We start from the raw sequence: 72089 nt of genomic DNA on the forward strand, positions 1-72089 counted from the left end.
AAGAGAGTATTTATAAACAGATTGCCATCAAAATACAAGTTCTGAAATACTTAAATGAATCCTTGGAAACTAAGCAAGGAAAAATATTTCTAAAAAAATAAAAATGCATAAATCACAATTAAGATTAAGGGAATCTGGTAATTAGGCAAATACTTTCAAACAGAATCACAAATCATTTGGAAATTGAATCTCTTTTGTCTTTGCAGCAGCCTGTTTTGTGGTTTTGAGCCAGACAGAAAGGCTGGTTCCGTTAATAGTTTTTTAAACCACCGTCTATGCCCTGATCTTGAAAATTGTCACAGTAAATGTTCATCTTACCATCAAACTATGTTAAGTTTTTCAGTTGTGTAGTGGTTAGGTGGCGGTGGGGGGATTATGATAAAAAAAAGTATATATTTAAAATAATAATGATTAATTAAATTTAAATAAAGGTAAAGGTCATTGATGCCTAGTTGTCCAGTCCAATTTAGCAGTGTCATTTTGTATTGGTTGACTTAGTTATAACGCTGTGACTAATTTGCCTAAATAATTTTTACACAGAGCCATTTAATCACTATAATTCACTATCATAATGATCACATGATAGGGAGCCTTAATAATTGGTTCTTGAACCCTGTATATGGCATGGCAGATCTAAAATAATGCCCAGCTGCTAGCTCTACCATATGACCTTTATTAATATACCCACTGCATGGAACATCATGATGAGAAACAAAAATTATAGATTGTACAGTCTTTTTTCCTATCTATGCTCCATTGGGGAGATTTTCTCCTAATTGACTAATTGCTTGTGAAAGTTGTAGTATTATTATAAGTAGTAGTAGTAGTAGTAGTAAAGTTGGAAAGTTCAACAATGGCAGTTTATATACTGTATTTCCTCAGTATAGTCCAGCAGGTTTCTAATTATTTTATTCCAGCAAGTCCCTGCAATAGAAAACAACATACAGTACTGACTCAAAAAAACCCTCATATTTTTGTAAATATTTTATTATATCTTTCCACGTGAAAACACTGAAGAAATGCCACTTTGCTACAATGTAAAGTAGTGAGTGTACAGCTTGTATAACAGTGTAAATTTTCTGCCCCCTCAAAATAACTCAACATACAGCCATTAATGTCTAAACCGGTGGCCACCATTATTTTCCAGCACTGCCTAGACCCTCTTGGGCATGGATTTCACCAGACTTACACAGGTTGCCACTGGAATCCTCTTCCACTCCTCCATGATGAAATCACAGAGCTGTTGGATGTTAGAGACCTTGCGCTCCTCCAGCTTCCATTTGAGGATGCCCCACAGATTCTCAATAGGGTTTAGGTCTGGAGACATGCATGGCCAGTCCATCACCTTTACCCTCAGCTTCTTTAGCAAGGCAGTGGTCATCTTGGAGTTGTGTTTGGGGTCGTTATCGTGTTGGAATACTGCCCTGTGGCCCAGTCTCTGAACGGAGGAGATCATGCTCTGCTTCAGTATGTCACAGTACAGTTGACATTCATGGTTCCCTCAATAAACTGTAGCTTCCCAGTGCTGACAGTGCTCATGCAGCCCCAGACCATGACACTCCCGCCACCATGCTTGACTGTAGGCAAGACACACTTGTCTTTGTACTCCTCACCTGGTTACTACCACACAAGCTTGACACCATCTGAACCAAATAAGTTTATCTTGGTCTTATCAGACCACAGGACATGGTTCCAGTAATTCATGCCCTTAGTCTGCTTGTCTTCAGCAAACTGTTTGCAGGCTTTCTTGTGCATCATCTGTAGAAGAGGCTTCCTTCTGGGACAGCAGCCATGCACACCAATTTGATGCAGTGTGCGATGTATGGTCTGAGCACTGACAGGCTGACCCCCCATCCCTTTAACCTCTGCAATAATGCTGGCAGCACTCATACGTCTATTTCTCAAAGACAACCTCTGGATATGGTGCTGAGCACGTGCACTCAACTTCTTTGGTGGACCATAGCAAGGCCTGTTCTGAGTGGAACTTGTCTTCCTAAACCTCTGTTTGGTCTTGGCCACCATGCTGCAGCTCAGTTTCAGGATCTTGGCAATCTTCTTATAGCCTAGACCATCTTTATGTAGAGTGACCATTTTTTTTTTAGATCCTCAGAGAGTTCTTTGCCGTGAGGTGTCATATTGAACTTCCAGTGACCAGTATGAGAGAGTGAGTAACACAAAATTTAACACACCTGCTCCCCATTCACAACTGAAACCTTGTAACATTAACAAATCACATGACACTGGGGAGGGAAAATGGCTAATTGGGCTAAATTTGGACATTTTCACTTAGGAGCGTACTCAGTTTTGTTGCCAGCGGTTTAGACATTAATGGCTGTGTGTTAAGTTATTTTGAGGAAACAGCAAATTTACACTGTTTTACAAGCTGTACACTCACTGCTTTACATTGTAGCAAAGTCATAAATATAATAAAATATTTAAAAACATGTGGGGGATGTATTCACTTTCATGAGATGCTGTATACAGTAATCACCTCTTCAGTGGTGCATTCTCTGTTCTGTTCATTGATACCTCAGAAGACCACTTTCGCATTCAACACTTCTGAGAGTGTTGGGTCAGAGGAAAGAACCAGCGCACAGCGAGGGTCAAAGGCTTCAAACTCCCTCAGAAAAGGGCACCAGAAAGGTAAGTATATGTCATCTTCTAATGCAGGAGCATAATGGATTTAACCTTTTAGAGACCTGATGGGGTCTGTTTAAAGTAGGGGCCATCAAACCCCCAGGCTGTGGAGTTTCTGCAGTGTCAGAGGTGTGGCGGGGAGCAGAGAGATGACATAATCTCTCGCTGCCCGCCCTGCATCACCGCTCTCCTGTGGCTTTTCGCTGTGAGAAAGCTGAGCATAGAGTTTTCCTTGTTCAGTGGCGCAGACCTGGACAGTTGATCAGAAATGGCCGAGGGCAGAGTGACAGCTGGAGGAGTCCCAGATCCTCCCTCTGCTAGGTGAGACCGGCTGCAGCATAAGGAGGGAGACACTCTGCCACATGAACAGAGTTGTGATGTCATCATTATGGTGAGTTGATCTATTTAATTTATTACTAGAATGTAATAATAGAAATGATGTGCTTCAATCACCCTGACACCATATCAAGCATGGTGCCGAGATGATTGAAGTGCTAACACCAGCCATTGCCAGCAAACATTTTTTTACCTCCCCTGGTCCTTGGCACGATTTTCTTCCATGCAGCCTGTCCCCGGTGCCATAAAGGTTGGGGACCGCTACTTAAAAGGATATGAAATCTGACAAAATAGATTGGCTGTCATGTTGACCTCCTTCCAAGATGATCCATGTCTTATGCTTTAATATATTCTCAGTCACTGACATGTAGTAAATGAAGAGTGGAGTCCCAACTTTTGATTTTCAGTGACTCAAAAATCAACATGATAGCCAAGGAAACAGCACTTCATAAAAGGAAGATAGCAATGGCAGCCTATGGCTTTCTCTCACCACAAGGTTCCTAAAATGTGTCATTAGGCTTATGACATTTCAGCATTCTAGCAGTAGTATGTTTCTGTGCATTTATTAGGAGACAATAGTTCAGACTTATAGTAAAAGGTGTTTTTGTGATTGGTGCCCATGGGTGGATATAAAACGAGACCTGGCTACAAATTAGGTATTCTAGTATCAGAAAGAAGAAATATGATTTAAAACTACAAATATAACTCCAAAATCTAAACAAAATTTTTTTGACTTTCCTTGGACTGAGTGAATAAAAATCAATCACAAAAATCTCTTTGTCATTGACATGGCTGTAGTTCCCTTTACCGAATGTTAATCAAGAAAAACAGTCTTAAATCTGGCCTAAGAAGTAAATATTAAGGATGCTTTTAAACAATAAAATGCATTTTCCTGCTAAGCTCAGAACTGTCAGACTTAATTCAAAATAATGGTGTCTGACATCCCACATAAGCTCTTAAAAACCAGGGGAAGCTTTTGTGGTTGCAAGTGTATGTGTTAAAGCATGAAAGTGTTGTATTTTAGTCTAGCAAAGTGAAAAATGCTGTTCTGCACTGTCATGTAGTCTGTAATATTGAGGCACCTGCCCCAGAAACAACCTTATTATGAATCTACGCCCCTGCAATCACATAGTTTCTGGTAACAATTTTTCTGCAGGAAGGCCCATATTAAGTCAATTTTGACAAAATACTCAGTTGAAAATATAATTTCATGTTTTGCAAATTTTCACTTTGTATCATTTTATCTTTATATAAAATTGCGATTACGTACTATATGCAATTTTAAGCACAATAGATTAGGTAGTGTTTACTTCTGTTAGTACAGTATAATCTGTAAAAGATAAATTACTGTTTAAAAATGAAACTCTGCTCTAATGGTTAAGGGTCCATTCGCAGATAAGCATTGTGGCATTGCATGCTTAAAAACATGTGTTAATGCACATTGTCATACCTCATGGCAATGTGCCTGCTTTATGAGCAGTGCGCTGCTGCACCATTCAATGTGACAGTACCCCAATGCATTGTACATTAGAGTACAATGCACACACTGCAGTGCGCCACAGTTGCAGATACTGTGATATGGTGTGCTGCATTTTGAAAAGAGGGTCATATGGGTTTTTTCATGTGTTGTACTGCACTGGAAGCCCACTCATAATGAATAAACTGCTTTAACACAATGCATGGTAATACATAACTTAATGCATATTAACGCACCACAATGGATTGTGTAGGAGGAAAGGAAAAGTTTGCAGCACAATGAATATATTCCCTTCTCTGTAACTTAGCAACACACATATATAAAACATAAGACCATTTCTTAATTTTACATGTAAGATTTTTTATTTTAAATTCAGGAGGCAAAGGATTGCCAGGTCTAGGAGACACAAAAAAGAATATGTAGTTACCCAATCATCTGCTCCTCCAAACTGCTATACTGTTCCCCCACCATCTTTCCCCCCATGATCCAGTGGTCTAGGTCCCTGATATCATCAAGACCATGCAAGGTCCATAGTCCTGTGTTGAATGTGATGACACAGAGGCACATGGGGTATCATGATCTGCCAGGGGAGCGCAATATCAGGTAAGTAAAAATGCTTAGTCTTTTCCTCTAGACCAAATGAGCAGCCCACACTGCATGGGAAAATGTTAAAGTTTTCCTGGGTTGTGCTTTAAGTCAAACACTTAAAGTGGAAATAAGTTCCTAAACAAACTGCTGGGACATAGAGGTTTTTCCCTTTCTCATATATGTAGTGTAGTGTACACAGTGGAGTTAATTTACTAAAACTGAAGAGTGCAAAATATGGTGTGGCTGTGCATCAGCTTCCATTTTTTTTTTTTGTCAAAGATTAATTGAACAAACTGAAGTTAGAAGTTGATTGACTACCATGCACAGCTGCACCAAATTTCAATAAACCAACCCCAGTGTGTCCAGGAATGGAGTTGGGTATTGGAATAAAGCAGTGATGGCCAACCTTGGCAACCCAGATGTTTTGGAACTACAATTCCCATGATGCTCAACTACACTGCAGAGTGCATGAGCATCATGGGAAATGTAGTTCCAAAATATCTGGGATGCCAAGGTTCACCATCACTGGAACAAAGTAACTCTAGTGCACTGGTGTAAATAGAGTAGACACCGATCCTGAAGAAGCAACAGAGACGTTGGTAGCAATGTACGGACTGTGAAGCTGTAGTGCTGGAGGAAGGCAAAGCTATGCTTGAGTACACATTATGACAAATGCTGCTGACTCTCAGTCATGCTACAGTTCTGCTTGAATTTATGTTCCTAAAGGAAGTGAAGAGGCTACTATTGATACATTTTCCTTCTAAGACCTCTTTCACACTGAAGCACTGCTAAAACAGCCTTTAAATTGGCGGACATTTTTGCAGTGCTTACCAGCATTTTAGAGGCAGTTTTCAGGCACTAGTGGATTGATATTTTTAAGACAAAAAAAGACCCCTTTTGTGTCCCTTTTAAAGGGCAGGGACATTTTTGGAGTGCTATTTATAGCTCTCAAAACACAAACCAAAGATACTGCTTCCAGGAGATTTTCTACCATCCTGCAAGCGCACGGCCCCAGTGTGAAAGAACGCATTGAAATTAATGGGAGGCAGTTTTCAGGAGCTTCTCCTGCACTATTTTTATCGCTAAAATGCCTAAAAACTGCCTCAGTGTGAAAGGGGTTTAAAAATACAGGTCTCTGACAGTCATACTGATCAAATGGTTTCAATATTACCTAATATAAGCATGCAGATTAGCAGAATAGGAGCTGTGACTTTACTCATGAATTGTGCAAATGGTGTCCAGAATGAGGCCTCAGCACTGCATGGCAAAAGTCTGAAAACCACGTTGCCCTGTGTTATAACAGTAAAATGACATCCCATGTTGTGCCTTGAAATTATGAAATTTCCCAGGAACGTGGAACTGATCAGACTCCTAATACAGGTAAAATTTAGACTACCGGTTTCATATTTTTCATTTCCCAAAAGGATGAAAAATGATTGTCTTTTAAAGGTCATCATTTTCTGCATGTGCTCTAAAAGCTAAGCACACACTAGCTGCTGAGTTATCTGTCAAGTGGAGGAAAAGTGGGGGAATCCAAATCTGCTGTGCCACAGTTTGGATGTTTCCTTTACAAGACCTAATATAACACAGAAAAGACACAACTAATAGCTTTAGGCCACAGTCTTTTCATAGAACAGAACAAAATCAATAAGGCCTTCATTCACATCATGTGAAATTTACCCTTTTGTTTGAAAGCTTGTTTGATTAGATCTATACATGAGTGTGATATTTATTGATTTTGCACAACTCTATTAAATGGCACCTCTTCATTTGTATTAAGCCCATTTCCACAGGGAAGTGTAGATGTCTGCAAAAGGCTTAACCTGTTTGCTGAGCTCCTTAAAAAGAATCTGCCTACCAACCAAGTTGTCATAAGACTCAAAGGTAACAGCAACTCAGTTATAATAATTAATTATTTTATCAACTATTTATTAAGTTGAAAATGTATATATATATTTGTACAATACCAGCTCTAAGTACTTTAGAGATGCATTTCAGTCAGATAATTACACATTTAATTTGACGCTGAACACCAGACACATATAAAAAGACACAAATAATGCAGTTCTGTATTCATTAATAGAAGATTAAAAGTATTTTTGTAATGCAAGCTGTGTAAGTATCCAAACTCAACCTAGTATCAACCTCTTGCATTTCCCATGTACATTAAGTCTCCAATTTGGAGAGGGAGAACAAGTACAATGAGCTAATCAGATATTCAGTAGTGCTAGCAAGAAACATGCTAATAGGTGGAGAGATTAGAATGACAAACATGAGTATAAAGTATGAAATATATACATATATTTTAAGAATAAACAAAAATGTTAAGCCCGGGTCCTAACAATGACGTCGCATGATCTGGATGATATTTGCCTTTGCCGTGCAAACATCATATGCTTACATAAATCAATAAAATTTTCACTCTAATTTTTGAGTCATTTCATTAACCCAACTTATGCCACATACACACGACCAGACTTTTCGACGGACTAGGTCCGACGGTCTACCCGACAGACTTTCGGCGGAGTTGTAACAGACTTTCCGAATGAATGGCCTTGGACACACACAAGCACACCAAAGTCCGATGGATTAGAACGTGATGATGTACGACTGGACTAGAATAAGGAAGTTCATAGACAGTAGCCAATAGCTGCCCTAGCATTGGTTTTCGTCCGTCTGACTAGCATACAGACAAACAGATTTTTCGCCCAGAATAGACTCCGTCGGAAAGATTTGAAACATGTTTTATTTCTAGGTCCATTGGACTTTTGGGGAAAAAAATACCGCTGGATCCCATACACGATCGTAATATCCAACGGATTCATTCTGTTGGACCTAGTCCGTTGAAAAGTCCGGTCGTGTGCATGCGGCATAAGTCTTAATGTTATTCTAACAATTTAATGAACCATCTTTTCCTGCTGCATGTAACACAATGTAGCATCAAAAGTGTAATAATCTCCTAAAGTAAATATGTTCACATTGAGCCTTACTTTTTCACTATATTACATAACATTTCAGCTAATGTGATGTAAGTCAACAAACTTTCAATTATATTTTGCAATAAAACAAATAGAGGGGTAAAAAATGTCAGGAGATTTTTTTTTTACTACTTGTCCCCCTAAAAAAACAAGGAAACAAAGGTATATGTATCCAAATTTGCTTCCAAAGCTTTATTTGCCACCCCCCCCCCCCCCCCAAAAAAAAAAAAGTATAATATATTAGTGTAGATTATTACAAGTGCTAATATTGTGAGAAAATGAGACATCGCCAAAATGAAGAAAACACTCTGTCACTCAAGGCAATTTTGGGAATTAATGGACAAGGAACTGAATTAGTTAACTGCAGTAGAGTAAAATAAAGTCTCCTCCCATACAGGAAAGGATTGTATTAGGTGGAAAGGTAGTTTAAATCTTAGAACTGGAGGAACAGAAATATAAATGCTTTGGCAGATATAAGACAGCTTTATTATTTGTACTTGACCTGTATTATATGCAGGTTTAAAGACTTGTGGGAGAAAACGTAACTGATTAATAAATAGGGATGAGCTGAATTGCCTTGGGTTCTGTTCGAGTGAGGTTCAGAGACTTCAATGAAGTTAAAGTGGAACTTTGTCAGAAAATGAAGTCCTACTAAATCACTTTAGGCTGGCCCATTTTGCAGGTATAGCTATGTAAAACATTAAAAATTAGTGCCTATAATGTTTAAAATCCAGTAATACACTGTTTAACCCTGCTCTGCACATGCCCAGTTGCTCTCCCATTTTAGGCATTTTTAGGCACTGCCAAGTTTGTAGAGGCTGATCTGCTGACAGCCTTAATGCAGAATAAAGCCCAGGTTAACACTGGAGTGTTTTGACATGCGATTTGGCATGTAAAATCGGTGGCAATTGCCATCAATGGCACTGTCCTAATCAGTGCGATGCCGCATGTACAGCGCTGCACCAATTTCAAAAAGTAGTTTCTGTACTACTTTTTGTGATTTCGGGCTGCGATTTACATTGACATCTGTGTAGAAACCTGCACAGATGTCTCTGAAATCAAGGCCGAAATTCGGGACTGACATGCGGGAGTTAAATCATGCAAGTTCAACTGAACTCGCATGGCTTCATTCCTGCAGCTCAGTGTGAACCTGGGCTAAACGCTTCTATCCTTTATAGCCAAGGAAGCTGCTTCTGTTTAAGCTGCAACTGTCATTGTTCTGCACATGTAATCCATTATGGCACCAGCCATTTGATTGTTTGACAGTTTGATTGAGGACACAAGCAAATGTGACAGTTAGTAATCCCAGCATTCCAGGAATGTAACTGTTTTGAAACAATTAAATCAATGGGTTTAATTCTACTTTATGATTTACTGCTGTTTGGGGGCTCTGGGCTTCAGCAAAATGGCAGCCTCCAGCAAGAAGCAAGTTTTTATGGGTAAAGTTCAATTTTAAGATGTCAAACCCTATTGAAATCAATGGGTACCAAATCTTTCAAATCAAAAATGAAAATGTTTTGTGCTAATAAGCAAGGGGTTTAAAAAAATAACACGGGGGGTGGGGTTGTCAATGCCCTGGGTAATATGTACCAATCCAAAAAAAACCTTTGGCAAGAAACAGTGATTTTGGTTAAATGCTTAAAGAGAAACATTAATGTCCAATATGAATATTAATGTCCAATATGAACACACCTGGGGTGCTCTATTCCTGCCTGTGGCAATATAAATGTAATTTTCCAGCAAATTATAATTTTTGCAAGAATAAAAAAATCCCCCCCATGCATACCAGATCCTTTGAGACTGGTATGGGTTTTAAGGGGGTACCCAATGCAAAAAGACCAAAAGGCAATTGTGCGAGGTTCCCCAGGAAATCCATTGCACACTCTTCAGGTCTGGTATATATTTTAAGGGGGATCATCACACAAAAAAATCCCTTATGAATGTAGCACTGACCCCCGAAGGAGCGGCCTGTTTTCTTGGGCTTACCGTTTACCTCCTCCCCCTTGTAACTCGTCGTTCTTGTCTAGGGGTTCCCGAGGTTGATGGCGCAACAACTGCAGAGACCGACACTTGAATTCCCTTAGGAATTTTTATTTTCTTAAAAAGTTGAACAGAAACACAGACACTCAGTAGGGAATAGAGGGTATAGGTATGGAAGCTCAGTCACTTTGAAACTGCTGACACTTAATAAATGTCTCTCTCTAGGTAATCCAGGGAATAGCCACTCGCAACTGAATATTTCCACTCTCGGATAAACCCTGGTTTATGGATTTAGCAGCCGACAAATGACTCAAAATTAGCAAAGCCTTTGCCACAGAGTTGGTTGCAAACTTTTAGATGAACACAGAAAGTCTCTCACAGGAACTTGTAACAGAAGGATGAAAATAGGAACCTTCTTATGGCACCAGTGTCTTGCAGCCGGTCTGGCTATACCATAAGAAATGTGGATTCAATTAGTGTCCATACAGCTCAGCATCCAGGCTCTTACCGAGCAGCCAGCCTCATGCGTGGCCCTGTTCCGAAGAGTCCTCCCCTGGTTGCATGAGAGTTGCTGGGCCTCTCCAAAACCCGAGACAGCACCGGACCACCTTAGAATCCTCCTTCCAGTTGCTGTGCCTTGGACTAGCCAGTTCAGAGACTCAGAAACAGATGGATCCGCATCCCAGGCCATGAGGGTCTCTGGGGGCTGGTTAGGAGGACCAGGACCATGGAGTCAGAACATACTTCTGGACCGGAACCCAGATCCATGTGACTTCAGCACCTTAAGTACCCTTAAGTACACTTTCCCCAGCGAGACAACGCACCCACTGATTGGCTCAAAGAGAGAGATTGGTACCCAATGCGTCCAACCAGACTGCGTTCCAATGCCTGTCAGAGGTGCTACCTACACCTATGACCAGGCAGAACATTAGTACAGCCCAGCCAAACTGATGCGAAAACCCCAAATTAGCACAATTAACCCCAAGGCTCAACTATAGTCTTGGGAAAAAACTAATTTTACAGACATAGCGCATACTCTTCAGGAGTACCAGTGCTACATGAAAAAAATAAAAATCCTAAAAAAAGTCCCTTATTGTGAATCTATTGTCAGTCATGCATGCTGCCTGCTGACTTGCTGAAAAAAAAAAAAAAAAAAAACCTAATGGAACTTGAATGATCCTGATTCTATTGCCCAAGCAGTCATCAGCTATCTAAGGGAAGGGGAGCAGATAGTGGTGAAATAATTGACCAAAAATGGCTATGGCCATTCAAATACTGCTTCTATAAATGATGTTCACTTCAAACATGAGGCAGAACGAGCAAAGGTTTGATTCAAACCAAACCATGGGCTCATTCCTATTAGTAAATAACATTTATTATCTGCACCGGCTACTTGGTAAATATCATATGGAAACACAGAGGCAACAACCATGGCGGGCGTTGAGCAGAGGCGCAACAGATTAAGGAAATAAAAGGAGCTCCAAATTTGGGCCTAAGTTACACATGCAACAAATTTTGGATGTGGATAAAATATCAAGATATGGTTCATTTGTAATAGACCTTTTAGCTTTCCAAAACAGCATAACACCCAGTGCAAAAAGCAAGCAAAAAAAATCCACAATCACCCCTAACACAGATATATCAGTCTTAGGGAGCAGGGTGATAAAGAGTACTTTGTGCAACTAGTCACAGCTTAACAGACAAGGTGGGTAATAGTAATAGTCATGGTAAAATAAGAAAACAGACAAAGACATAAATTATTAGAGACTACTAAAGGTCACAACATGCTGCATAGAAACTCTATGTTAATATATACTGTATAATAGACCCAAATATTGCATTTAGGTGAGTTCTGATGTAACTTTTGAGGAAACAGTAACCTTAATCTTACTCCTCCCATAGGTAGAAGGATCTTTATTTCTTTCTGTTAAGTATTTTTTCATTGCTTTAGGAATCCTGCTTAAAAGAACAGATTTAATGTCCACATTTGAGATCATAAAACTATATATATATTCTTTGTGCCTTTATGGAAAATCACCAGGTAATATTTTAATAAAAGCAGAAGATTTAAAAAAAAATTGATAATGTGTTTTAAAAATACATTATCATGATCAGCCTCATGAGATTTTAGTAACATAGTTTACTCTATTTTAGCAATTAACAACCTTCAATATTACTTACTTATCGTATAACCTGTTTCTTAATATGTGACTTCTAATCCTAACACTTAACCTAATCCAGCCCTAAAACTAATTTGTTGCACTGTTTAGTGTTTCCCAATGCTATATTGTATTTTTCAGCAATATTACCACAAATTGGAAGATCATATAGTTTTTGAGTTAGTATAATGGTTCTCTACTTTACATATTTGCATAAAAGGTTAAAAAGGTAAGACACAGGTTCATTCAGTTCAACCCATTACCCCTGTATATTATGCTTACTGAGGAAATAAATCTAAAAGTGTGTTTATTTTATCAACATTGTCAGCTAACTTTCTCCTGGGGAAGGGAGTTCCAAAGTAGAAAAAAAAAGTGCAGCACTGTCCAAAAAAATTACCATATATACTTGAGCATAGGCCGACCCGAATATAAGCAGAGGTACCTAATTTTACCATAAAAAACTGGGAAATCTTATTGATTCGAGTATAAGCCTAGGGTGGGAAATGCAGCAGCTACTGGGTTAACAATGCCCATCTGCAGCCTCACTGTGTCCATTTGAAGCCACACTGTGCCCCTTTGCAGCATCACTGTGCCCATCTGCAGCCTCACTGTGCCCTTCTCCAGCTGTACCTTTGATAACTAAAACAGCGGGTGTCTCCTGCTGTGTAATGCAGTCTGTTTGGCAGCCGTCCATTGTAAAAAAGCCCTGCCTCGTCATCCATGATAGATGGAACACTGATACATTTTCCCAGCATTGTATCAGTATTCCGTCTATCACAGACGAGGAGGAGGCTGGGCTTTGTTACAATGGACAGACTGTATGGCACAGCGAGAGACACCGGCTGTTTTAGTTATCAAAGGTACAGCTGCAGATGGGCACAATGAGGCTGCAGATGGGCACAATAAGGCTGCATCCTCACTCAAAACCCTCACTCAAGACCCTCACTTGAGTATAAGCCGAGGGGGGGTTTTCAGTCTAAAAAATGTGCTGAAAAACTCGTCTTATACTTGAGTATGTACGGTATATCCATGCAATCACAACAAATACTTCTAATAAAATATCTGTGATCCAGACTTCAGACTTTGCATATATATATGAATTCCCTTAGGAATCGACAGGCAGCGTTACTAAGCCGGCCGGCGAATTTGTTTGTTTTACAAAGCAAAGTTTTTTCTACTTGATGTAAGTGCAATCTTTTTTATTATATTAAATTTCGTGACTATATCACACTATGGCGATTCCTTTCATTATTATATGTGCTGGGCAATGAGCGGTGTGGCCGTAGGATTTTTCTAACCATTGGAATAAGTGGTGTGGCCGTAGGATTCTTCTAACCACTTGAACCAAGCGCTTAAAGAGGATACACCCTCCATGCAGTCCTGACTCAGAGGAAGCGTTTTTGATTTGGCGATATCTGGTCTCTGAGATGGGATCAGTGTAGCTGGTAAGTGGCAGTAGTGTTGGTGGTGGAAGTCCTCTTTTTTCCTGCAAACTCTGATGACACTTTTCCTATATCGGTGTGGTGTGTTTAAAACACGTTGGAGATTACAAGCAAAACATTTTTTGTTGATGGGATGATGGACTAATATTTGAACATTAGTATATGCATTTCCCTGTCTGCACTTTGTTAATATTTTTGATTTCATGCTTTATTTATTCACTTATTTGCTTCACATAGCATTTATCGGATCAGTATAGCGCAGCTTATTTGGGAATGAATATATATATATATATATATATATATATATATATATATATATATATACATATAAATGTGTATTCAATGTATTAAAAATATGTATCAACCAAACTTCCATATAAACTCGTACTAAGCACATTGATCAGTAAACATGTGCAATTGATCAAATAAGTGATTATGTACAAAAATAAATGGTGTAGTCCCACGGTGCAATACATGACCGAAAACAACAGTCCACTAAGTGATCTTCTTTAAACAACTTGTCCAGTGCCACCACCAAGCGACCCCTTTTCCACCTCGTGCTATAGGAGGTCTAACAGTGCTTGATATGAGAAAGGGTTAACTTCTTCCTCATCCACAATCAGAAGCAATGGCCTGTAATTTCCACAATGGGTTAAAAATATATCACTCCCTGGGACAAGCCAGACACGTAAGAAAGAACATCATGTAAAATAGTGCTCACTGTTGTAACTTAATCAATTGCTACAATGATATGTAACACGCTTATAAGATGGTAAACCAGCAAACAGCGTATACAAGGTGTCAGCATCCACTCATATAAAGAACTGCTATAATGTTCAGACAGCTGATGTTAGCAAATGAGCTGTTTCTCTCTGCAGAGATTGCCAGTAAAAGGTTCTAGTTAATGTGATGATGTCAGCAAGCTCCGTCCGTTTACATGTTGTGCCCATCTGATCTTCCTCAGAAGGCAAAGAATAGGCAAGGGATTGTCAAAAAAATATCACTGGGGGGCTGAGCACTGCCCTGGGAGACATATACAGTACCAAATAATTTTTTTTTTTAATTCAGTTTAGCAGGGAGCAGCAAATTTTAAAGCATAATGTGAAACATTATAAATGCTAAATTCCTATATTTTTCCTCTGCAATAAAACAAAACCATGTGAGGGGGATACATTATTTCCTGGCCTGCAAATAAAGATGGCTGAAGACTCCAACACCTGAAGGAAGCTAAGGAGCAGATTTTGCCATCAGCAAGGGACCTTGCAGACATTGCATTGTTGGAATGGAGAAAAGTATTTATAAGTTTAGTTCTGCTTTAATTTCAATATCAATATAATTACTAATCAGGTTAAACAGAATTTGCCCCAAGACAGAGCATTGAGACACACCACTCATAACCTTAGATAATTTAGATTTAGCATTAGTCTCTGGGCTCATTCATGTAACCTATTTCCTATTCATGTACTGTACATACAATTTCTTTAAAGTTAAGTGAACACTATCTCTTTTTGTTTTTGGTGACCTGCAAAGTAATTACTAGCACATTATGTGAAACCTACCTGCAAACGAATCCCTCGTTGTCCCCGCTCGAGGCCACATCCATCTTCACTCATCTTTATTCTGAGTCTGCAGACTCCTATTGTGTGACTGGGGGGAGCCACATGACATCACTTCCACACATGCGTACTGGAGCCGTAAGTCATGGCACAGGGCTCTGAAGAAAAGGTACGTGCGCCCGTTCTTTCAGAGAAAATACACTGATGATGTCACTGGCAGTGTATACAATGAATATCTCCTAAACGGTGCAAGTTTAGGAGAAATTTACAGTATCCTTTAAGTCTTATTAGAGGCTTGCCTATAGGTACATACAATCAAGGGAAGTTTACTTTCTCTTTAACATCAATAGCTCTTACTTTGTAAACTAAGCGTTTATGAAGTACAGTATTGAATTAGCCAAATCCAAATATACTATGTCCTCTGACCTTTCACTATCTAGTGTAAATATCTATTCACGTCATTATAAAATGTTAACAGGTTGGTCTGAGAAGACTGGTCTTTCATAAAGCTATGCTAATTAAAACTTATGACACATTTATTGCAGAAAAAAATATTGAGTATAATCTCTTATCCTTTCCTCAATTACTTACCTATTATTGAAGTTAGACTGACTGGCCTGTTGTTTCCCGGTATACATCTTGAACCTTCATTGAATATTGGTACCATAGTCTTGGGGATAAGTGACTTTATAAGTCAGTGTTTATGATTTATCTATATACCCTGTGTATCTGCACTTCGACTGGCACAGAATATGGTGGACCTCTAGTGTCACTGGAGGGTAATAGCCAACTTGCAGGTAGAACCAAAACAAATGACAGAATCATAACACAGTGGGTTGATTTATTAAAACCAAAGAGAGTAAAACCTGATGCACATCTGCATAGAAACCAAATCAGCTTTCATCTTTTTTTGTCAACGCGCAACTGAACAAGCTGAAGTTAGAAGCTGATTGGGTTCCATGCACAGCCGCATCAGATTTTGCACTCTCCAGTTTTAGTAAATCAATCCCAGTATGTGTTGTGAATGTACAGAACGTACTACTCGGAATGTAGTCATACAGGTTGGAAGTCAGGCGGGGGGTGGGCAATTGTAATCATGGAACAAAATTATGTCAGGACAGAGCAAAAGCAACAGCAGTACTACTTTGGGATCTGGGTCAATAGCAGTCCACAAGCATGAAATAGCCCTCGATAAGGCAGTAGCAATGTTTTAAGGTCCCTTTAAGAACTCCTGATTGAGGCAAGGTGTGTAACTGTACAGTTAGCACATTGCAGTGCTGAGAATCAACCAGCAGAGTCTACAGACAGATCCTTGCAGGGTCCACCCATTTAGAATGACCTCAGAGATACATTTTCACCTCTTAAACCTTTTTATAAGAGTCAAGATTACAGATAAAGTAAACATAGCTCTAGACTAGTGTTTCCCAACCTTTTTTCAGTCAAGGCTCCCTTTAAAAAATATGGACAATCTTGAGACACCCTTTAAAAATTATGGACAGTCTCGAGGCACACCATTCTAAAATGTAAAAGCTATTCTAATAGTTTTACATAATGCAGCAACTTCCATAAATCTATGTAGGACACCCAATGTAAGAGGTGATTTATTCTTCCAAAGCAAACATACTTTTGCAAACTGGGACTGACTAGTATTCCAATGTTTCATCACTTCTCCCTTAGTTTTTCTCCAACACTCAGCTTATGTGACCCCCAACACTGATGGAGAGGGGCAGGGGAGGGTTAAACATGGATGATATGCAGGCGACTGAAAAAAATGGCGTGCGGTCCCCCCCATCCATACCAGGCCCTTTGGGGGGAAACTCCGAAAATTTAAGGGAACTCAAAAATGTAAAAAAAAAAATGCAACCTTAGGATAAGTACTAACTGGTGTTCACCAGAGCTCCTGATGGTGGAGATGGATTTAGCTGCGTGCTAGTACCAGGTTGCAGTCCTCAGGTTTGCCCCACAAGGGTGTGAACAAGCCGGGGTCCAGAAGCGGATGAGCAGATATGGATAAAACAACAGAGTGGTCAGTAAGCAAGCCTAAAGGTCAGTAACAAATAGTTGCAGGCAGTCGAGTAGTCAAGGAAAAAGCCAAGGGTCGATCACGAGTTGTAGCAAAATACAGATGGCAGCAGGGAAGACAAGAGCAAAGCACTGGCTGAGAAGGCACAATAACCTGGCAAAGAGGAAGTGCTAAGACAAGGCTTATATAGAAAGTTCATGGGAGGAGCAAGGAGTTCAAGGTACAACAGAAATCAAGACACAAGGCAGGGTTGTCCAATGGATCAGATAGGATTTTGCAATAGATCAGGCAGGGAGCTGTCCAGCATCCCAGATAGCTCAGTGGGATGAGTCAACGCCAGACACCAAAGAGGTCCCATGTTTGAGCCCAGGTCCTGACATAAGGATGGGGTGGACAAGCGAGTGCCCCCCCTCCTGAACCATACCAGGCCACATGCACTCACCATGGGGGGAGTGCTTTGGGGCAGGGGGGCTCTGCACACCCCCCACTGCAAAGCACCTCTCCCCATGTTGATGGGAACAAGGGCCTCTTCCTGGCAACCCTGGCCGGTGGTTGTCGAGGTCTGCGGGAAGGGTGCTTATCAGAATATGGTAGCCACTTTTAACAAGGGGGACTCAGATTCTGCCCCCCCCTATGTGATCGGGTACATTGTGTCAAAAAGTAAAATTAATCAAAGTCATTTATTACATTTTTTACTTTAATATTTCCACTTCTTGCATCAATAAATAAAACAGTACAAATAAGCATAGTACCTCGGGGACCTTAAAGCAATTGGGCTAACACAAAAGTGATTCTTTGGTTCAATAAAATTAGAACTACAACCATCTGTTGTCAAAAATATGCTTTGTAGGGATACAAATGTTCTGTGATGGCATTCAATACTAAGAGGCTAAATTACTGATCATCTTTACCCCCGTTTTGCATTCACCTTAAATATCGAATCAGGTTCAGGGGAATTATCTTTTTATTTTTTATTTTTTAAATCCTCCCTTTTTAATTACACTTTCAAAATAGTAAAATACATTGTTCTTCCAGCTTCTAGTATTTAACTTCTGGATAAGTAAGGTTAACATGAACATATATATTTTTCATTTCTTTGTTCCTGTAGGCATATAATGAAACGTAACATATACATTGTTTTATCTGTCATAGGTATTTGTTTCAGTACAGTTTTTAACTTAATATTTAATATGTTGGGTATATTGCAGTGGTGTTGCCTAAGAAAATAAATATCAGATGCAGTTGACCTACTGTTTCATGGGTCTTCAAAAATCAGAGACAAAATGACATAAGCACCTTATGGAGAGATAAATGGCAAAAAAGACCACAGACTAAAATAACAAACACTCCACTGTTGACACAAAGAACAGTATTTAAAACCTACTGGTCACAGAGGCTGTAATCACATTACTAAGGGCTATATTATGCATGCAGTGCAGCTTGTGCTCATTATAAATGAACAAGTATATTGCTAATTGAATATTCATACATATGATATCACAAGGAAACCCTGTCCAGGCAGCCAGTACCTTTAATGCAGCAAGTTCTAAAGCAGGTTTCTTTAATATTCTGTATAACTCTCTGATATCCAAGACTACAACAGACTAATAGACAAATGATTGTCAATGAACAGCAGCAACGTAAAACTTTTGTTAAAAGGCACATTGGGTATTTAGAAAAAAACACATCTTTATGATGTTTTCCTAGAAAAAAAGTTAAACTAAAAAACATATTGTTTAATATTTCTTAAACAGCTGTCACAACAGCCCAGTTAAGCCTTTATGTGGTTTGTTTAATGCTTGCTATACAATGCTTAATCATTGTTTTTATTCCATGCAGCAAAAAAAAAAATTTCACAATCCTTTTGGGTCAGATACAAAAGCTTCTCCGACCAAGAAATGGGTTTTGTACACTGCATCAGTGAATGCAATTTTTCTTGTAAAGAAGCCGTAACAACACTATTACCCTCTGGTAAAATAAAAACTGCAAAGTGACAAAGTGTTCTGTGCGACATTTTGTTGTAATGCAATAACCGGTGAAATAATTGATTTTGTAAATTAATCAAGCATACTGAGCTGAGGTAGGAGATGTCTGTTAACCTGATATAACTGCTACCACGCTGGTTCCGAGTTTATTTCTTTAACCAATATATTTCATTCAGCTAGTCTGTGCATTATTGTAATTTGGTTCACACATATTAAATCTTAAAACCGTTTTCATGGCTCAGTTTTATGGGTCACCTGGGAAATTCAGTTACGTTTCCCCCCAAAACAGACATGTCTGTATTACACGAATAAAAGCTATGCTGAGGTGCTTTCCAATTGGCAGGGTAGTGTGTTTTACTGGTTTGATATGGATACTAAAGAGTTTATGATGTGACAGATGTTACACTACACTATTGTGAAATGAATAGATTATGAGAAGTAATTAGATGTACATTGGAATCAATGCTGTTATCATCGAGGCCTTCGGGCTATGCAATAGATGAGAGTCATGGCAGCAGGTGGTCCAATGGCTCAGAGACAGGAAGACACACCGCAGGAGACTGAGTGACAGGTTTCACAGATCCAGGGGGTGAGAGATCTGAGCTAGCGCCTGCATTTGTAATCTTTGCTCATGTATAAATAATAACAACTATACTATGACTTAGTATGCAATGTCATAGCCCTTGCAAGCCCTTCCTATCAAATTTAGAACATGCATTGTGTCTTCTTCCTGAGAAACAAGTGGGTATTGGCACACAGACATATGTATATGAGTATACGAATGCTTGTTCGCAGTGTTAACTTTCAATGTCAAGAATATTATGTGGGAGTTAGAGATGCAAGTAGCAAAACTTAAAAGATGTGTTTTTATCTAGAATAAAACTTTATATTTATGCGGAATTAAACTATTTAAAGTGGTTCTAAAACCTTAATTTTTTTTTTTACTTGAATGCATTAAGGTAAAAAACACTTCATTACAAGTATGGCCCACCTCACCTTTCTTTTATTCACTCGATCCAGCACTGTGCCCATCAGTAGTGGCTTTCCCTGTTCCCCACCACTGGCTTCCACTGTAGGGCCGAGCAGCACTGTCGGTATCTATGGATGCAGGCACGTGGCTTACTGTTAAGTGGCTTCCAATTGTGGCCCACGTGAAGAGGAGGAGCCAGTTGTGCCATCTGGGAGCACCCCAAAAGAGGATGTTTGCGACCAATCTGTGCAATTCCATTACACACAGCAGGTAGGTATAAACCAGATCATTATTTTAAAAAATAAGACTTTACTACCACTTTAATATTTTAACTGAAAATATTCATTCTGAAACATACTTAACCCCTTCCCGCCTGTGTCCCTTTATTAGAGTCTGCACACCTGGTGGGTATGCAGGATGAACTGATCATGTGACCACTGTGATTGGCTGTCACTGTGGTCACATGGTCAGGAGCTGGTCTTGCTGATTCCCAATCATTAGTATGGAATAAAAACTGACTTTGACAGCTCGGTCACTAGGCTGGGAGTGTGCAGTGAGTTCAGTCTCAGTACAGAAAGCTCTGCCGCCCATGAATGCATATGTACGTCATGTGAACTTTAAAGTCCCCTCATTTGATAATGCACATATGTGTTATGTGGGTGGCAAAAGGTTTAACAGGGAAGGATTTATACTTTCTGCTTCTAGGCCACCTGTGCATTGTGTCCATTCTTTCTCCTGTCTGCTGTTTTTTGTACCATATACTGAAGTGATCAATTTTCAATTAAGTGTATATATATATATATATATATATATATATATATATATATATATATATATATAGATATATACTGTATTTATAGTCACACCTCTTAGAGCTCTTTAACTACCTGTACGTTCTTGATATAGCCCCCAAATAATACACTGTGGTTCTCAGTCCCTACCTAGTGAGCAAATGTTATGAGTCTTCCCCATTGAATACTTGTGTCACCACCCAAGTCCATCTTCAGTGCCTTAGAGCCCATACAATTCATTCAGTTGAAGAGAATGTCTAGTCCATTTTCTACAGATTTTAGTAGCTAGAAATTATACAGAAATTAGAAAAAATAAATCCATACTCAGTCATAGATTACAAAGAAGAGAGGTAGCAGCCATTCAATTAACTGTGATACCAGCTAATACACAATATAAAAAAAAAAACATATAATCAGTGCTCTAGGTGAATGTGATCATGTAGAAAAATATAAAAATTTACAAATGTGCAAATAAAGTGCAAAAACAACCCTTTACAGAATATCATATATTCTGTTAAAAAAACTAATAACATCAAAATAAGTAATAATGTGCAAATATTTTGCATATATACAGCTGATAACCAGCATACATCAGCAAGAGAAAAATCAAAAGTCCATAAATCATTTTATGGACATTTTATGTGGCCTAAAGGACAATAATAAGAAATGCACACATATTTTCGATTACATGTTTGAGTTATGCCTTTTTACCTCCATGTGAAGCTGTGTGCCAGTACAATGTACTTCTGCAAAAGTGACATTTAAAATAACTACTGCTGGTAATCGACAGCTCCCTGTCAGATTCTGTTTGCAAAAATGGCATATGGCTCCCCTCATGATCCAAAAAGATAAGGGTTTGGTATGGATTTTGAAGGGGACTCTGCAGATTTTTTTTTAAAGAAGCAGCAGATATTGTTCTCTTATCAAAATCTGAAAGCCCCTTTTAAAATATTGAAGACCCTAGATATCACCCCCCCCCACCCAAATAAACAAGGGGTACTCCTTCTAACTCATTCACAATATAAAATGAAATACTAAATAAGACACAGACACCATACGAAAAATTCCTTTTTCAAATAAATAAAAACATTGCAACACCAATCATGTTGTCCAGGGTCCATAGACAACAATGGCTGTCACTGACCAGATGCAGTCATGACTATATTTGGTCAATGACATTCATAGGGATTCTCCACCTGTCACCCATAATTGGATTATTTATAATTAGAAACATGTTGGTGGAATGCTGTCATTTAGTGGCAGCAGTGGTACTACTGCTGGCCATTTTGCTTGCCCATTCACTAAACAGAGAACAGCATAGATTTGGATTGAACTCTTGACTGACCCAAATCTGAAACTTGTCTCTGATTTCTGATACTGAGAATGACACCAATGATAGGACTTTTTTTTTTACTCCCACACTACAAGCTATACACTGTAAATTGACACCCACTTTATTGGTTACCCCTCAAGGTGCAAATTTTTCTTCTTGGTTTATCCAAGGTGCTCCTCCTAACTATTTATACATGTTGAAAGAGCATCTCTGAGCTCATGCACATGGAACAAATTATTGTGCTAACTTCAGTGTTTTTGTATAAAGTTGCACCGCCAGTAAACATAATGTTAAATTTCATGATTACTACTTAAAATAATTTTGATGTATAGGGGGTTGAGTGTTAGAAAAATGATCTACCCGGGTGACAGCTACGCTTGAATAGCTTAATGCACCTGTATAATTTTAATACTAATAATACTGTTTTCTGGAAGCTCAAAAGGAATCATTAATGATTAAATTAGGATATGCTAGTCAAAATTCCCTTGTAAGAAATCCATAAAAGTATGCATGTCAAAAATATAGTGTTTTGTTTATTATTCTGAAATAAACTCAAAATGTTTGCTGGAATGACCTAGCATTAATATACCAAAAATTATTTATAATTATTGCATGAATACATGATTGACGATTGATGTGCACTCATCAAAAACTGTGTATTGCACTTGGGAAATCACTATCCACCAACAACAATAATGTATAAAAATAATTCCAATATGTATATACACATGGAATATCCAGTACAGTATGTTAATCATCCTAGCAGAGGCACAAGTCCCAATAGATGCATATTCCAGTGGAACTACTGTATATTTTTCAGTCGCTGACAGCAGCAAGTAAATTCAATAGTATTTAAGCTCCTTTAGGTGAATAACACTCCTACTTTCTCCCATATCATCAGTACCTGTTTCTGATTGGCTGCACAACCTATAGACCTTAGCCCTTTGAAACCACTTAAGTGCCTGTTATACCCCTCTCCAGCTTTCCACTCTTCCCTGGTAACACTGAGGGTGGAAGTTGATGTGAAGCACCTAAACATAGGATTCACAGTAGCCTTCATTCTAGTGCCTGCATGCACAGATATAATGTATGGTGGTTCTAGATGGACCATATATGGTAGTGTAACAAGTAGCATCATGAGAGATTAGGCAAAAATGGTAGATGGCAACAGGACCATATTTAGATTGCCCTAGGCCCACCTGAATGAAGACACTCCTCCTTAGTAGAAGCTCTACCCTTTGTGTCATATTATTTCCAATTAGACAAGCAGAGTAATGGGCTCTCCTTAGCATTGTACCCCAACCCCAGCATTGGATCTAACTATTATCATTTGATCCCCTTCCCAGCATTATTCAATCACAAATATTAAACTCCCTTTCTCAGCTTTGTAATTCTTCCCCAGTACTGGGCTCCTCCTAGTAATGTAACTCTTATGCAGCTTTGGATATACTCCCCAGCATTAAATTGCTTATTCAGTATTAGCCCCTTTCCCAAGATTATGCTTGGGGCTGAGGGACAAGATGTTTCCCCCTCAGCATTAGACCATTTCCCAGTATTAAAACTTAATCTCTGTCATTGGCATTCCCCCAGTATTATCATTTTCCTCAGCATTGATTGACACCACTACCAAACTATGGAGGTTCTGCAGGGCAGGAGATCATTTTACCAGACATTACATGCTTGGATGTGGTGCAAGGTGGCAAGAGGTGTTTTCCAGCACCCAGTTGTGGCAGAGTATTGTACTGTATGGCTCTTGCAGACCCTCTTCCTCCAGTTCACCTGCTAGGTTACTACACATTTGTCTGGCTGTAACAGAGTTAGGGTAAACAATATTGTTTATAAATAAATGGCTGTGAAGTGCTTCTCCCTGTACCTGGATGACCAAGAAACTGTCCAAGGTGTGACATGATAAAAGCAATAACCTGCCTGGAAGAATGCAAACTTCTGTGGCTAACAGCTCCTGATGTGCACATTGGCTATGACATCACAAAAGCAGGGGCACACACACATACATTCGCTGCCCCTTTAGTATTGCCATACCCACCTTTTTAGCTACACCCATCTCCTTATAAGATGAGAACCTGGAGTGGAACGCTCTCACTTTTTCTGAATGGAATTACTTTAACTTCATGGTGTATTTTTTGGGGATCACTGTTAAAGCGGAGGTCCACCCTAAAATGGACCTTCCGCTCATCGGATTCCTCCCCCCCCCGGCGCCACAATTGCCACCTTTCAGGGGGGAGGGGGGTGCAGTTACCTGGATAATCCAGGTAACTGCACCCACTTCCGGGCTAGCTCTCTGCGGAAAGGGGCGTACGTTACGCCCCTTTCCGCAAACGCCCGCCCCCTTCAGCAAGTGCCCCGCTGCCTGCTGGGAAACGCACAGCTCCCAGAGGCAGCGGGGACCGTCCTCATTGCGCAGTGCGGCTCGCGCATGCACAGTAGGGAACCGGGAAATGAAGCCGAAAGGCTCCATTTCCTGATTCCCATACCCAAGATGGCGGCGGCAGGACCCGACAGACGACCTAGCGATCGGCTTCGGGTGCCGACATCGCGGGCGCGCTGGACAGGTAAGTGTCACTATTTTAAAAGCCAGCAGCTGCAGTATTGGTAGCTGCTGGCTTTTAAAAAAAAAAAAAACGCGGAGTCCCGGTGGACTCCCGCTTTAACCCTACTTTTTTTAATGAAAATGAAATGGTCTGTACCCCGGTGAAGATAGCATTTCCAATTATTGTTAGAGAATACAATTTAATCTAGATAAGCAGAAGCAAAGTGGCCTTTACAGTAAATACTGTCCATCAACTTCTGAAATGTGGCCTCTTGGATTCCAAAAGGAGTCCTGGTAGAAAATGAAGGATACATTTTGGGAGGGTCACATGCCATTTTTTGTCTATTTTCAGTCTGCAGGGTATGTTTCAAGAGGGGGGCATGCTTGAAACAAAAAAACAAGGTATGATATGGATTTAGAGGTCCCTATAAGCAAGAAAACACAAAACAAAACAAAAAGATATGGGGTCCCTCTCAAAATTCATACCAGACTCTTATTCAGCCTCATATACTTAAAGAGGAATTCCACCAAAAAAAATTATATTAAAAGCCAGCAGCTATAAATACTACAGCTGCTGACTTTTAATAAATGGACACTCACCTGTCCCGGGTTCCAGCGATGCCGGCAGCCGAGGCCGATCGATCGCTCGGCTCTCGGCTGCTTCACTTCCCGGTTCCCTACTGCGCATGCGCGAGCCGCGCCGCGCAATAGGAAATCTCCGCGCTGTCACTGGGACCCGTGTGTGTCCCAGCAGACAGCGCGGCAGGGCAGGAAATGGCGTAGACTCCCACGGGAGTCTATGCCCGGAAGTGGGTGAAAATACATGTCTTTGACAGGTATCTCCACCCCCCTCCCCCCTGAAAGGTGTCAATTGTGACACCGGAGGGGGGGAGGGATCCGATCAGCGGAGGTTCCACTTTAGGGTGGAATCCCGCTTTAAATGAAAAACTTCCAGCTGCAAGAGCAGCAAGAGGTTCGGATTGGTAATTTAGGTTGCACGTTTAGCAAACACTGAATAGCTAGAGTTTGGGGGAAACTCTCCATAAACCTGCATCTGAAGCTCATCCTTAAAGTGGTTGTAAAGGCAGTTATGCATTCTATGCATTAAGATGAAAACCCTTCTGTGTGCAGCAGCCCCTCTCAGTCCCCCTAATACTTACCTGAGCCACATTCAGCAATGTTGCACAAGAGACTCGGCTGTCCAGGACTCACCCTCCTCATTGGCTGAGACAGCAGTGAAGCGCGATTTGCGCCCACTGCTGTCAATCAAAGTCAGTGAGCCAATGAGGAGAGAGGGGGCAGGGCCTGGGCCATGGCTCCGTGTCTGCATGGATACACAGAGCAGTATTTGGATCGGATGCCCCCATAGCAAGCTGCTTGCTGTTGGAGCATTTAATAGTAGAGAGAGGCCAGGAGAACAGAGGAAGAACCCTAGAAGAGGAGGATCTGGGCTACTCTGTACAAAACCACCACACGGAGCAGGTAAGTATAGCATGTTTGTTATTTTTAACAAAATAAAGAGAGACTTTAGTATCACTTTAATGACAGGTATGCATTTAAAGCATTTTTCTCAATATTAATGCAGAACTGTAAAATTCAACGAACAAACAACAGCAGAAACTGTTTTTACATTTTAAATTGTATGTACTGCCAATTTATTTCTATCTTTAGAGAGGGGAAAGGGTAAAACCCCTGTACGTTTATTTTTTTCTGTCTGTGTTGGGGAAATTTCCGCTCACTCTCTGTCCCACAGATGCAACAGAAAGAAAAAAGGAAATCTCCACAATGTGACAGAAATCTCTTAGACAGGTGCCCCTTTTGTCCCCTTACCTAGTGTTCTACTGACAACTCTACATGCTTAGATTAGCCATTACTTTCTGTTTCAGGGACAATGATCATCGGGGAAAATAGAGAGATTAAATCTATCCAGCAAGGACAAACAGCAATAAAACTCTGGCAGGGCTTCAACTCTTCCCTACTCTATTCAAAGCTAGAAAAAAAGTTGTCTATTCATTCACTTTAAATTAATGGGGTGTTACCAAATTACCCAGTTTAAAAAAATGTATATCTGGAAATGTTCCTGGTGTTATCTTTCTTTCTTAACCACTTGCTTACTGGGCACTTAAACCCCCCTCAGTCCCAGACCAATTTTCAGCTTTCAGCGCTGATGCACTTTGAGTGACAATTACGCGGTCATACAACACTGTACCCAAATGAATTTTTTATCATTTTTTTCCCACAAATAGAGCTTTCTTTTGGTGGTATTTAGTTATAGCTCGGAGTTTTATTTTTTGCTAAACAAACAAAAAAAGATGCAAAAAAAAAAAAAAAAAAAATCATGTTTTAATAGTTTGTTATAAAATTTTGCAAACGGGTCATTTTTCTCCTTCATTGAAGTGCGCTGATTAGGCGGCACTGATAGGCTGCATTGGTGGGCACTGATGGGCTGCATTGGTGGGCACTGATGGGCTGCATTGGTGGGCACTGATAGGCTGCACTGGTGGGCACTGATAGGCATAGTTAAGGTGGCACTAATAGGCACAGATAAGGCGGCACCGATGGGCACAGATAAGGCGGCACTGATGGGCAAAGATGGGCACAGATAAGATGGCACGGATGGGTGGCACGGATAAGTGGCACGGATGGGTGGCACGGATGGGCACTGATAGGTACCACAGATAGATGGGACTGATGGGCACTGATAGGTGGCACTGATAGGTGGCTCTGATAGGTGGCACTGCTGGGCACTGATGGGCGGCACTGCTGGGCACTGATGGGCGGCACTGCTGGGCACTGATGGGCGGCACTGGGGTGCAGCACCTGAGGCAGATTTTGGGTGGCACTGTGGGTGGCACTGCTGGGTGGCACTGTGGGTGGCACTGTGGGCACTGCTGGGTGGCACTGTGGGCACTGCTGGGTGGCACTGTGGGCACTATGGGCACTGCTGGGTGGCACTGACAGGGGGGCACTTACTTTATTTCAGGATGGCACTGCGGGTGGCAGGTGGGCACTGGCAGGGGGCAGGTGTCCTTTTAAATTGCTGGCCGTGATCGGGACTGATGTCCCGAACACGGCCGCCGGCGATCGGCTTTTTTTTTTTCTCCTCGCGCTGTCAGCGCGAGGAGGAATACTAGCCGATTACCGGCTCCGTTTTATCACATGATCAGCTGTCATTGGCTGACAGCTGATCACGTGATAAGGGGTCGGGATCGACCCCTTACACGGATCGGTGATCAGGCGAGTCTCACGGACTCGCCGATCACAGAGCGCGCCGCGCGCGCCCCTCAGGGGGCGCGCAGGCCGCTCGTAACCGGGACTACGTCAATAGACGTAGTCCCGAAAATGTGGGTCCGCGCTATTGCCGTCATTTTGCAATAGCGCGGATCCCAAGTGGTTAAAGAGGAAGTAAACCCTGATGGGTTTACTTCCTCTTTTTTTCCCTGCAAAGGTAAAGCATAATGGACTACTGTGCATCGCATAGTAGCTCATTATGTGTCACTTACCTGACACAGGAGCCAGCGAAGTCGCCGCTGTCCCCTGTAGTCCGCCGCATCCATCTTGCTGGTGGCGTCTCGCAGCTCAGACGAATGACAGCGGCGAAGCCGCGATGACGTCACTCCCGCGCATGCGCACGGGAGTCGCGTCTCGCAGCTCCGCCGCTGCCATTCGGCGAAGCCGCGATGACGTCACTCCCGCGCATGCGCACGGGAGTCGACAAATTAGGCAGATCCATTCTTGGACTTGCCGCATTTAGTGCGCCTGCGCGCCGCTGTCTACAGCGCATGCGCCGTAGACAGCGGTGCCCATTTTCGGGCAAATATCTCCTAAACCATATAGGTTTAGGAGATATTGCTTGGACCTACAGGTAAGCCTTAATCTAGGCTTACCTGTAGGTCAAAGTGGTTTGAAAGGGTTTACTTCCTCTTTAATTCGAAAAATGTTATTAGTTAATTAACTACTGCATGGTGACATGCTGATTTTCAGTACACATTCAACAAACACATGTAGAGACCATGTGTGCAGTAACTTTTTAGCCTGCCCTAAAAGTTTTGCATAATAAAAGGTATGCAAAGTTAACCCATGTCTTTCCAGCCAGTTACTGCTCAGACTATATCAGGCAAAAAAACAATATAGAGGGGCCTATTAAAGGCTCTGTTTACTACTTTTCTACTGTTCTGTGTGCTCTATGTGAAATTGAGTTCCTCAATGTGCTAATATGCAGTTGGAATAATCGTTTGGTCTGCAGTTTAGACAGATATGTATTCTTCTACATATTGTTGGTAAAAAAATTGCAATAAGCGCATATTGATTGTTATAGCATCTACAAAATAAGGCATAGATTTATGGCATTTTTATTATTATTATTATTTTTTTACTAGTAATGGCGGTGATCTGTGATTTTTATTGGGACTGTGATATTGTGGCAGACAAATTGGAAACTTTTGACACATTTTTGGGACCATGACAATTCTACAGATCAGTGCTATAAAAATGCAATCATTACTGTAAAATGTCACTGCCAGGGAAGGGGTTAACACTAGGGGGTGATCAAGGGGGTTAGCTGTGTTCCCTAGGTGTGTTCTAACTGTAGGGGGGATGGGAGGGGAGAGAGAGAGATCAGTGTGCATACTTAATCTGTCTCTATTCCCCTGAAAGAACCGGGATTTGGGTGTTTACACACACACAGATCCCGGTTCATAGTTACATAGTTACATAGTTAGTCAGGTTGAAAAAAGACACAAGTCCATCCAGTTCAACCACAAAAAAATAAAAATAATATCATACAATCCCATATACCCAATTCTATACCCACAGTTGATCCAGAGAAAGGTAAAAAAAAAACAGCAGAGCATGATCCAATTTGCTAAAGCAGGGGAAAAATTCCTTCCTGATCCCCCGAGAGGCAATTGGATTTTCCCCGGATCAACTTTACCTATAAATGTTAGTACCCAGTTATATTATGTACACTTAGGAAATAATCCAGGCCCTTCTTAAAGCAATCTACTGTGCTGGCCAGAACAACTTCTGCAGGGAGTCTATTCCACATTTTCACAGCTCTTACTGTGAAGAAACCTTTCCGTATTTGGAGATGAAATCTCTTTTCCTCTAGACGTAAAGAGTGCCCCCTTGTACTCTGTGTTGACTGTAAAGTGAATAACTCAACACCAAGTTCCCTACATGGACCCCTTATATATTTGTACATGTTGATCATATCCCCCCTTAATCTCCTCTTATCATTAGTGAATAAATTTAGTTCCTCTAATCTTTCCTCATAGCTGAGTTCCTCCATGCCTCTTATCAGTTTGGTTGCCCTTTTCTGCACTTTCTCCAGTTCCCCAATATCCTTTTTTAGAACTGGTGCCCAAAACATAACTGCATATTCCAGATGAGGTCTTACTAATGATTTGAACAGGGGCAAAATGATATCTCTCTCTCTGGAGTCCATACCTCTCTTAATACAAGTAAGGACTTTGCTTGCTTTGGAAACCGCGGCTTGGCATTGCATGCTATTATTGAGCTTATGAGCTACCAAAACCCCCAGATCCTTCTCCACTATGGATTCCCCCACTTGTACTCCCCCTAGAATGTATGATGCATGCATATTCTTAACCCCCGAGTGCATAACTTTACACTTCTCAACATTAAACTTCATCTGCCACATAGTCGCCCAATTAGACAGAGTATTGAGGTCGGCTTGTAAATTGGAGACATCCTGTTTGGACTTTATTCCACTGCATAGCTTGGTGTCATCTGCAAAGATGGAAATGTTACTTTTGATCCCAGACTCAATATCATTTACAAAGATATTAAAAAGTAAGGGTCCCAGCACTGAACCTTGATTACCTTAGACCATTCAGAGTAAGAATCATTAACCACTACTCTCTGAATTCTGTCTTTTATCCAGTTTTCTATCCATTTACAAACTGATATTTCCAAACCTGTAGACTTTACCTTACACATGAGCCATGTGTGCGGAACTGTATCAAACGCTTTTGCAAAATCCAAGTATGCCACATCCACCACCACCCCTTTGTCCAAGGTTTTACTTACCTCCTCATAAAAAGAAATCAGGTTTGTCTGACAACTCCTGTCTTTCATAAATCCATGCTGTCTGTTGCTTAAAATATTTTTTTCCTGCAAGAACTCGTCTATGTGGTCTTTTATTAATCTCTCCAGTATCTTCCCAACTATAGAAGTTAAACTAACATGTCTATAGTTACTTGGTAAAGACTTTGTACCTTTTTTAAATATAGGCACCACATTGGCCCTGCTCCAATCCAGTGGTACTATTCCTTTCATTAATGAGTCCCTAAAAATTAGATGCAATGGCTTTGAAATTACAGAGCTCAATTCTTTTAGGATCCATGGGTGGATGCCATCAGGCCCAGGTGCTTTATCTACCTTTATTCTGCCCAAATATTTTTGAACCATATCACTTTTGAGCCATCGTGGATTTGGGAGTCTGTCACTACCACCCCCATTATGGGCATAAGAACCCCCATGCTCCTTTGTATACACAGAGCTGAAGAAAGTATTTAATAAATTAGCCTTCTGTCAGAGCTGGCTTAGCCCTTCCTCCTCTGGGCTGGCCACTAAGCTGTTGGCTAATTGCCAGCTCCCTTCTCTCGCCACAGTTACCAGCTGTTCCCGATGATGCTCGTCTGGCCTGTCTATTTAAAGTCCTCCAGCTCATTCTCCTTTGCCTTCACGTTTGGTCACATCCCTAGGAACCATCTCCTGCTGTTGTTTCAAGACTAGCTTCCTAACATCCCTCCTGGCTTCCATCCTGCTTGCAGTTGCTCTCCTTGGATCTAGGGATGAGCTTCGAGTTCGAGTCGAACTCATGTTCGACTTGAACATTGCCTGTTCGCCTGTTCAGCGAACAGTGAACAATTTGGGCTGTTCACAGCAAATTCGAAAAGCCGGAACACCCTATACAAGTCTATGGGAGAAATCTAAAGTGCTAATTTTAAAGGGTAATATGCAGGTTACTGTCCTAAAAAGTGTTTGGGGACCTGGGTCCTGCCCCAGGGGGCATGGATCAATGCAAAAAAAAGTTTTAAAAACAGCCGTTTTTTCAGGAGCAGTGATTTTAATAATGATTAAAGTGAAACAATAAAAGTGTAATATTCCTTTACATTTCGTAGCTGGGGGGTATCTATAGTATGCCTGTGAAGGGGCGCATGTTTCTGGTGCTTAGAACTGTCCCTGCACAAAGTGTCATTTGTGCAGGAAAAAAAGTCTTTTAAAATCACTTGCGGCTAAATTGTCGGGTCTCCGTAATACAGAGAACACTCAATGAGTGTTCTCTGTATTAGCCGACAATTCATTCATTCATTGATTAAAAAAAAAAAACGTGGGGGTTCCCCTAAATTCAATTACCAGGCCCTTCAGGTCTGACATGGATATTAAGGGGAACCCCGTGTCAAATTAAAAAAAAAATTGACGTGGGGGTCCCCCTAAATATCCATACCAGACCCTTCAGGTCTGATATGGATATTAAGGGGAACCCCGCATCAAATTAAAAAAATAAATTGACGTGGGGGTCCCCCTAAAAATCCATATCAGACCCTTTATCCAAGCACGCAACCTGGCAGGCTGCAGGAAAAGAGGGGGGGGGGGCGAGAGAGCGGCCCCCCTCCCTCCTGAACCGTACCAGGCCACATACCCTCAACATTGGGAGGATGCTTTGGGGGTCTGTGACCCCTCAAAGCACCTTGTCCCCATGTTGATAAGGACAAGGGCCTCATCCTCACAACCCTGGCCGTTGGTTGTGAGGGTCTGCGGGCGGGGGGCTTATCAGAATCTGGAAGCCCCCTTTAACAAGGGGACCCCCAGATCCCGCCCCCTCTGTTTAAAATGGTAAGGGGGTACAAAAGTACCCCTACCATTTCAAAAAGAAGGTGTCAAAATGGTTAAATAAGACAAACACAATTTTGAAAAATTCCTTTATTAAAAATGAAAAAAATAAAAAAAGATTCCAGCGGTGCTAATCCACTCTTGCTATCCAGCGATGGAAACCTGCGTTACATCAGAGGGGGCGGGGTCACCCACACGTCACTGGGGAACCCCTGGCTTCCCTCTCCAGCGTCAGAGGGGCGGGGTCAGGTGACGGGTGGCCCCGCCCTCCTAATATAAGAAACGTCAGCGCTGGGCTCTCTGCAGTGTCTCTGGAGTGGAGACAGAAGAAGGATGTATGGACAGCGCTGGACTGAGAGATCCCCCGTCACTGGATATGATCATCCATCGCTGGACCCCGGAGATCCGTCGCTGGATAGCAAGAGTGGATTAGCACCGCTGGAATCTTTTTTTAATTTTTTTTATTTTTAATAAAGGAATTTTTCAAAAGTGTGTTTGTCTTATTTAACCATTTTGACACTTTCTTTGTGAAATGGTAGGGGTACTTTTGTACCCCCTTACCATTTCAAACAGGGGGGGGCGGGATCTGGGGGTCCCCTTGTTAAAGGGGGCTTCCAGATTCTGATAAGCCCCCCGCCCGCAGACCCTCACAACCAACGGCCAGGGTTGTGAGGATGAGGCCCTTGTCCTCATCAACATGGGGACAAGGTGCTTTGAGGGGTCACAGACCCCCAAAGCATCCTCCCAATGTTGAGGGAATGTGGCCTGGTACGGTTCAGGAGGGAGGGGGGGCGCTCTCTCGTCCCCCCCTCTTTTCCTGCGGCCTGCCAGGTTGCGTGCTCGGATAAAGGGTCTGATATGGATTTTTAGGGGGACCCCCACATCAATTTTTTTTTAAAATTTGATGCGGGGTTCCCCTTAATATCCATATCAGACCTGAAGGGTCTGGTATGGATATTTAGGGGGACCCCCACGTCATTTTTTTTTTTTTATTTGACACGGGGTTCCCCTTAATATCCATGTCAGACCTGAAGGGCCTGGTAATTGAATTTAGGGGAACCCCCACGCTTTTTTTTTTTTTAATCAATGAATGAATGAATTGTCGGCTAATACAGAGAACACTCATTGAGTGTTCTCTGTATTACGGGGAGCCGACAATTTAGCCGCAAGTGATTTTAAAAGACTTTTTTTCCTGCACAAATGACACTTTGTGCAGGGACAGTTCTAAGCCCCAGAAACATGCGCCCCTTTACAGGCATACTATAGATACCCCCCAGCTACGAAATTTAAAGGAATATTACACTTTTATTGTTTCACTTTAATCATTATTAAAATCACTGCTCCTGAAAAAACGGCCGTTTTTAAAACTTCTTTTTGCATTGATCCATGTCCCCTGGGGCAGGACCCGGGTCCCCAAACACTTTTTAGGACAGTAACCTGCATATTACCCTTTAAAATGAGCACTTTAGATTGTGAACGTTCGAGTCCCATAGACTTTAATAGGGTTCTAAAGTTCACACGAAGTTTAGGTCTGTTCGCAGGTTCTGGTGCAAACCGAACAGGGGGGTGTTCGGCTCATCCCTACTTGGATCCCTGACATCTGGACTGGCTGATTACCCGATCTGGTTTATGAACTTTGGACTGGCTGACTACCCGATCTGGCTACTGGACTCTGGCTTACTTGACTACGCTTTTTCCTATTTACCTTTTTATTTTTACTAATAAACAAGTGTGATTTGATTGTACTTCTGTCTCTGTCTGTTTCATGGTTCCTGACGCCTTCTCTTTGTCCCCAGTCACCCACTCTAGATTATTTTGTAAAGGGCCTACATGCTCAGACTTGACCTTTTTACTATTAATATATTTGAAGATTTTTTGGGGGTTTGTCCTACTATCTTTTGCAATCTGTCTTTCGTTTGGAATTTTTGCATCCTTGATTTCCTTTTTACATATTCTGTTATATTCTTTGTAACATTTAAATGACACTAGCGTTCCTTCATTTTTATATTTTTTAAAAGCTCTTTTTTTATAGTTTATAGCTTTTTTAACTTTGGCCATGAGCTACATAGGTTTTATTTTTAGCCTTTTAAACTTATTGCCCATGGGAATATACTTTGCAGTGAGTTCACAAACAGTCTTTTTGAAGAATTCCCATTTCTGTTCTGTGCCCATTGATGCCAGTATTCTCTCCCAGTCTAAGTCCTGGAGAGCAGCCCTGATTCTTGGAAAATTTGCGCTCTTGAAATTAAGTTCTCGCTTTGCCACGAGTGATCGTGGGTGCCCATGCTGAGTGCCTCCAGTGGCGCGCACCCCTAGTGGCCAAAAGGCGAAGTGACGTAAGGTAACGTTGTTTCGCCCAGCCGTGCCATTCTGCAGCAGTAAATCTGCTGGTCGGCAAGCAGTTAAACATCATTAAAATCAGTGCTCCTTTAAAAACTATTGTTTTTAAAAACAAAATTTCATTGATTCATGTCCCCAAGGGCAGTAACCGGGTTCCCATACATTACAATAACTTGCATATACACCTCCAGAATGGGGAATTTAGATTTTTTATGTTCAAGTCCTATAGACTTTGAAGCCGCGTACACACGGGCGGATTGTATGGCCTACTTAGTCCGTCATACAATCCGACGGACAGTCCTTCATACTTTCGAATGAACGGACTTGACCACACACGGATGCACAAACAGTCCGTCGAAAGCTTGCGCGATGACGTGTACAGCACGTACGACGGGACTAGAAATAGGAAGTCCAATACACAGCAATGCAACCTTTCGCCGTGTAAATCCTTTCTGAGCATGCGCCATTCTTAGTCCGTCGAACTAGCTTACTGACAAGCGGATTGTCCGCTGAAACCAAAGTATGACGGACAGAATTTCGAAAAATACGAAATACTTAGTACGCCAGACTGCAAGCTGAAAAAGTCAGCTGAAGCCGACACACAAGAGCGGACTGTCCGCTGAAATGTGTTTCGACGGACTAAGTAGGCCATACAGTCCGCCCGTGTGTACGCGGCCTAATAGAGTTTGCAGCTCGGGGCCAAACCTTTTTCCTGTTCGGGAGTTCTGGTGCAAACCAAACAGGTGGGTGTTTGGCCTATCTCTAATTTTAAATATTCCCATGGATTTCAATGGGGTCTGGATCAACATTCAGCATTTAAGTGCAGTTCAGGGAACCTCCCATGAATTGAACCCCCTAGTGCCCACTTTGCATTTATGAACTTGAGCGATGCTGTCTATACATGCTCCCACCAGTAGGCATAGGCCGAACACCCCCCCCCCCGTTTGGTTCGCAGAAGAACTCCCAAACAGAGGGAAAGTTCTAACCTGAATGGTGAACCTCATTGAAGTCTATGGGAGCCAAACAGGAAAAATCAAAAGTACCCATTTTGAAGGCCTATATGCAAGCATTAGCAATAAAATGGCTATGGGGGTCGGAGTATTGCCCTAGGGGACATGAATCAATGCAAACTTTTTTTTTTAAAACAATCTGATTTTCAGGAGCAGCGATTTTAATTATACTTGGTGCAACAATTCAAATGGAAAATTCCTTTAAATATAGTGTCTGGGAGGAAAAATAAGGAAATATAATGGTGTGTCCCCCCCCCAGTCTATACAAGGCCCTTTGGGTCTGGTATGGATTTGGAGGGGAACCACACCAAAAAAATGGCATGGCTTCCCCCCAAAATCCATACCAGACTCTTATCTGGACATGCAGCCTGTTATGTCAGGAAACAAAGCACCTTGTGTGCATGTTGATGAGGCCAAGGGCCTCATCCCCACATCATGTTGGGTGGTTGTGGGGGTCTGTGGGTGGGTGGCTTAGTGAAATCTGGAAGCCCCCTTTAACAAGGGGGTCCCCAGATCCCAGATTCCCCCCTGTGAATGAGTACCCATTTACTAAAAAAGTGTCAAAAAGTAATAAAAACTAGAGACAAGCTTTTGAAAAATCCTATATTAAGTAATAAAAAAATAGAGCCCCTCGATCTAAACCCATCATGAATCATGCCACCTGCCGACCCAAAAAAAAAAGAGTAAAAAAATGCTCCACCTTCTGGGATGACCACCCGCTGAATGCCTCCTCTGCGCTTTTTTGACATTTCTTATATAGGTAAGATGTCATGGACTGGTGCATGCTGGGCCTGTGATGTCACAAGGGGGTAGGGACACCAGATGACATTGCCAGGTGGCCCTGCCCCTTACCTATATAAGAACTGTCAAAGTGTAGAGGAGGCATTCAGTGGGAGTGCGGCCTCCCCAAAAGGCAGGGTTTTTTCTTTGGGTCGATGATACAGCAGGCGGCGTGATTGAGGATGGATTTACATTGAGAGACACTATGTTCTTATTTTTTAATAAAGGATTTGTCAAAAACTTGTCTCTTGTTTTTATTACTTTTTGACACTTGACACTTTTTTGGTGAATGGGAAGGAGTGCTATGTAGTAGACATGTGCATTTGTTTTCATAAGAATGCATTTTCGTCCAAATTTCGGATATTTTCGTTATTGTTTTAACAAAAGATAACGAACGTGCAGAATCCGAAAACTGAAAGATCTGACATAAACGAAGGCTTTATTTTCATTTTTGTTGCGACAATAGTTCGATATGGATAGGAGATTCGACATGACGCTGACAATAGCAATCTGTGTCCATCGAACCTGTGGTCAAATGTGCCTAACTTTAGCTCTATTAGTTCAAAATTATTCTACATAGAGAAAAAAGATTGGACATAGAGAAAAGATTCGACATTATAGAGACAATAGCAAAAAAGGTTGAATGTGCCTGACCTAACTCTATTAGTCCAAGATTATTCGACATAGAGAGAAAAGATTCAACATGAAGATTCGACGAAGCAGTCTTAGCGAGCGGACATTTATGGTCAAATGCTCCACCCATAGGCTATAGAAGAATTCTAATGTTGGTTGACTAGTAATAATAAAATATAATTATTACCAGTGTCATACAACATTAGAATTCTACTATAGCTTGTAGGCGGAACATTCGACCGGAAATGTACGATTGCGGTGTCGTACAGTTTAGCCGCTCCGACTATTCTTCTTAGGACATTTGACAGACAGCACAAGCCTTCAATGACATATTCAACCTCATTTATTTTGGATTTTTGGACGAATGCATTTTTTAACGAAACAAAGCAAATAAAAACGAATTTCGGGAGTAACTAAATACATTTATTTTTTGGACGAAAACAAAATTCCGGAACAAAATATTTCAGTGTGCACATGTCTACTATGTAGCCAACACCTTCACATATAATTTTGTGTCTACCGTGAGTAATGATATTAGACAATAGTTTTCACAACATAATGAATCTTTACCCGGTTTGGGGATTACAGTTATATATGCAGAAAGTTATTCTAGTCGAAAGGCCTCCGATCCCGCTATGGAATTAGCATAAGAAGTCAAGTGTGGAACAAGAATCTCCTTAAATTTCTTATAATAAGAAATTGTGTACCCATCTGGGCCTGGTACTTTACCTGTCGGTGTTGACTTAAGATGCATAGAACTCCTCAACCCTAAATTCAGATTCTAACTTTTGAAGGCGTTCTTTAGAGAGTTTAGGTAACTTTGCTTGTTGAAAGTAGTTTAACATTTTTCTATGTCTTTCCTCTGTTAATTTTTGATTTAATTTACCTCTCACATTGTACAAGTCTGTGTAAAAATCACAAAAGGTCTGTGCAATGTCGGTAGCGTTGTGAGCAATTTTCCCGTGGGAAGATTTAATTTTAGAAATAAAAGTGGCATCTTTTTTTTCCTGCAGTGATTGTGCCAGCATTTTACTTGGTTTTGTCTCCCTATCCATACCATCTCTGTGAAAATAACTGAGAACGCCTTTTAAAATACGTTTTGAGCAGGGACGAGCTTTATGTTTGAGTCAAACTCATGTCAGTTCACCAAACAGCGAACAATTTTAGGTGTCCACGGCAAATTCAAAAGCCGCAGAACACCCTTTAAAAGACTATGGGAGAAATCAAAAGTGCTAATTTTAAAGGCTTATATGCATGGTATTGTCATAAAAAGTGTTTGGGGACCTGGGTTCTGCCCCAGGGGACATGTATCAATGCAAAAACAAGTTTTAAAAAACGGAAGTTTTTTCAGGAGCAGTGATTTTAATGATTCTTAAAGTGAAACAATAAAAGTGTAATATTCCTTTAAATTTCGTACCTGGGGGGTGTCTATAGTATGCCTGTAAAGGGGCGCATGTTTCCCGTGTTTAGAACAGTCTGACAGCAAAATGACATTTCTAAAGGAAAAAAACAAATGTAAAACTACTTGCGGCTACAATGAATTGTCGGTACACAAAAGTTCATTGATAAAAATGGCTTGGGGATTTCCCCACAGGGGAACCCAAACCATAATAAAAAAAAATGCATGGGGGTCCCCCTAAATTCCATACCAGGCCCTTATCCAATCACGCAACCTGGCAGGTGGCAGGAAAAGAGGGGGGATGAGAGAGAGCCCTCCCTCCTGAACCGTACCAGGCCACATGCCCTCAACATTGGAAGTGAGCTTTGAGGTAGCTCCTCAAAGCACCTTGTCCTGATGTTAATGGGGAGAAGGGCCTCATCCCCACAACCCTTGCCCGGTGGTTGTGGGGGTCTGCGGGCAGGGGGCTTATCGGAATCTGGAAACCCCCTTTAACAAGGGGGCCCCCAGATCCTGCCCCCCATTAGAATTGGTAATGGGGTACACCCGGTGACCCCTGCCCTCCTCTGATGCACAGGGACTTCCCCATGGCTTTCCCCGTGATGTTAGAGGGGGGGGGGTCACCCGTTTACGTAAATGGGTACCACTGATACTACAGCCTTTTTTCCTCCTATTGACCACAGGTACATGGCATTATTTTCTATTACTGTTAAGCAATCTAAGGGGCCACACACTCCCTTTGCTGCACATTCAAATGTCTTATGATACATACCCCTGACTGCCATACTCTAATCTCTGTGTTCTGTAGGCTGTGCTCTATACTATTGAACAATCCAGGGAATTTACTAAGATCCCTATACCAATATAATGATATAACTGAATTTTTCTGCATTTATGTCAATTTTTTTATGTTTATTATTAGAAATATATTCAAATAAAACTCTTATGAAACAAATAAAATATATATTTAAGGTACTTTTTAAAAAAGGCCCCCATGTGCTTACAGAATCTTGCAAGAATCATCTTGGTATCAGAAGTGTGCAGACTTTGATACAACTGATCTGATATTCATAGTATTAGTTAGTAGTTAGTAAGGTTGAATAAAGACACCAGTCCATCCAGTTCAACCTGAGTGAGTGTCCCTATCCCTGTACATTGTGTCTAATTAAGATGCTCATCTATTATATCATTATTTATTTAAGGTACCCATATAGCGCTGTCAATTTACGCAGCGCTCCACATACTTTGCACACTCACATCGATCCCTACCCTCGAGTAACCCACAATCCAAGGTCCCCAACTCACATTCACATACGAGGGCCAATTTTGGACAGAAGCTAAATAACCTCCCAGCATGTCTTTGGAGTGTGGGAGGAAATCGGAGAACCCGGAGGAAACCCACGCAGGCACAGGGAGAACATGCAAACTCCAGGCAGCTAATGTCGTGGTTTGGATTTGAACCAGCAACCCACTACACCACTGTGCTGCCTTACTTCACCCCTGAAACATCTCCAAACAATGCCCCTTTCTAACTGTTGACACCACAACAGCAACTTATTCACTCTCTTGTTATCTCTCGCCTTGACTATTGTAACTCCCTTCTCATTGGCTTACTTCTCCCCCAGCTATCCCCTGTTCAGTCTATCATAAATGCCGCTGCCAGACCCATCCACCTTACCAACTGTTCAGTGTCTGCCACTTCTCTCTGCCAATCCCTCCACTGGCTTCCCATTGCCCAACTAATAAAATTCACAACAAACAACAAACAAAGCCATTTACAATTGTGCCCCGAACTACATCACCAATCTTATCTCCAAATATCACCCAAACCATCCTCTCCACTCCTCCCAAGACCTTCTGCTATCTAGCTCCCTTGTCTCCTCCTTGTCTACAGGATTTTTCCAGAGCCTCTCCCTTCCTCTGAAACTCACTACCCAAAAATCCTACTCTGTCTACTTTTAGGTGATCCTTATAAACAAATTTCTTCAGGGAGGCCTATTCTGCCTTCAGCTAGCAACCAAATCTTCTACTTCCATCATCAGTTCATCCCTCACAATCACTACCTTTTGTTTCAGCAGCCCTTCACTCTTAGATTGTAAGCAATGTGTAACACACATTTTAAAACCCTAGGAAAAATGTTCAAACTCAATTAACCATAAAACATGGAAAAAAAAGACCGGATGTGCTTAGATTCACTCAATTAAGCACCTTGATTTGTGTCCTGTTAATCATTACAATCAGTATTTTAAAAGGATAACAATAACACACGCCACAAAACATGCAGACGTAGATAAAGATAATCCACCTACTAAAGGGTAGAGACTGTGGCGGGACATTACATGAAAGATAAAATTTTATGTCTAAAAGCATTACCACTGGCCTTAAAATGAGGATGGCCTTCTAATTACCAATTACTTTGTTTCACGTAATCAGAATCCTCATTAACAAAAACTCTCTATATTGTCTATTAGGAATGAATTTGAAATGCTAATTTAGTGATGAAACATTAAATGAGCTCTACCCTGGATGCTCAGAGTGCCTGCCAGGGCAGTATTGCGTGCTGGCCAACACCTGCCTTCAATTTCCCCTCCAGCTGAATGTTCCAGTCTGTTTCAGGCTTAGCATTCTAATTGACCCACTCATGATCTCTGCCACAATTAACATATGCTTTTCAGTAATGGTTGGTTAAAGATCTCAAACTGACACAGTTGACAAAATCTAATAGAGAGGGCATGCCATGGGAAAACAAGGGATAATATTTCCCTGGTTGTGACATTTCTTGTAATGTAATGATATGAACATTGCAATGAGAACTCCCTGACTTGCTAAATTAGTAGGAATAATGAAGCAAGCATACCAGCTCATGCAGTTCTTTTGTATATAAATAAGAAAAAATATATTTCATCATTTAATAAACTGAAAGTAGAACAGAATTTCCATTGTAAAATTATTTAGGCTACTGTTTAAATAAATTTATTGTATAACTAAAGGCAAAACTTAAAAAAAAAAATTGAATAGCGTGGAGAATAAGTAAAACACCTATCAGATTTTTTATTGCTGTCTGTGCCCCTTCTAGGGAGATATACCCTCTTTTATTAGTCCTGCTTACCATTATAACCGAAAATGAAGGTAAAGAAAAATTCTGGCAAACCTGGTAACTAGGAATTCCCTCATTTAGAGGGATTTTCCCTCCTTTTCTCTTTTGACTATAGGGATGGACCGACTGACCCCTTGTTCGGTTCACACCAGAACTTTTGAACATCTGTAAAGTTTGTAACCCAAATAACAAACCCCATTGAAGTGGGACCCGAACGTGTAAAATCAAAAGTGCCCATTTTGAAGGCTTATATTATAGTAATTGGGCATACAATGGTTATGGGGGTCCGCATACTGCCCCGTGGGACATGTATCAATGAAAAAAAAGTTTGTAAAAAACATAATTTTTAAATGCATTTATAAAGCCCAAAGAAATGACATTTGCCCTGCAAGCTTTCTTTATTTTGTAAGCAACATCTTGAGGAACCAGTCTGTATGATGAGGCCACAATGTAATGCATGGGGAATAAGATTAGATTTTTTAGCATAAATTCTGGTGTCTCTACCACAGACTTTGGATTTCTACTTCAACGGGTGTGGAAATTTTTTTTATTTGAGTGTCGTGGCACCTTCACACCTAACCCTATAGAGGTACTCTTGATAAAAGCAAGAATTGACCTTGCTGTCAAAAATTGTAATGATTTGCACCTGTCAAACAGGTGCGGAAAAATTGTTTTTTGGGTGTTGGTGGCGCCTTTACACCATAACCCTATAGGGGTACTCTTGATGAAAGCAAGAATTGGCCTTGCTGTCAAAAATTGCAATGATATGCACTTGTCAAACAGGTGCGTAAAAATTGTTCTTTGGGTGTCGGTGGCATCCTCACACCATAACCCTATAGGGGTACTCTCGATGAAAGCAAAAATTGGCCATGCTGTCAAAAATTGTAATGATATGCACCTGTCAAACAGGTGAGGAAAATTGTTCTTTGGGTGTTGGTAGCACCTTCACACCATAACCCTATAGAGCAGGGATATGCAATTAGCGGACCTCCAGCTGTTGCAAAACTACAAGTCCCATCATGCCTCTGGGTGTCATGCTTGTGGCTGTCAGAGTCTTGCTATGCCTCATGGGACTTGTAGTTCCCAGCTAGAGGTCCACTAATTGCTTATCCCTGCTATACAGGTACTCTTGATGAAAAGCAAGAATTGGCCTTGCTGTCCTAAATTGCAATGATATACACCTGTCAAACAGGTGTGGAAAGATTGTTCTTTGGGTGTCGGTGGGGCCTTCACACCGTAAACCCTATAGAGGTACTCTTGATTAAAGCAAGAATTGGCCTTGCTATCAAAAATTGTAATGATATGCACCTGTCAAACAGGTGTGGAAACATTAGTCTTTGGGTGTTAAAGAGGAAGTAAACCCTGATGGGTTTACTTCCTCTTTGATTCCCTGCAAAGGTAAAGCATAATGGACTACTATGCATCGCATAATAGTCCATTATGTGCCACTTACCTGACACAGGAGCCAGCAAAGTCACCGCTGTCCCCTGTAGTTCTGAGCGTCCATCTTCTTGGTGGGTCTCCGTGGGTCCCGCTGCTACGGCGCTGTGATTCTCCGGAACAGCGATGACGTCACTCCCACGCATGCGCATGGGAGCCAACACTCGCGGCATATCGCCGCGATCTGCGGCTTACCCAGTGCGCCTGCGTGCCGCTGTCTACGGCGCATGCGCCGTAGACAGCGGTGGCTGTCTTCAGGTAAATATCTCCTAAACCGTATAAGTTTAGGAGATATTTCTTGGACCTACAGGTAAGCCTTAATCTAGGCTTACCTGTAGGTCAAAGTGGTTTGTAAGGGTTTACAACCACTTTAAGTGTGCCCATTGAAACCTACACCAAAATTATTCTTCCATATGAAATCAAGACCCACAACACTATCCTAGAAGTCCTGTAGAGATTTCACATCCCAAAAACACTTAATCTGCTACTTCGACACCAGAGGCTTCATAGCTGCTGGAAATACAGGACTGATTCATTTTGATAAAAGTCAGATGGTCCAAGGAGTCTGTGGACAGACACGTTCTATGATACAATCTGTGAGGAAAGCTCCACTCTACAGGTATCTCCCCCAGTTAAGACCCCATATCAACAGGTCTGCTACTACAGATGAAGTTGCTAAACTCCTTTCTAACGCCCACCTAACCACCTGCCCCCTGGACCCTATTCCCATTCAAATACTACGGTCACCCTCTGACTCTATCCTACACTCTCTAACTCACATCTTCAATCTCTCCCTCACCTCTGGCATTTTCCCCAAATGCTCTAAAACATGCACTGGTCATCCCCATGCTTAAAAAGCCGTCCTTGGACCCTACCAATCTTAACAACCTACGCCCTATTTCCTTGCTCCCCTTTGTCTCTAAACTCCCTTAATCCCCTTCAATCTGGATTTCGCCCTCAACACTCTATAGAAACTGCTCATTTAAAACTCACAAACGACCTACCAACTGCAAAAACCAATGGACGCTATTCTGTACTCCTACTTCTGGACTTTTCAGCTGCCTTTGACACGGTTGATCACCCCCTCCTCCTCAAAAAAACTTTACTCCCTTGGTTTCTGTGACTGTGCTCTTCAGTGGCTGTCATCCTACCTATCCCAACGCACCTTCAGTGTCACTTACAACTCTACTTCCTCCACTCCCCTTCCATTCTCCGTCGGGGTCCCCCAAGGTTCTGTTCTTGGATCTCTTTTATTTTCAATCTACACCTCTTCCCTGGGTCAGCTGACACACAAATCTATCTCTCCACCACTCAACTCACTCCATCGGTCTCCTCGCGCATAACTAACTTACTAATAGTTATATCGGTATGGATGTCACACCACTTCCTCAAACTCAGCTTGTCCAAAACTTAACTTATAATATTTCCTCCTCCACATGCCTCTTCCCCTGACTTATTTGTCAAGAGTAATAGCACAACCATCCATCTGTCCCCACATGTCAGCGTGCTAGGTGTTATCCTGGACTCTGAACTCTCCTTTCGGCCCCACATCCAATCACTTACCAAAGCTTGCCACCTCAACCTCCACAACATCTCTAAACTACATCCCTTTCTAACCAATGAAGCCACAAAGCTCCTGATTCACTCCCTGGTTATCTCTCTTGACTACTGCAAAGCCCTCCTCATTGGGTTACCTTTAAATAGACTATCCCTCCTTCAGTCCATCATGAATGCTGCTACCAGACTCATCCACCTTACAAACCGCACAGTGTCTGCTACCCCTCTCTGCCAATCCCTCCATTGGCTGCCACTTGCCCAATTAATTCAATTCAAAATACTAACAATAGGTTACAAAGTCATCCACAACTCTGGCCCCAGCTACATCACTAGCCTAGTCTCAAAATACCAACCTAATTGCCCTCTTTATTCCTCCCAAGACCTCCTGCTCTCTAGCTCCCTCATCACCTCCTCCCATATATGCCTCCAGGACTTCTCCCGAGTCTCACCCATCCTCTAGAATTCGCTACCCCAATCTGTCAGACTGTCTCCAAATGTATCCACTTTTAGGCGATCCCTGAAAACGTTCCTCTTCAGAGAAGCCTATCCTGCCTCCATCTAACAACTTCACTATTTTCTCAACTAGCTCATCCCCCACAGCTATTACCCTTTTGTATAACATGACCCTCCCTCCTAGATTATAATCTCTAACAAGCAGGGCTCTCTGAATCCCCTTGTATCGAATTGTATTGTAATTGTACTGTCTGCCCTAATGTTTTAAAGCACTGTGTAAACTGTCAGCGCTATATAAATCCTGTATAATAATAATAATAACAAAACCTCCAACAGCACTGAATGCCCATTCGAAAAGCATGCTGCATGCAGGGGAGCCCAGCAGCTCAATAATACTTACCAAGTTCTGGCCAGTTGTCTATTCTCATGACCCAGTAAGCCAATGGATCACAAACTGGAAAGCTCTTCATCTCTGTTTTCGCCCCTAGATAATCATCCACCATATGATGCAAACAATGTAGATGGGATGTAGAAGCTGACAGCCCTGGGCGACGAGGACTAAAAAAAATTCAGAAATGCATCACTTTCACTTTGCACCGCTTTCTCCACCACTCCTCTTTTGACCAACAGAAGCCTCAAAACTATGTTTTCCATGACACTGCAACCTACCAGAGTTGGGAAAAGCATTCTATAAACTTTTCTTTAACTGGTTCCCAACCGAAAGCTGCAGTTGTACTATGGCAGGTTGACTCTCCTGGGTGAGCCGCCGTAAACTCTACTTTGGCCCTTTAAGATGCTGTAGGAGGTGCACGTGCACTGCCAGAGCCGATGCGAGTGCCCAGCGGGCGAGATGACCGCTGGGCACATGTGATCACTCGTGACAGAGTGAGAACTGAGATCTGTGTATAAACACACAAATCCTGGTTCTCTCAGGGGAGAGGAGAGAGATTGTGTGTTCATATTAAGTATGAACATTGATCTCTCTCCTCCCTTAGTCAGTCTCATCCCCCTACAGTTAGAACACACCTAGGGAACAGTTAGCCCCTTGATCGCCACCTAGTGTTAGGCCTTTCCCTGCCAGTGACTTTTCTACAGTAATCAGTACATTTTTATAGCACTGATTACTGTATAATTGTCAACGGTCTAAAAGATGTGTCAACAGTGTCCAATTTGTTCGCTGCAATATCGCAGTCCTGATAAAAATCGCAGATCACCGATATTACTAGTAAAAAAATAAAATAATAAAAATGTCATAAATGTATTCCCTATATAAGCTGCAGTTGTACTATGGCAGGTTGACTCTCCTGGGTGAGCCGCCGTAAACTCTACGTTGGCCCTTTAAGATGCTGTAGGAGGTGCACATGCACTGCCAGAGCCGATGCGAGTGCCCGGCGGGTGAGATGACCATGTGATCGCTTGTGACAGAGTGAGAACTGAGATCTGTGTGTAAACACACAAATCCTGGTTCTCTCAGGGGAGAGGAGAGAGATTGTGTGTTCATATTAAGTATGAACATTGATCTCTCTCCTCCCCTAGTCAGTCTCACCCCCCTACAGTTAGAACACACCTAGGGAACAGTTAGCCCCTTGATCGCCACCTAGTGTTAGGCCTTTCCCTGCCAGTGACTTTTCTACAGTAATCAGTACATTTTTATAGCACTGATTACTGTATAATTGTCAACGGTCTAAAAGATGTGTCAACAGTGTCCAATTTGTTCGCTGCAATATCGCAGTCCTGATAAAAATCGCAGATCACCGCTATTACTAGTAAAAAAATAAAATAATAAAAATGCCATAAATGTATTCCCTATTTTGTAAACACTATAACTTTTGCGCAAACCAATCCATATACGCTTATTGCGATTTTTTTTACCAAAAATATGTAGAAGAATACATATTGGCCTAAACTGAAGAATTTTTTTTTTTAATTTGGGATATTTATTTTAGCAAAAAGTAAAAGATATTGTTTTTTTCAAAATTGTCGCTATTATTTTGTTTATAGCACAAAAAATAAAAAACGCAGAGGTGATCAAATACCACCAAAATAAAGCTCTATTTGTGGAAAAAAAAGGACGTCAATTTTGTTTGGGTATAGTGTCGCACGACCAGCCTGGTCATTGAGCAGCCAACTCTTCTGGGGCTGAAGTGGTTAAGGTGTCCTCAAGAGATTTCATCTTCTGCACTCTCTGTGGGGATGGGGTAAGTTCTGAGACTTTCTCCTTATAACAGTGGTCAAGGAGGGTTGCCAACCAATAGTGATCCTTTCCCTTTATGCCATGAGGGAGCCCATTCACCGCAAATTTGCTGAGGCATGAGATTATAGTATCTGGAACTGCCTCCTCTCAGCCACGTACTGCTCCCAAGGGTTCTGCGGAGGGAAAACCATCTCTTACTGTTTGATGTATATCTTCCTCTGCTTCAAAGTCTCCAAAATTGCCAGACTCTTCCTCCTCCTCCTCCTTTCTCCTTTTGTGTGTTCTGTGGCATAGGAACAATGGTGTCTGCATAAAGTGGGCCTTGAGAGGAAAAGAAGTCCTCCTCTTCGTCCCGCTACTCTGCCTCGAGTGCCCTATCCATAATGCCACGCAGAGTCTGCTTCAGTAGGAACACAACAGGGATTGCGTCACTGATGCATGCATTGTCACGGCTCACCATTATTGTGGCCTCCTCAAATGGTGACAGTACAGTGCATGCATCCTTTATGAGCAGTCATTGGCGTGGGGAAAAAAAGCCGAGTCGGCCGGAGCTGGTCGTTGTGCCATACTCACACAGGTACTCATTTATGGCCCAATGCTGCAGCCGCTGCAGCATTGCCAAAGTTCAGTTCCACCTGGTGGGCATGTCACAAATCAGACATTTTACGGGCAAGTGGAATTCCCGCTGAATTTCAGCCAACCGAGCACTGGCTGTGTATGACCACCTAAATGGCTACACACTCTTCCGGCCTGCTTTAGTAGCTCTTCCAACACTGGGTACCTATTTAGGAAACACTGTACCACCAAATTGAGGACATGTACCATGTATGGCACATGTGTCAACTTTCCCAGTCTATGGGCGGACAGGAGGTTTGTATTTTTTATTTAATGTCCTGGTAGTGTCATCTTTATGAACCATCCACTGACATAATGAGGTTCTGTTTTGAGATAATATTAATTATGTATGTTATTGTGGATTGCTTTTTATATGCCAGGCTTTTCATATGCTTACAAAATAACTTTTTAGTATTATTATTATTAGTATCTAGGCAATATCATCTTCATATGCTATTGTGGGTTACTTTTTATATTATTATTATTATTATTATTATTATTATTATTATTATTATACATGATTTATATAGCATAAAAGTTTGTGCAGCACTTAATAAAATGAAGGCTGACATTACAGTTACATTACAATTTGGTACAAGAGGAATCAGAGGGCCCTGCTTGCTAGAGCATACAATCAAGGATGGAGGGTCAATTGATACAAAAGGTAATAGCTGTGGGGGATGAGCTGTTGGGGAAAGTAAAACAGTGTATTAGTTAGAAGCAGGATAAGCTTCTTTAAAGAGAAGGGTTTTCAGGGATCATCTAAAGATGGATAGATTAGGGGACAGTCAGACAGATTGGAGTAGGTGCATATGTCTACTTTTTGTGATATGGTTAAGAGTCATGCCAGGTTTTCCCCTTTGCATTTTTAATTCACCTGTGTTGGTTAATCATGTGACTTTTGTATATACTATTTTATGGGTTACTTATTTTGTATTTTTATCAGCCATGACTAAGGACTAATGTCCAAAATGCGTATTTAATAAAGGAATACTATTTTGGATGTCATCCTGCGTGCCGACCATCCCTTTCCTTATTCTGGTACGTTGAAGGTGGCAGCAGCCTCAAGGTCTGAGCACCATGCGTAGCTTTTATGTGGGAGGGTTGCAGCACCTATACACTTGTTTTCCTTGGACAGGAGGTTTGTGCCATTATCACACACCACCATTCCTGGCTCCAACTAGCATGGTGTGAACCACCTGTGGGCCGGTCCCTCCAAGAATCTCTGCTCCGGTGTTGTTCCTGTCCCCTAGACACACCAACTGAAGCACTGCATGGCACCTTTTAGCCTGACTCATTGAATAGCCCTTTGAATGCTTAGCGGGTATTTGAGGTTCATAGAGCAGATCAGCAGAGGAGGGCATGGGGGAGGAGGAGGAGGGGGTAGAGCTGATGAATTTGGCATCATCAACAGCTTTATGGAGACATGGGGGCACAGCAAGCTGCAGCACTGAGCCCTGTCCTGCATCCTTCTGAGTTGCAAGCAGGGTTACCCAGTGTGCTGTGAACAAAATATATCGTCCCAGCCCATGCTTGCTGGACCACATGTCAGCAGTAAGATGGATTTTGGGGCTGATTGCCTTGCCCAACAATGCCACAGCATTGCCTTCCATGTGAGGGTAGAGCAATGGAAGGGCCTTACGTAAAAAGAAATAGCGACTGGGAACCTGCCATTGTGCTACAGCCCATTCTGCAAATTCACAGAAGGAGGCAGAATCCACCAGGGGGAAAGTCAGAAGTTGTAGAGCTAGCAGCTTTGAGAAGCTTGCATTTAGATGCTGGGCATGTGGGTGGCAGGGACTGTATTTTTTTCTGATGCAGCAGATGGAGAGACATTTTCCGGCTATAGTCTACAGCTGGTGGTGTACTGCTTGCTGAAGTGCTGCAAGGACCTGGGACACCCTACGCTATAGCATAATCCCTGTCAGTGGAGGCTGCTGAAAGGTCATGAGGTATAGCAGGGACAGACTAAGATGAGTAAGGAGGAGGGACGGATTTGTGCCGCTTTTGTGTGGCTTTTAGGTGGTGGGAAGTTAAATGCCTTGTCAAGCATGTGTTACCCAAATGGTTTGTGTTTTTGCCACGCTTGATGCGCTTGAGACAATGTTTGCAAATAGCACCTTTGACTGTGGACACATACACTGCTGTCCCCCTTAGGCCGCGTACACACGGGCGGACTGTTCGCCCAACTTAGTCCGCTGAACAGTGTTTCAGCGGACAATCCGCTCGTGTGTGGGCTTCAGCGGACTGTTTCAGCGGACAGTCTGACGAACAAAGTCTTACGGAATTTCCGTAAGACAGTCCGTCCAAACTTGGTTTCAGCGGACAGTCCGCTCGTGTGTAGGCTAGTTCGACAGACTAAGTTTGGCGCATGCTCAGAAAGGATTTACACGGCGAAGGTTGCATTGCAGTGTATTGGACGTCGAATTTCTCGTCCCGTCGTACGTGCCGTTCACGTCATCGCGCACGCTTTCAGCGGACTGTCTGCTCATCGTGTGTGGTCAAGTCCATTCATGCAAATTTTGAACGGACTGTCTGTTGGATTGTCTGACGAACTAAGTTGGGCGAACAGTCCGCCCGTGTGTACGCGGCCTTACAGTGCATGGAAACATCTGCCTCTCCTTGCCGTGTTGTGTGGGGGTGCCTATTAATAAAATTTAATAAAGATGTGTAAATGTGTACATGGATGCACTTTAATCAACAGAAAGGGGTGTTTGGTGAACTTTAACCACTTACAGACTGGAAGATTTTCCCCCTTAATGACCAGGCCATTTTTTGTGATACGGCACTGAGTAATTTTAATTGACAATTGCACAGTCCTGCGTCGCTGTACCCCCAAAAAAAATGACGTCCCTTTTTCCCCACAAATAGAGCTTTTTGGTGGTATTTGATCACCTCTGTGTTTTTTATTTGTTGTGCTATAAACCAAAACAAGCGCCAATTTTGAAAAAAAAAAAAAAAACAAAGTTTTTTACTATTTGCTATAATAAATATCCCTCTCCTCCAAAAAGGTAAAAAAACTAATTTATTCATCAGTTTAGGCCAATATGTATTCTTTTACACATTTTTGTAAACAAAAATTGCAATAAGCGTATATTCGTTTGCGCAAAAGTTTTAGCTTCTACAAAATAGGGGATATATTTATGGCATTTTTATAATTTATTTTATTTTTACTAGTAATGTCGGTGATCTGTGATTTTTAGCAGGACTTCAACATTGCTACGGACTGATCGGACACTTTTGACACTTTTTGAGACCATTGACATTTATACAGCGATAGAGCTAAAAATAGCCAATGATTACTGTAAAACATGTCACTGGCAGGGAGGGGGTTAACACTAGGGGCAAGCAAGGATTAAGTGTGTTCCCTGGCAGGTGTTTTTATTTGTATGAGGGCTGGGCTGACTGGAGGAGGAGGTAGATTGCTGTTCCTAAACACTAGGAACAGCAGATCTATCTCTACCCCCCCCCCCCCGTCAGAACGGGGATCTATCTGTTTACATTGACAGATCCCTGTTCTGGCTCTTGTTCCCATGATTGCCGCCGGCCATGCGCATCAAGTCCCCTACCATACAGTGGGCCTGCAATGGCTTCTTAAAGGAGCCAAGTACACATACAGTGATTTGCGGGAACGTGCTGACCTGCTGCTGTATAGCGGTGGTTAATTTGATAAGTGGTTAATTTGAGTATTTACAAAACAGATACATTCCACAGATACACTATAAAATAATGCAATATACTGCATCAAATGTGCAGTGATGCAATAAAAATATACAGTGTTAAACTTGCAGTAACGCACAGAACTGTATGGCATTAAACTTACAGTAATGCAATGAAATATACGGTATTTAACTTGCAGTAACACAGAACTATACGGGGTTAAACTTGCAGTAATGCAATGAAATATACAGCATTAAACTTGTAGTAGCACAATGATATCTACAGCATTAAACTTGCAGTAACACACAGAACTATATGGCATTAAACTTGCAGTAACGCAATGAAATATAAATCATTAGACTTGCAGTAACCCAATGAAATATACGGCGTTAAACTTGCAGTAATGCACAGAACTATACAGCGATAAACTTGCAGTAATGCACAGAACTATACAGCAATATACTTGCAGTAATGCAATGAAATATACGGCTTTAAACTTGCAGTAACACACAGAACTGTATGACGTTAAACTTTCAGTAACACAATGAAATATACAGCATTAAACTTGCAGTAATGCACAGAACTATATAGCGTTAAACTTTCATTTTAGGCCAATAGGTATTCTTCTACATATTTTGTAAAAAAAAATGCAATAAGCGTATATTGATTCGTTGCCGCAAAAGTTTTAGCTTCTAAAAAATAGGGGATATATTTATGCCATTTTTATTATTTATTTTATTTTACTAATAATGACGGTGATCTGCGATTTTTATTGGGACTACAGCATTGCCGTGGACAGATCAGACACTTTTGACACTTTTTGAGACCATTGATATTTATACAGTGATCAGAGCTAAAAATAGCCAATGATTACTGTAAAAAATTTCACTGGCAAGGAGACGGTTAACACTAGGGGTGAGCAAAGGTGTCAAACGTGCAGTAACACAATGAAATATACAGCATTAAACTTGCAGTAACACACAGAACTGTGTGGCGTTAAACTTACAGTAACGCAATGAAATATATACGGCGTTAAACTTGCAGTAACGCACAGAACTATACAGTGTTAAACTTACAGTAACGCAATGAAATGTACGGCATTATACTTGCAGTAATGCAATTAAATCTATGGTGTTAAACTTGCAGTAATGCAATGAAATATATGGTGTTAAACTTGCAGTAACACAATGAAATATACGGCGTTAAACTTGCAGTAATGCAATGAAATATACAGCATTAAACTTGCAGTAATGCAATGAAATCTACAGCGTTAAACTTGCAGTAATGCAATGAAATATACGGCATTAAACTTGCAGTAATGAAATATACAGTGTTAAACTTGCAGTAATGCAATGAAATATACAGCGTTAAACTTACAGTAACGCACAGAGCTATACATTCATAAACTTGCAGTAATGCACAAAACTATACAGCGTTAAACTTGCAGTAACGCAATGAAATATATGGTGTTAAACTTGCAGTAACAAAATGAAATATATGACGTTAAAGTTTCAGTAACACAATGAAATATACAGCGTTAAACTTGCAGTAATGCAATGAAATATACAGCATTAAACTTGCAGTAATGCACAGAACTATACAGCGTTAAACTTTCAGTAATGGAATGAAATGCAATAATGCAATTAAATATATGGCTTTCAACTTGCAGTAAAGCACACAACTATATGGCGTTAAACTTGCAGAAACGCATTGAAATATACAGTGTAAAACTTTCAGCAACGCAATTAAATATATGGCGTTAAACTTGCAATAACGCAGTGAAATATACAGCATTAAACTTGCAGTATCGCACAGAACTATATGGCATTAAATTTGCAGTAACTGTCACAGTCCATCAGAGTACCCGAGTACCTGTCACAGCTCATCAAAGTACCCGAGTACCTGTCACAGCCCATTAGAGTACCCGAGTACCTGTCACAGCCCATCCGAGTACCTGTCACAGTCCAGCAGAGTACCCGAGTACCTGTCACAGCCCATCAGAGTACCCGAATACCTGTCACAGCCCATCAGAGTACCCGAGTACTTGTCACAGCCCATCAGAGTACCCGAGTACCTGTCACAGTCTATCCGAGTACCCGAGTACCTGTCAAAGTCCATCCGAGTACCCGAGTACCTGTCAAAGTCCATCAAAGTACCCGAGTACCTGTCACAGTCCATCCGAGTACCTGTCACAGTCCATCAGAGTACCCGAGTACCTGTCACAGCCCATCAGAGTACCCAAATACCTGTCACAGCCCATCAGAGTACCCGAGTACCTGTCACAGCCCATCAGAGTACCCGAGTACCTGTCACAGTCCATCCAAGTACCTGAGCACCTGTCAAAGTCTATCAGAGTACCCGAGTACCTGTCACAGTCCATCCGAGTACCTGTCACAGTCCATCTGAGTACCTGAGTACCTGTCACAGTCCATCAGAGTACCTGGGTTCCTGTCACAGCCCATCAAAGTACCCGAGTACCTGTCACAGCCCATCAGAGTACCGAGTACCTGTCACAGCCCATCAGAGTACCCGAGTACCTGTCACAGTCCATCAGAGTACCCGAGTACCTGTCACAGTCCATCAGAGTACCCGAGTACCTGTCACAGCTCATCAAAGTACCCGAGTACCTGTCACAGCCCATTAGAGTACCCGAGTACCTGTCACAGCCCATCCGAGTACCTGTCACAGTCCAGCAGAGTACCCGAGTACCTGTCACAGCCCATCAGAGTACCCGAATACCTGTCACAGCCCATCAGAGTACCCGAGTACTTGTCACAGCCCATCAGAGTACCCGAGTACCTGTCACAGTCTATCCGAGTACCCGAGTACCTGTCAAAGTCCATCCGAGTACCCGAGTACCTGTCAAAGTCCATCAAAGTACCCGAGTACCTGTCACAGTCCATCAGAGTACCCGAATACCTGTCACAGCCCATCAGAGTACCCGAGTACTTGTCACAGCCCATCAGAGTACCCGAGTACCTGTCACAGTCTATCCGAGTACCCGAGTACCTGTCAAAGTCCATCCGAGTACCCGAGTACCTGTCAAAGTCCATCAAAGTACCCGAGTACCTGTCACAGTCCATCCGAGTACCTGTCACAGTCCATCCGAGTACCTGTCACAGTCCATCAGAGTACCCGAGTACCTGTCACAGCCCATCAGAGTACCCAAATACCTGTCACAGCCCATCAGAGTACCCGAGTACCTGTCACAGCCCATCAGAGTACCCGAGTACCTGTCACAGTCCATCCAAGTACCTGAGCACCTGTCAAAGTCCATCAGAGTACCCGAGTACCTGTCACAGTCCATCCGAGTACCTGTCACAGTCCATCTGAGTACCTGAGTACCTGTCACAGTCCATCAGAGTACCTGGGTTCCTGTCACAGCCCATCAAAGTACCCGAGTACCTGTCACAGCCCATCAGAGTACCGAGTACCTGTCACAGCCCATCAGAGTACCCGAGTACCTGTCACAGTCCATCAGAGTACCCGAGTACCTGTCACAGCCCATCAAAGTACCCGAGTACCTGTCACAGCCCATTAGAGTACCCGAGTACCTGTCACAGCCCATCAGAGTACCCGAGTACCTGTCACAGTCCATCCGAGTACCTGTCACAGTCCATCAGAGTACCCAAGAAACGCATTGAAATATACAGTGTAAAACTTTCAGCAACGCAATTAAATATATGGCGTTAAACTTGCAATAACGCAGTGAAATATACAGCATTAAACTTGCAGTATCGCACAGAACTATATGGCATTAAATTTGCAGTAACTGTCACAGTCCATCAGAGTACCCGAGTACCTGTCACAGCTCATCAAAGTACCCGAGTACCTGTCACAGCCCATTAGAGTACCCGAGTACCTGTCACAGCCCATCCGAGTACCTGTCACAGTCCAGCAGAGTACCCGAGTACCTGTCACAGCCCATCAGAGTACCCGAATACCTGTCACAGCCCATCAGAGTACCCGAGTACTTGTCACAGCCCATCAGAGTACCCGAGTACCTGTCACAGTCTATCCGAGTACCCGAGTACCTGTCAAAGTCCATCCGAGTACCCGAGTACCTGTCAAAGTCCATCAAAGTACCCGAGTACCTGTCACAGTCCATCCGAGTACCTGTCACAGTCCATCAGAGTACCCGAGTACCTGTCACAGCCCATCAGAGTACCCAAATACCTGTCACAGCCCATCAGAGTACCCGAGTACCTGTCACAGCCCATCAGAGTACCCGAGTACCTGTCACAGTCCATCCAAGTACCTGAGCACCTGTCAAAGTCCATCAGAGTACCCGAGTACCTGTCACAGTCCATCCGAGTACCTGTCACAGTCCATCTGAGTACCTGAGTACCTGTCACAGTCCATCAGAGTACCTGGGTTCCTGTCACAGCCCATCAAAGTACCCGAGTACCTGTCACAGCCCATCAGAGTACCGAGTACCTGTCACAGCCCATCAGAGTACCCGAGTACCTGTCACAGTCCATCAGAGTACCCGAGTACCTGTCACAGTCCATCAGAGTACCCGAGTACCTGTCACAGCCCATCAAAGTACCCGAGTACCTGTCACAGCCCATTAGAGTACCCGAGTACCTGTCACAGCCCATCAGAGTACCCGAGTACCTGTCACAGTCCATCCGAGTACCTGTCACAGTCCATCAGAGTACCCGAGTACCTGTCACAGCCCATAAGAGTACCCGAATACCTGTCACAGCCCATCAGAGTACCCGCATACCTGTCACAGCCCATCAGAGTACCTGAGTACCTGTAACAGTCCATCCGAGTACCCGAGTACCTGTCAAAGTCCATCAGAGTACCCGAGTACCTGTCACAGTCCATCCGAGTACCTGTCACAGTCCATCTGGGTACCTGAATACCTGTCACAGTCCATCAGAGTACCCGGGTACCTGTCACAGTCCATCAGAGTACCCGGGTACCTGTCACAGCCCATCAAAGTACCCGAGTACCTGTCACAGCCCATCAGAGTACCCGAGTACCTGTCACAGCCCATCAGAGTACCCGAGTACCTGTCACAGTCCATCCAAGTACCCGAGTACCTGTCACAGCCCATCAGAGTACCCGAGTACCTGTCACAGTCCATCCAAGTACCCGAGTACCTGTCACAGTCCATCAGAGTACCCGAGTACCTGACACAGTCCATCCGAGTACCTGTCACAGTCCATCCGAGTACCTGAGTACCTGTCACAGTCCATCAGAGTACCCGAGTACCTGTCACAGCCCATCAAAGTACCTGAGTACCTGTCACAGCCCATCAGAGTACCCGAGTACCTGTCAAAGCCCATCAGAGTACCCGAGTACCTGTCACAGTCCATCAGAGTACCCGAGTACCTGTCACAGCCCATCAAAGTACCCGAGTACCTGTCACAGCCCATTAGAGTACCTGAGTACCTGTCACAGCCCATCAGAGTACCCGAGTACCTGTCACAGTCCATCCGAGTACCCGAGTACCTGTCACAGTCCATCTGAGTACCCGAGTACCTGTCACAGCCCATCAGAGTACCCGAGTACCTGTCACAGCCCATCAGAGTACCCGAGTACCTGTCACAGTCCATCCAAGTACCCGAGTACCTGTCACAGCCCATCAGAGTACCCGAGTACCTGTCACAGTCCATCCAAGTACCCGAGTACCTGTCACAGTCCATCAGAGTACCCGAGTACCTGACACAGTCCATCCGAGTACCTGTCACAGTCCATCCGAGTACCTGAGTACCTGTCACAGTCCATCAGAGTACCCGAGTACCTGTCACAGCCCATCAAAGTACCTGAGTACCTGTCACAGCCCATCAGAGTACCCGAGTACCTGTCAAAGCCCATCAGAGTACCCGAGTACCTGTCACAGTCCATCAGAGTACCCGAGTACCTGTCACAGCCCATCAAAGTACCCGAGTACCTGTCACAGCCCATTAGAGTACCTGAGTACCTGTCACAGCCCATCAGAGTACCCGAGTACCTGTCACAGTCCATCCGAGTACCCGAGTACCTGTCACAGTCCATCTGAGTACCCGAGTACCTGTCACAGCCCATCAGAGTACCCAAGTACCTGTCACAGCCCATCAGAGTACCCGAGTACCTGTCACAGTCCATCAGAGGACCCAAGTACCTGTCACAGTCCATCTGAGTACCTGAGTACCTGTCACAGTCTATCAGAGTACCTGGGTTCCTGTCACAGCCCATCAAAGTACCCGAGTACCTGTCACAGCCCATCAGAGTACCGAGTACCTGTCACAGCCCATCAGAGTACCCGAGTACCTGTCACAGTCCATCCAAGTACCCGAGTACCTGTCACAGTCCATCAGAGTACCCGAGTACCTGTCACAGCCCATCAAAGTACCCGAGTACCTGTCACAGCCCATTAGAGTACCCGAGTACCTGTCACAGCCCATCAGAGTACCCGAGTACCTGTTACAGTCCATCCGAGTACCTGTCACAGTCCATCAGAGTACCCGAGTACCTGTCACAGCCCATCAGAGTACCCGAGTACCTGTCACAGTCCATCCAAGTACCCGAGTACCTGTCACAGCCCATCCGAGTACCTGAGTACCTGTCACAGTCCATCAGAGTACCCGAGTACCTGTCACAGCCCATCAAAGTACCTGAGTACCTGTCACAGCCCATCAGAGTACCCGAGTACCTGTCAAAGCCCATCAGAGTACCCGAGTACCTGTCACAGTCCATCAGAGTACCCGAGTACCTGTCACAGCCCATCAAAGTACCCGAGTACCTGTCACAGCCCATTAGAGTACCTGAGTACCTGTCACAGCCCATCAGAGTACCCGAGTACCTGTCACAGTCCATCCGAGTACCCGAGTACCTGTCACAGTCCATCTGAGTACCCGAGTACCTGTCACAGCCCATCAGAGTACCCAAGTACCTGTCACAGCCCATCAGAGTACCCGAGTACCTGTCACAGCCTATTAGAGTACCCGAGTACCTGTCACAGTCCATCAGAGGACCCAAGTACCTGTCACAGTCCATCTGAGTACCTGAGTACCTGTCACAGTCTATCAGAGTACCTGGGTTCCTGTCACAGCCCATCAAAGTACCCGAGTACCTGTCACAGCCCATCAGAGTACCGAGTACCTGTCACAGCCCATCAGAGTACCCGAGTACCTGTCACAGTCCATCCAAGTACCCGAGTACCTGTCACAGTCCATCAGAGTACCCGAGTACCTGTCACAGCCCATCAAAGTACCCGAGTACCTGTCACAGCCCATTAGAGTACCCGAGTACCTGTCACAGCCCATCAGAGTACCCGAGTACCTGTTACAGTCCATCCGAGTACCTGTCACAGTCCATCAGAGTACCCGAGTACCTGTCACAGCCCATCAGAGTACCCGCATACCTGTCACAGCCCATCAGAGTACCTGAGTACCTGTAACAGTCCATCCGAGTACCCGAGTACCTGTCAAAGTCCATCAGAGTACCCGAGTACCTGTCACAGTCCATCCGAGTACCTGTCACAGTCCATCTGGGTACCTGAATACCTGTCACAGTCCATCAGAGTACCCGGGTACCTGTCACAGTCCATCAGAGTACCCGGGTACCTGTCACAGCCCATCAAAGTACCCGAGTACCTGTCACAGCCCATCAGAGTACCCGAGTACCTGTCACAGCCCATCAGAGTACCCGAGTACCTGTCACAGTCCATCCAAGTACCCGAGTACCTGTCACAGCCCATCAGAGTACCCGAGTACCTGTCACAGTCCATCCAAGTACCCGAGTACCTGTCACAGTCCATCAGAGTACCCGAGTACCTGACACAGTCCATCCGAGTACCTGTCACAGTCCATCCGAGTACCTGAGTACCTGTCACAGTCCATCAGAGTACCCGAGTACCTGTCACAGCCCATCAAAGTACCCAAGTACCTGTCACAGCCCATCAGAGTACCCGAGTACCTGTCACAGCCTATTAGAGTACCCGAGTACCTGTCACAGTCCATCAGAGGACCCAAGTACCTGTCTCAGTCCATCTGAGTACCTGAGTATCTGTCCCAGTCCATCTGAGTACCCGAGTACCTGTCCCAGTTCATCTGAGTACCTGAATACCTTTCACTGTTCATCTGAGTACCTGAGTACCTGTCCCAGCCCATCAGAGTACCCGAGTACCTGTCACAGTCCATCCGAGTACCCGAGTACCTGTCACAGTCCATCAGAGTACCCGAGTACCTGTCACAGTCCATCCAAGTACCCGAGTACCTGTCACAGTCCATCAGAGTACCCGAGTACCTGACACAGTCCATCCGAGTACCTGTCACAGTCCATCCGAGTACCTGAGTACCTGTCACAGTCCATCAGAGTACCCGAGTACCTGTCACAGCCCATCAAAGTACCTGAGTACCTGTCACAGCCCATCAGAGTACCCGAGTACCTGTCAAAGCCCATCAGAGTACCCGAGTACCTGTCACAGTCCATCCGAGTACCCGAGTACCTGTCACAGTCCATCAGAGTACCCGAGTACCTGTCACAGTCCATCAGAGTACCCGAGTACCTGTCACAGCCCATCAAAGTACCCGAGTACCTGTCACAGCCCATTAGAGTACCTGAGTACCTGTCACAGCCCATCAGAGTACCCGAGTACCTGTCACAGTCCATCCGAGTACCCGAGTACCTGTCACAGTCCATCTGAGTACCCGAGTACCTGTCACAGCCCATCAGAGTACCCAAGTACCTGTCACAGCCCATCAGAGTACCCGAGTACCTGTCACAGCCTATTAGAGTACCCGAGTACCTGTCACAGTCCATCAGAGGACCCAAGTACCTGTCACAGTCCATCTGAGTACCTGAGTACCTGTTACAGTCTATCAGAGTACCTGGGTTCCTGTCACAGCCCATCAAAGTACCCGAGTACCTGTCACAGCCCATCAGAGTACCGAGTACCTGTCACAGCCCATCAGAGTACCCGAGTACCTGTCACAGTCCATCCAAGTACCCGAGTACCTGTCACAGTCCATCAGAGTACCCGAGTACCTGTCACAGCCCATCAAAGTACCCGAGTACCTGTCACAGCCCATTAGAGTACCCGAGTACCTGTCACAGCCCATCAGAGTACCCGAGTACCTGTTACAGTCCATCCGAGTACCTGTCACAGTCCATCAGAGTACCCGAGTACCTGTCACAGCCCATAAGAGTACCCGAATACCTGTCACAGCCCATCAGAGTACCCGCATACCTGTCACAGCCCATCAGAGTACCTGAGTACCTGTAACAGTCCATCCGAGTACCCGAGTACCTGTCAAAGTCCATCAGAGTACCCGAGTACCTGTCACAGTCCATCCGAGTACCTGTCACAGTCCATCTGGGTACCTGAATACCTGTCACAGTCCATCAGAGTACCCGGGTACCTGTCACAGTCCATCAGAGTACCCGGGTACCTGTCACAGCCCATCAAAGTACCCGAGTACCTGTCACAGCCCATCAGAGTACCCGAGTACCTGTCACAGCCCATCAGAGTACCCGAGTACCTGTCACAGTCCATCCAAGTACCCGAGTACCTGTCACAGCCCATCAGAGTACCCGAGTACCTGTCACAGTCCATCCAAGTACCCGAGTACCTGTCACAGTCCATCAGAGTACCCGAGTACCTGACACAGTCCATCCGAGTACCTGTCACAGTCCATCCGAGTACCTGAGTACCTGTCACAGTCCATCAGAGTACCCGAGTACCTGTCACAGCCCATCAAAGTACCTGAGTACCTGTCACAGCCCATCAGAGTACCCGAGTACCTGTCAAAGCCCATCAGAGTACCCGAGTACCTGTCACAGTCCATCCGAGTACCCGAGTACCTGTCACAGTCCATCAGAGTACCCGAGTACCTGTCACAGTCCATCAGAGTACCCGAGTACCTGTCACAGCCCATCAAAGTACCCGAGTACCTGTCACAGCCCATTAGAGTACCTGAGTACCTGTCACAGCCCATCAGAGTACCCGAGTACCTGTCACAGTCCATCCGAGTACCCGAGTACCTGTCACAGTCCATCTGAGTACCCGAGTACCTGTCACAGCCCATCAGAGTACCCAAGTACCTGTCACAGCCCATCAGAGTACCCGAGTACCTGTCACAGCCTATTAGAGTACCCGAGTACCTGTCACAGTCCATCAGAGGACCCAAGTACCTGTCTCAGTCCATCTGAGTATCTGAGTATCTGTCCCAGTCCATCTGAGTACCCGAGTACCTGTCCCAGTTCATCTGAGTACCTGAATACCTTTCACTGTTCATCTGAGTACCTGAGTACCTGTCCCAGCCCATCAGAGTACCCGAGTACCTGTCACAGTCCATCCGAGTACCCGAGTACCTGTCACAGTCCATCTGAGTACCCGAGTACCTGTCACAGCCCATCAGAGTACCCAAGTACCTGTCACAGCCCATCAGAGTACCCGAGTACCTGTCACAGCCTATTAGAGTACCCAAGCACCTGTCACAGTACATCAGAGGACCCAAGTGCCTGTCTCAGTCCATCTGAGTACCTGAGTATCTGTCCCAGTCCATCTGAGTACCCGAGTACCTGTCCCAGTTCATCTGAGTACCTGAATACCTGTCACTGTTCATCTGAGTACCCGAGTACCTGTCACAGTCCATATGAGTACCTGAGTACCTATCACCGCCCTTCAGAGTACCCAAATACCTGTCACCAGGCCATCAGAGTACCCAAGTACCTGTCACCAGGCCATCAGAGTACTCAAATACTTGTCACCAGGCCATCAGAGTACTCAAGTACCTTTTACCAGTCCATCAAAGTACCAGAGTACCTATTTGCACCCCATCAGAGTACCCGAGTACCTATTTGCAGCCCATGCCTCATAGAATATACGTTGGGGTGTTTGCTTTCCAAAATGGGGTCATTTTGTGGGTAATGTCACTGTCCTGGTGCTCCAGGACCTTCAAAAGTGTGATGGGTAGGAATGAAATGAGATGTGTCGTTTATGCTCCTAGAACGCCTGAAGGTACTACTTCAATGTTTGGCCTCTGTATGTGGCCAGGCTGTGTAAAAGTCCTACACATGTGGTATCGCCATACTCGGGAGGAGTAGCAGAATGTGTTTTGGGGTGTAATTTTTGCTATATACATACGTTTGGGTGTTTGCTTTCCAAAATGGGGTCATTTTATGGGCAATTCCATTGTCCTGGTACTCGAGGGCCTTCAAAAGTGTAATAGTCGGCTGTGAAATTACATGTGTCATTTTTGCTCGTAGAAAGTCTGAAAGTGTCACTTCAATGTTGGTGCTCTGTTTGTGGCCATGCTGTGTAAAATTCTCACACATGTGGTATCGCCATACTCAAGAAGAGTAGCAGAATGTATTTTGGGGTTTAATTTGTTGTATGAATATGCTGTGTGTGAGAAATAACCTGATAATATAATAAAAAAATCTTCATTTTGCAAAGAATTGTGGGAAAAAATTACAACTTAAAAAAACTCACCATGCTACTTACTTAAAATGGTGTTGCCACCAAAAAATAAAAAAGTGTTTAAAATTCTTAAAAATAAATAAATAAAATAATTGAAAAAAAAATGTTTTTACTCACCTCTAAATACCTGTTGCTAGGGGGTCCCTCATAGTCTGCCTTCTTCCTTGCCGGGGCTGGTGACATCACTTCCCCTCGTGCCACACAGTCATCTGGGGCCTGTCACGTGTCCCAGATGACTGTGCTGCGTATCATGGCGCCCTGCGCCACTTACGCATGCGCAGTGGGTACCCGGCTGTGAAGCCACAACCGGGTGCCCACAGTATGAATGACGGCGCCGCAAGTGGAGCGGCAAACGGGGGGGGGGCTTCGTTCCCCCGCATCGCTGGACCCTGGGACAGGTAAGTGTCCAATTATTAAAAATCAGCAGCTGCAGTATTTGTAGCTGACTTTTAATTTTTTTTAGGGGCACTCCACTTTAATACCTTGGAATGTCTAGTTTCTAAAAAGGGGTCATTTGGGGGGTATTTGTACTTTCCTGACTTGTTAGTGTATCAAGAAATGAGATACACCTGATGTACTGAAGGCCTGATCAGATGTGATCAATTTTCAGTGATTGGCACCATAGATTGTAGACTGTATAACTTTCACAAAGACCAAATAATATACACTAATGCGGGTTATTTTTACCAAAGATATGTAGCAGTATAAATTTTGTCCAAAATTTATGAAGAAAAATTACTAATTAGCAAAATGTTATGACAGAAACAAAGAAAAAGGCATTTTTTCACAAAATGTATATATTTTTTTAATATATAGCACAAAAAATAAAAAACCCACTAGTGATTAAATACCACTAAAAGAAAGCTCTATTTGTGTGGAAAAAAGGACGCAAGTTTCATATGGGTACAGTGTTACATGAGTAATTGTCATTCAAACTGTGAGACCGCTGAAAGCTGAAAATTGGTCTGGTCAGGAAGGGGGTGTAAGTGCACTGTATTGAGGTGGTTAAATATAGGCACCACATTGGTCCTATGCCAATCCTATGCCAATTCAGTGGTACCAATCCAATCATTAATTAGGCCCTAAAACATAGAAACAATGGCTTTGAAATGACAGAGCTCAATTCTTTTAGGATTTTAATGCAGATAAAATATACAGATTTTATTTGATAATTTGTCTCATTTCAAGTTGCGCTAAAATTATATTTCTGGAATGAAGCATGGCAGTTATTTACAAATGAAAGATTTTGACAGTCAATTGGGGTGAGGTAGAAAAGCAGAACAGATACATCTTAGCAATTTTACCAAAGTTTTTTTTTAAGACACTCTCCTATGTTTAAAATCCTTAATTGTTTTTTGGAATTAATATTTAATAATAATTAATAATAAACAATTACTGGTTGCCTAGTCTGTTGCACGACATTCCCTCTTTCACTATATAGACAAAAAAATGTTGGTTATTGGAATTTTTAGGCTGCTAATTCAAATGCATATTACAAACTCTTTTTTTTTCCACATTTTTAAGTTCTTTTTAGAACAGCATTAAATGGATATACATGCCTCAATGCTATTTTGGTATATGTAAATTATAAGACCTACTTCATCAAGTATCTGTGAAAACTCAATTACATAAAAGATAACAAACATAATCATCATTACATAGTACCAAAACTCACAGAGATTCATAAAAAAAAATCCATAATAGATTCATGCCTACGCGGGTATTGATAGTATTGACTGCTTTTAAGTTTAATTTAAAATTATTATTAAAGTTGCATTTTTTACTCAAGTACTATAATATTTTTCTGGAATTACTGAAGCTCAGTATGCATGGCCCGAATGTTGTCAATTGAAACCAGAGGACATTTGACCCGTGTGTATGGCAGTCAGTCGGCTTCTGTCAAAGGGTAAAGACCGAAAAAAGTCTGCCAATGGCTGGGAGCACTGACCTGTCACAACACAATAGCACAGCAGGGGAGATCGCTGTACTTACATCAGATTGTACAGCGGCTCCGATTTGATCTGTCCATTTTCTTTTGTTCAACCCAGCGGGTTCAACAAAAAAAAAAAATAGTGGTGCAAATGAGGCTTTAGGTGTGGCCCTCAGAGACGTAATTCAGCCCACAGTAGGCATAATGGGAGAGATTTACTAAAACTGGTACACACGGAATCTGGTGCAACTGTGAATAGTAAGCAATCAGCTTCTACATTTTATTGTCAATGCCTAATTGAACAAGCTGAAAGTTGAAGCTAATCAGTTACTATGCACATCTGCACCAGATTCTGTGTGCACTCATTTTAGCAAATCTCCTCCAATATGACTCCCTTAAAAATGTAGTCCTCAGTTTGACCCACTGTTCCAGGTGAGATTGGCATTCCCGATTTAGCTAATTACTATATAAATATAAACTAGAGAACAACATTTTTATTCACGACTAGAAAGGGTTAATGCAAACAAATACTTCTATTAAGTATAGCTTTGTTTCATTCAAGGGTGAACTGTTTGATTAATTCAACATGAAGAAAATGTTGCACTTTTTTCCCTTTAAAAGAATACATTTAAGATCACAGGGAAACTTTCATAGGAACAGATTGTGGACAAAGTTCTACAGATCAAAGTTGAGCCAAAGGCAAAAGGCATTTCAGAAGATTAGACAATTCATGCAGCCCTAAAGCAACTTAACTAGTGTAGTAAATATGAATGAATGCCAAAGCCATCAGCGTGCCCGTGAAGACAACCAGCTAAGCATCAAGATGCTATTATTTCAGAAATGTTTTCCATGCCATCTGGGCCCTCTGATGCCCAGACTTGCCCACCACAGACATGTTTATCATGCCATCTGGGTACTATAATCAACAGGTATAACTAGCATATATCCCTAGCACTGGAAAATAGTGATTTTAATTTTCAGCTTCTCTTCAGGTTTTTGTGCTGCTGGCGAAAATTAATTAACAAACGTTATAATTAGTATCAGACTGAGCAGATTGAAATAGCTTGTATTTCTCACAGAGCCAGAATCCTATAAAATTGAAACTGTTAAAAATGGGCATATTTCAGAGTTGAAATGCATAATATTTCTTATGCTTGACCTACATTTAAAACAACTGTGTTAAGGTTTGTTGCCAATAAAGGAGTGCAAAGCAGCTCTCCCAAACTCCAATTTCCTGCCACTGTAGTATGCACCCAAGGCAAGAAACTGAAAAAACTTTAGCCATTCCTTGGCCGTCTTTCATCAACAGCACATAGCCATGCTGGTGAAATCAAACTGATAAAGACTTTTGTCTAAAGCTTGTTAGTGGCACCTCCAGTACTTACAATGGATGAAAGAAATACAAATATGAAATACATTATATCCAATCAATTGATTCTATGGTAGATCACCTAGGGACAGCTTAACATAATGTTCAAGAGTCACTGGAAACTCACAAAACTGCCCTTAATTATGATACATCTTAGTTTTACTAATTTAGTACCATTTCATTTAGATTATGTAATATTTGGGGGCATTCATGAAACACAGTAAATCAAATAAACTCTGAAAACGATTTCCCAGTAATTTGTTCCAAAAAACAGCATGCATAGGACATCAAGAGTGATAAGTGTAATGCCCTGTACACACGGTCGGACATTCCGACAACAAAATCCATCGTATTTTTTCCAATGGATTTTGTGGCAAACTTGTCTTGCATACACACAGTCGGACAAAGTTGTCGGAAAATCTGATTGTTCTTAATGAGGTGACGTACAACATGTACGTCGGGACTATAAACGGGCCCGTCGGAATTGTCTACACACAATCGGAATTTAAACAATCGGATTTTGTTGTCGGAAAATTTTAGATCCTGCTCTGTCCGAAAATGCAACGGAAAAAAGTCAGATGGAGCCCACATATGATCAGATTTTCTGACAACACGATTGGATCGCACATTTTCTGTCGGAAATTCCGACCACGTGTACTGGGCATTCCTCTTCTTGGGAAGAAAAAAATCTAATTTGCACACAAAGCCACAGCTACATGAAAAAGGTTCTGTGGAATATTTTAGGGTAAAGTTAAGTATAATTCAGAGCCCCTTTCAGAAGACAGGTGTGTGTTACCATCAAGAGTGATGCTCCACTTGAGAGACAGGGATAAATGTCTCAGAGGGTGTCAGAAGATCCCAGGGAGTGGGCCCATGCAAAAGGGAGCTGTAACTACAGGCTGAAAAAAAAAAGAAGAACTCAGATAGCCAGGAGAGCCTGGTGAGATGGTCTGAGGGATCACTGAAAAGAAAAGTGGTGCTGACAGAAAGCCAGGTTTTGGCATTATTTTTGGTGCTACTTCTTCTGATGGTGGAAAAAAACTCCTGCTTAGGCAAGTTTTATGTTAAAATGTTACTTTTGTGTTTAATAAAAGTTGGCAGGCATGCCCTAAAATTAAGTTTGGACTGCAAAATCTCACTAAAATTGCTACTACCACTTAGCTAAACAACCCCCAAAATCACAACATATATCATACCAAAGCTCATTTGATCTAAATAAAAAAAGCAGCACAGCTAATTAAATCAATGAAGAACAGCAGATGATGTAGAGACAATAACAAAAGCAAATTACATTTCTAGGGGCACTGTAATGTAAAGGGGAACTCCCTTTTCAGTGTAGTCCCCTTTATATCACAGTATCACCTTTACATCACAGCCTCCCTTTAAAACAGTCCCACAGTGTCCTCAGTTCACCTTCACATCACAGCCCCCCTTAACAGTACAATGACCCCCTTTACAGAGCAGTCCTCTTTACATTACAGTGCCCCCTTTAGCGAGCAGACCCCATTACATTAATGTAGAGGGACACTGTGAAGTAAAGGGGACTGCAATGTAAAGGGGCAATGTAATGTAAAGGGGGGTTGTCTGCCATTAAATCAGTCCCTGGTCCAAAAAGGTTGGGAAACGTTACTCTAATGCTCTTCTGTTATCATAATAGCTTGACTCCATTTCTTTTTAGGCTAAAATGGACTATGGGTAGCAGAGCTCTGAATACAAAAAATAAAATAGTTTGAAGCTCTTTATTTAGAGTAATTCACTGTTGGTAGGCTGCTCCCGAGATACTCTGCAAAACAATCTAATGAAAGTTAACTGCTTCAGTAGATTGAAAATCCAAAGGGATTCCATCCCTGCTAGGAAAGGAGGGGATTTAAGTCATTCACTGGCTAAATTTCTAAGCCAAAAGATATTTACAGCATAGCAATAAAACTAACTATTACAAATGTTTAATGTTTGCCACCCCGTGCTTGCAAGTGGTAAATTAAAAATTAAATGTAAAAATGAAACAAAATGTATATTATAGTTTTTAAATGAATGTAGCATTAGACTTTTTTTCATCTTAAGTGCATTTATGCTATGGAATATGTTGGTGTTATGCCGTGTACACACGATCAGACTATCCGGCGTACTTAGTCTGGCTGACAATACGCCTGACTTTCCAGCGGAGGTCGACTGGACTTTCCGAACAATCGGACCACACACAAACTGACTTTTCCGGCGGACTAGGTCCAGCGGACAATCCGCTGGACCTTTGGCAGAGGTCCGCCAGACTTTCCAAATGAACGACTTGCCCACACACAGAGTAAAGTCCATTCATTTTGAACGTGACTTCAGGTACGATGGGACTAGCGAAGGAAGTCAATGTCACCACCTCCATCGGCGAGATTGACACCTTGCTAGCCCCATCACCTGGTATGTATTTTAAGGGGAACCCCTACGCCGAAAAAATGGTGTGGGAGTCCCCCCAAAGTCCATACCAGACCCTTATCTGAGCATGCAGCTCGGCCGGTCAGGAAAGGGGGTGGGGACGAGTGAGTGCCCCCCTGAACCGTACCAGGCTGTGTGCCCTCAACATGGGGGGTGGGTTGCTTTGGGGAAGGGGGGTGCCCTGCGGCCACCCCACCCTAAAGCACCTTGTCCCAATGTTGATGAGGACAAGGGCCAGGGTTGTTGGGGTCTGCAGGCGGAGGGCTTATCAGAATCCAGGAGCCCCCTTTAATAAGGGGGCCCCCAGATCCCGGCCCATTCACCTGGGTGAAAAAAGTGTAAATAAAAAAACACAACACAGGTTTTTAAAGTAGTTTATTAGGCAGCTCCAGGGGTCTTCTTCCAACTTCGGGGGTCTTCTCGCTGGGCTCCTCTGCTATCTTCTGCTCTTTTGCTGCTATTTTGCTAGTGGAGGAGCCCAGCTTTCTCCTTTATTGTTGTCGCAGTTCGAGGGTCTTCTTCTGACTTCTCCGCTCTTTCCGGCTCTTCGGTTCTTCCGCCGGGCTACTCCGCTGTCTTCTTCCAGCTCTTTTACTAGCTTTGGCTTTTTACTAGTGCAGGGCACCCCCTTCCCCAAAGCACCCACCCCCCATGTTAAGGGCACGTGGCCTGGTATGGTTCAGGGAGGGCGCTCGCTTGTTCTCACCCCCTTTCCTGACCGGCCGGGCTACATGCTCGGATAAGAGTCTGGTATGGACTTTGGGGGGACCCCCAAGCCGCTTGTTCGGTGTAGGAGTTACGCTTAAAATCCATACCAGGCGACGGGGCTAGCAAGGTGTCAATCTCGCCGATTGAGGCAGCAACATTGACTTTCTTCGCTAGTCCCATTGTACCTGAAGTCACGTTCAAAATAAATGGACTTTACTCCATGTGTGGGCAAGTCCATTCATTTGGAAAGTCCGGCGGACTAGCACACAGACAAGAAGATTGCCTGCCGGAAAGCCGAGTCCGGTAGACAATTTTGAGTCAACTCTTCTTTCAGTCGAGGGAAGAAAAAGTCCGCCGGAGCCCACACATGGTTCGCGGGATAGTCTGATCGTGTGTACATGGCATTACACTAAGACTTCATGCATGTTTGAGCTCAAAAATGCCTGTTTTACAGTTTTTTTTCTGCCTCTTAACACCCCTCCATGTTAGCCTATGTAACCATGAACACTTGCTTGTTTAGCAGTTGAGAGTATATTTTCATTTTAGTGCCCAGAATTAATTAATATCATGGCCAATGAAATTAATAAACATCCAAGCACTTTATGCATCTTAACATAGCTAAGGCGCATTTTTTAAGCTGCTTATCACCTTGCTGGGGAAAAATGTTTAGCCCCAGTTTGCATGGGCCTTATAGGTATTAATTACCCTTTTCAGATATTACAGGGCCCCTCAATGATCTCTTCCTTGCCTCATTTTTCCAGGAAGACATAGCCATGCTATTTCAGGCACTATCCAGGATCATCATCTAGACTAAGGCAGTCAATTTTTTTCATTCTACCAGCAGGTGGAATGAAAAAACTCTACACACTATCCTCCCCACTGAACTATTGTATTCTGCCAGCTGGGGGACTTCCCCGTTATCAGAATATGCTGATCCAGTGTCAAAAATCCGACGGGTGGTTGTAAAGAAGTCGATTAGTAGATTAACTTCTGAACAACCTCCCTGCCCATACATGGATCAAAATTTGTCTGGTACCTGCTGAAGCAGCCACATTTTGATCATGTTTTGCTGGCTTAAGATGCTGGTTCACAGCTGACACAATCATGTAAATTCTAGTGTCTGTGCAGTACTTGGCTGTGTTCACAAATGTCTTAGCCCTTGTACACATGGTCGGAGACTCAGACGGAATGTGCCCTATCGGACCTTTTGGCGGATATTCCGACTGTGTGTGGTCTCCATTGGACTGTTTCCATCGGAATATCCGACGGACCAACTTTTCCAACTTGCCGGTAAAATTTTCCGACAAAATACTCCGATCAGACATACTCCGATCATGTGTAGCCTACTCCGACGGACAAAGTGACACGCATGCTCAGATCAAATTCCTAGACCAAAGCTATTGGCTACTAGCCTGAACATAGTCCCATTGTAACGAAATAACGTTGTCACATTATGTACAATCAGATTTTCCGACAACTTTGCCCGACCGTGTGTATGCAACAGTTTTAGACAAAATCCGTCGGACAAAATCCTACGTATTTGGTTGTCAGAATGTCCGTCCGTGTGTACAAGGGCTAACACAGATCTGCTCCCTGTTGTAGCCCCTCGCCTTGTGGTTTAAATTGTTGCAGTCCGATTGCAAGGGGAGGGAAATTGAGGAAATGCTTCCTTCTGCCTGCAGAAAATTGATGACCTAATTAGGCCTATGCAAAGTCATTTGATTGATACCCAAGGACTGCTTTTTAATGAAAAATTTGTAGCTTTTAAACGTGTCAGCAATTTGTTCATGTAAACAGGTAGTTACTGGAAAGTCCTCTTTAAAATTCAAAACAATAAATTATATATAAAAACACAACCTTTCTTTAATATTTGGCACCTTGCATTCTTTGTGCCTGCCTCATTCAACAAGCTCACTATTTTTTAATTTATATCTTTTGTTCAGATTGAGTAATCTGACCCCTTATAATGGTAAATTATAATTTATGCTAATGTTTAGGTACTTTAATTCAGGAGGACAGAAAATTTAATTATGCAATGTTTGCATTATGCAGTGATGATGACTAATCCAACTATAGAACGTGAGCAATGTTACGTTCTGATCATTCAAATCTATGACATACTTGGTAATATAATATAGAGCCACTCTCTTTATTAGCAGCATGTTTCCATTACAGGTGCTGGTGATGGATAGTGGAAATACTGCCCTTTAGTGGACTAAATGTGAATCTACATAAACCTGACTACTGTATGTAACTGACAGCTGTTGAAACTAGTTGCATGGTAATCAAAAAGAGTGATTACTACCTAAATTGTATCTGGCTTCACTAAAGATTTCTCAATGGACCAAGTTTAATGCATAAATTGCTGTCTTTAATACTAGCGTGCAAAATGTTCTTC

Source organism: Lithobates pipiens, unplaced genomic scaffold (assembly GCF_037356315.1).
Source record: "Lithobates pipiens isolate NorthernLeopardFrog02 unplaced genomic scaffold, aLitPip1_a1.2 Scaffold_16, whole genome shotgun sequence".
Classification (NCBI taxonomy): Eukaryota; Metazoa; Chordata; class Amphibia; order Anura; family Ranidae; genus Lithobates; species Lithobates pipiens.